The 71,545-nt window shown below is 47.3% G+C and overlaps 1 protein-coding gene and 1 pseudogene across 2 annotated transcripts; one reads left to right on the forward strand and one right to left on the reverse strand.

Moving 5' to 3' along the window:
• Window positions 1–24,146: 24,146 nt before the first annotated feature.
• On the reverse strand, window positions 24,147–36,720 carry AKR1B1 (aldo-keto reductase family 1 member B). The gene is made up of 10 exons (XM_080667119.1): window positions 36,447–36,720; window positions 32,919–33,086; window positions 32,121–32,237; window positions 31,049–31,126; window positions 30,654–30,776; window positions 30,046–30,152; window positions 29,645–29,726; window positions 28,972–29,055; window positions 26,612–26,694; window positions 24,147–24,542 (listed from the first exon to the last, which is right to left on the reverse strand). The coding sequence occupies exons 1-10, from the start codon at window positions 36,510–36,512 to the stop codon at window positions 24,500–24,502; spliced, it is 951 nt and encodes a 316-aa protein (XP_080523245.1). The 5' UTR covers window positions 36,513–36,720; the 3' UTR covers window positions 24,147–24,499.
• A 25,761-nt stretch (window positions 36,721–62,481) lies between these two features.
• On the forward strand, window positions 62,482–70,928 carry LOC308246818 (aldo-keto reductase family 1 member B15-like; annotated as a pseudogene). The gene is made up of 7 exons: window positions 62,482–62,547; window positions 67,388–67,510; window positions 67,797–67,903; window positions 68,306–68,380; window positions 68,888–68,987; window positions 69,554–69,635; window positions 70,886–70,928. The product of its transcript is annotated as an aldo-keto reductase family 1 member B15-like (transcript).
• The last annotated feature ends 617 nt before the right edge of the window (window positions 70,929–71,545 follow it).

Genomic DNA, 71,545 nt, shown 5'->3' on the forward strand with positions numbered 1-71,545 from the left:
AGAAAACAGAAAAGCACAAAGGTTCTAGAAGAAAAAAAATACCCTTTCCACTAGAGTGTAGATTTCCACTTGGTCAAAGCAGAGACCAAAGCTGGGGGAAGAGTTGGTGGGACCCTTCTCTGGTTTCAAATCTGAGCAGGGACCCTGCTCACAAAGACCCCCCCTTAGGCCCTTGGATTCTTTCCTTCCCATTCTCCTCTGTGGCCCCCACCTGTCTGGGATGGGGAAGGAGTTCCTTCCATGAAGCGCGCCCAAGGCTGGGTAATGGAGACAGTGTCTTGACTGGCTTATCTCTGAGGGCTTACACAGGGCCTTTTTGGTGCTATTTTCCAGATTCCTCCCAGAATTACAGAGTGACAGATCTGCTGGAAACCCTATCCACCACCTGGTCCAACTCATCCTTCCGGTATGGGAAGTATCTTGCCCAGGATGACCCAGGTGTCAGGCTCCTGGAAGGTGCCTGTGTACGGCCACAGAGCTGGCGACCTGGCACTGGGCACCTCAGAAGCCTGGCCAGTCCAGGCCCTTCTGTGGCTCAGAGAGGACTCACCTGAGCTGGGGGAGAAGGATCATCCATGCAGCCCATCCAGCAGAAGAAACTAGGAAGGTGGCATGGGTGGAGGGTGGAGGGTAGAGGGTGTTTTGCTGTAGGTGGGCTGGACCCAATGGAGCAGGACCAAGAACCCTGAGGGCTGGCCTCTCCCACAAATCAGTAATACAGAGGGGGGGGCCCACCCAGACCCCAAATCTTCCTCCTCCTGCGATGACAGATCAGCTGACATTTCCATTGCAACCCCACATCCTGCCTGCCCTGTTCACAGGAATCCACGCTTCCTGCAAATTGCTGCACTGCACCCACAGATCTCTGGGTTTTGCTAAAAGAGCTTAGACATATGAATGAATCAGTCTGGGTGACCCCTGCTACTGGCACTTCTCAAACCCTCTGCAGCCCTAGGCCCACGGAGGCACTAAGTCTACCCTGGCCTGTGCCTACCGACCTCAGGACAAGCCTCCTCAGACCTGCTGGGCAGTGACAGTCCTGTGAGGTGAGAGACAATGCTCCACCCTGTCATCCTCCCTCAGGGGTGCCCCACAATAAAGGGCCACAGCTGGGCCCAGGCACCACTGTTCTGAGATGTATAGCTTTTTCAGCTCCCTCTTCTCTCTCTCTCTCTCTCTCTCTCTCTCTCTCTCTCTCTCGCACAAACAGCACCTTCTCTCATGCCATTTTGCTCAAGTTCAGTGCCCTGTGATGGGGCTGAGACACCCATCAGGCCCCTGAGCCCTGGGCTTGCCAGGGTTCTTTTCCCAGCCTTAGGAGGGGTTCTGCAATCTGGAGAAAGGGGCTGGTGCGTAGATTCAAGAAGGAGTCCAAAGACAAAAAGCATTGGGGGTCAGAGGATCTTCAGCTAAAGAAACTGAAGACTACCCCTTGTCTAAGGACCCCATGCTATTTATTAACACAATTTGTCCTGAGGCAAGGTGGAGACATACACTTCAAAGGGTAAGGTTTCAAAGGGTAAGTTTACAGAAGCATTGTCAGTTTGGGTAATTGCCTACAGCTGATCAGGTGTTTGGCCAACAGGAGGCAATAAGATGCCCTGAGCTGTCTGGCAGCAGACAATAATATTCAGGTTTGGGGGAAGTGCCATTTAGCCATTCCAACAGGTAAACTACATATGTGGCTCACCCTTGTTGAGCTGCCCAAGCTTCACCAACCTTTTGGTGAAACTCTTGTAATTATTACATGCTGGAATTGGTTCCTGGCATGGGCTGGGCTGGGTCTGGCTCACAGGCCACAGGCCGCTCTCTTCCTCCCTCAGAATGTGCCCTGTGGTCTCTTCCAGGGCTTTTCTCTCAATCTGGCTTTGTCTGAGGTCACCCAATTTTAGGGTGTGTTTTTTCATTCTTGAAATACAATGGAAGTTAGAATTTGGAACACTTTTGCCACTGGGGAATTTTTTTAGTCACTCTGTGGATTCAAACAGACATGGGATAGGAATTCAGGAGGACCCGGCACCCAGCAGCCAGCATGCCCAGCCTGATGTGTTCGGGGGTGCTGAGTGCACCCCAGCAGAAGCAGCACCAGGTTCAGCTCCCCAGATGGTTGTCAGAGCAGGGGTGGGGCAGGGGGGGTTTGAGCAACATTTGACTTGCTGCAATGCCTGGTACGTCAAGGAAATAGCCCATTAGCCTTTTTAAAACTTCGATTATTAAAACTTTTTGAGATTGATCTTGGGCCCCTGGGGCAGGGATATTGCTGGTAAGAAGAGATCTATAGCAGCATCAGTCCCACAAAGGACCAGGGGTCCTGTCCGGGGACTTTCTAACCCTAGACCTGAGGCCGGATCCTGGAGCCAGGACAGCAAAGGAGGAAGTGTAAATGTGGAAACCCACAGGAGACTGTCTGACCAGTCACTCTGGACCTGAACACTGTGGGAGACCTGCCCTCTGGAGGTCATGGCTGTCCAAGGCCAGGATCAGAAGGCTAGCAATCCAGTCCTGCTTGAAGTCGTGGCCCCAGAGACGGAGCAGGGTCTACCTGGGCCTGATCAGGATGGCCTGGCAGAGCTGTGCTTCCTCCGGGTCACAGGTGGGGTCTGGCTCACAAAGAGAACGATCCAGCTCCCCTCCCAGGTGGGGTCTGGCTCACAAAGAGAACGATCCAGCTCCCCTCTGAGCTACTCCCAAGCTCGCCTCAGAGCTTAGGTTGCAGGATATCTGAGGGCTAAGCCTCATCTGAGTCTTGACCTTACACCATCCCTGCTATGGTGCCAAATGGCTTTACCCTAGGCCTGCTGGTACCCACGACCTTGGTATCACCTTACACACAGTTTCTATGTGGGCGATACAGACATGAGCATCCGGGACCCAGAGAAAGGGGCTCCTGTGAGCTGGGCTGTGAGGAAGCATGGCTAGAGGGGGCAAGCACAACTTCCACAGGCAGAGAGGAGGGGAGGCTTTCTAGGGGGTGGGGCCATGCGTCAGGCACTAAGGTGGGGCGTGTCCAGTATGGTAGTCACACCCCCAGTCAACCGCCTCTGCCCCAGACACGTGCAGGAAGTCTTGGTCCTGGAGTAACCACATGGCTGACAACTGGTCTTTATCATGGGAAGGCCCCTGTGACGGACTGTCTGTGCAGCATCTTAGAGGAGGAGCCATCGTCCCGACTGACAACCACCCAGACTGAGCATTCATAGTATTGATAGCACTTACCACCCGCCGGGCAGCGCTGCAGGCTGTTCAGGCATATTATCCCATCGAATCCCCGTCATAGTTTTAAGACACAGGTATTTTTATTGCCTTCATTTTATAGATGGAGAAACTGGGGTACAGAGAGGCTCCAGGTTCTACCAGCAGATGGTAGGGCCAAATTCAACCCAGGAGTCTGAATGGAGGGTCCATGCCTCCCCTAACCATTTAGCTATCCTTCCCCTCAGCCAGCGCCTGGTTGTTGGGTCCTGACTTGGGCAGAAAGAAAAATGCACTGCAGAGGACAAAATACAGCTTTGCTCTTGGGAGGCTGGGAGGGATATTTCTAGGCTAGAGGGATGTTTGATTCATTCCAGCCAAGGGTTGGCCCTGCAATGTTTTTCAGTCACTCTGTGGATTCACCAGCAAAACGTCTTCAAGAAACTCCTGAGCTGCAGGGGAGTGGCAGCATCTAGGCTTAGCAGTAATGCTGGGTGCTCAGTGTGCACAATGCCTTCCAGCGATGCAGACTCAGGCCAGTGGGAGGCGGTGCAGGGACCAGGGGGCGGGGGGCGGGGAGGGCGGGGGTGAAGCTCTTACCAAAGTCCATTCTGGCCTGGGGGTGGGGAGGACCAGGGTGGCTCACAGCCCAGGTGTGTTTGAACCCCCAGGCAGGAGCGCAGCATGAACCAAGGACCGTGGCACTTAGAGGTGCTGGCATAGCTGGGAAATGAGGATCTGAGAGGGGAGAGAGTCGGGTTAACTGGAAGTTTGGCCTCAGTGGTGAAGAGTCTGGGTCTGAGGAAATGGCACCCACTGTGGGCCTTTAAGTGGAAGTGACATGATTAGTTACATTTATAAAACTCGCTCAGGGGCGGGGGTAGCGGGTGGATGGATTGGTGGGGTTCTGGCTGGCAGACCCATCCAAGGACAGTGCAATCACACAGCTAAAGATGACACAAGTCTCCACCAAGAGGTGGAAGAGGAAATCCAGGGGAGGGTGTGGATGCGAGGTCAGCGGATCATCAAGGGAGGTGCAGTGAGAAGGAAGGGGGAAGACGCCCCGATTTTCAACTGGGCAGAAGGTGATATCATTAAGCAAGACGGTGTGCATGGCAGGGACCGGGGTGGGGAGAGCGAATCCACAGGCTGTTTGTGCTCCACTCCACTCTCAGGTTTGGTTCCTGGGTAGCAGAACTTGGAGCGCATTTTCCAAATGTGGTTCCCATGCCATCCCGCCCCCTCCCCCCACCCCGCCCCGCCCCGCCCCCATTTCCATGGGAACCAGAAACATCTGGCTTGCTTGCTAAAGATGCAGGTTCCCCAGCCCCATTCAGAATCTCTGGGAATAAAAGGATGGAACTCTAGGATTTGAAAAACAGCTGGTGTTAGAGATTTACAATTTTATTATTTAAAAAAATTTTTTTCCCATTGATGTTTCTCTGCCCCGCCATCGTAGCTCAGTGGTTGAGTGTTGACCTATGAACCAAGGTCACAGTTCGATTCCCAGTCAGGACACATGCCCGGGTTGCGGACTCAATCCCCGGTGTGGAAGGCAGCCAATCAATGATTCCCTCTCATCATTGATCTCTCTCTTTCTCTCTCCCCCTTCCTCTCTGAAATAAATAAAAATATACTTTAAAAAACTTCCCAATGTTCTCCTTAAACTTTGATGTTGGGAACATAGGAAGAGGAGCAGGTTTTAGAGGGAAGACGATGACTTAGACTTTCGAGGTGTCTGAAGACGTTCAGTAGGCAGTTAGCTATTACAGGCTAGAGCTCAGAAGAGCCCCTGTGGTTGGGATGGATATAGAGATTCAAGAACATAAGTGGAGGAATAATTTGAAATTCTATGTGATATTTTTCTTTTGTCTCCATGAGTCCATGACCTTTACACATAGTCTGCCTTAGACAACCATATGTCTGGGAAGAGATTAGAATTTGTTATAGAAGGCCCTAGCCGGTTTGGCTCAGTGGATAGAGCGTCGGCATGTGGACTGAAGGGTCCCAGGTTCGATTCCGGTCAAGGGCATGTACCTTGGTTGCGGGCACATCCCCAGTGGGGGGTATGCAGGAGGCAGCTGATCGATGTTTCTCTCTCATCGATGTTTCTAACTCTCTATCCCTCTCCCTTCCTCTCTGTATAAAATCAATAAAATATATTAAAAAAAAAAGAATTTGTTATAGAAGGACTTCTTACTATTTAATTAACATTAAAGTAATGGTTTTTATTATGAAATTCATAATTGTTTTAGAGTAATTTTTATGCAGCCATAGTAACTGGAACACACAGTTTTGTTTTATAACTTTTGCATTTATTAACATGAGCATTTACTCATGTTGTTTCATAGCCATAATTATCATTTTATTGGCTGCAAAATATTTTTGAGTTGTTGTAGTATAGCTTGTTTAAATATTGTGCTCTTTTTGGCTATTGAGACAAACTCTCATTTTTCGCTATTTTAGTAAGGATATACAGAGTTGTGCATGGAGATTTTTCTTTTTCTTTGAACTATTTCACTGGGACAAAATCCCAGAAGTGGAATTACTTTTGGGTATGAACATTTTTATGACTCCACAAATATCTACCAAATTGTTTCTCAGACAAAATTGCAATAGTAGATTCTGTCATCCACTGTGTTTGGCAATGTTGGTATAAACCCACTTCAACTGTGTTTTGAATTGAAGTGGGATATAAATAAGTGCACTCAAAAAAAATCTTTACTGTGTTGTTATCAGCATTAGACAGTATCATTGCTTTTAATTTTTACTAGTTAAAATTTTTGCTAATAAGATTGTGTTTTATCATTGTTTATTATTTGTAAAACTTGGGTGAGGTTGAGATTTTGCTATATTTTACAAATGTTTTCTCCACATTTTAAACATTGTGAAAAAGTATTTTATGCATAGAAGTATCTATGTCTATTCTTTACTCAATAATATATTTATCAGAGTTCTTGAGACCACTAGTTTTAAACTGCAAGTCACAATTCATTAGTAGATTAGGAAATCAATCCAGTGGCTCATGACCAGCAGTAAAGAAAAAATTAGAACAGAATAGGATAGAATAGAATAAAATAGAATAGTAATGTAGGAAAGTTATATTCTGGTATTATAGAAACAATATTATTAATAAAATGAAAAAATATCCTTTTGCATAGTAAGCTTTTCGTGCATGAAATTTGTTTCAAACTGAGTATGTAATGGCTCATGATGTTAAATGGTTTTTGTTTTTGTTTTTGTTTTTAGTGAAGGATGCAACCAGTGTTTTTTAAAATTGGCCTTGTCTATATGTATATAAAAGCCTAAGCGACCAAACAACCAGGATGACTGGTCGCTATGATGCGCACTGACCACCAGGGGGCAGATGCTCAATGCAGGAGCTTCCCCCTGGTGGTCAGTGTGCTCCCACAGCCAACCTCCCCCTTCCGGCCAACCTCCTGCGGTCCCTCCTCCCTGCCAGCCAACCTCCGGCAGGCCCCGACTGGCCCACCGCCCACATGCCCACAGTGGTGGTGTGGCAGTGAGGGGAGGAAGGAGGAAGGGGGGAACCGCGTGGTGGCAGAGCACTGATGATGGCATCAGCGTCCAGTGTCAGTTCCTTCTGCACCCAGCCCGGCAACCATCGCCTTCTCTCCCGACTCCGCCAGAGCCTTCGGGCCCTGGTCTGGGACAAGGAACTGGGGTGGGTGGTGGCAGACATGGCCCCTTTCCCAGGGGGGCCGAGGGCCGACTCCCTCCTTGGGGCAGGAGGCCAACCTCTTGTGCCCCATCCCTCCCCCCAGCAGGCAGGCCCCGATCAGCCCACTGCCCACCCACTGCGGTGGCAAGGAAAGGAGGAGGGGGGGAGCGGGGAACTGCGTGGTGGCGGGCTGCCAACAATGGTGTTCATTCCTTCCGTGTCCTGCCCAGCAACCTTGCCTCCTCTCTGGCCCGGCCCTGATCTCTGGCCAGGCCTAGGGACCCTACCCGTGCATGAATTTCATGCACTGGGCCTCTAATAAAAACATATCTATCACCCCCTTTTCACATTGATGTAAACATTTCCCAAGCCATGTCTTCCCTTTTTATCCTGAATTATCTTTCTTTTGTACCACTTACATTTTTCATGTCTTCAGGCCCGGCAGTCCTTTTTTTCCGTTGAAAACAGAAATTCATCTTGTTTCTACTAGGTGATAAATGATCCTTTGTCTTTTTTGTCAACTCACTTTTTACTGAAGCATTCTCCAGACACCACCGAACTTATAAAAGTTCATGTTGGCTCAGCAAAATGCAAGTGCTGTTTTGAGTGGGCAATTCAAGAATGTGGGATAATCACGAGAGCACCTGCCCTTGGCTCACTTCCAGCTGTCAGAGTTTACGTTGCCTCAGCAACAGGAGTTCTGGTGCAAATGCTGTGTAAGCAAATGTTACAAATGTTATAAAGTCACCTGAAGATAGCTGCAGATGATGAAACAGACACACAGAAATACTCAGAATCATAGAGATAGATGAGTTTGGGGGCAATGTGGTTAAAGTAGAGACTAATAAAATGATAGTGCCAGTAATCATCATTACTGTGTATTATATATTTTTCAGACTCATTCACTCCTCACCATTACCTATGACATCTATCTATTTCTGTGCTACAAATGAGAAATCTGTACCCCAAGGTTACTCAGCCCATGCTCTTGATTACTGCCCTGTGCTGCCTCTCACAGGGCAGCCAGGGGCTGCAGTGAAAGGAACAAGGTGAGTGCCTAGGAAGAGAGCTACTCAAACACCTTAGGGGTCTTAAAGGAATACTTCTGTTGCTCTACAGAACCTCCCAGATTTCCCCGACCACACTAAGGAATTTCTTTTGAATAACTGGTTGAAGTCATCTAGAATAAAAGCAGCTTCTACCCTGTTAGGTGCTGGAGATAAACAGACCAATCTTTTGTATTCCATCTGTTATTGTGCTGGAACTTCATTCAGATCATGAGAATTTCTAATGTTACAAGGACTCAAAGAGGCAGGGAGACCCTGGCACAGATGTGGCGGCCAGTGTGTGTGGGTTTGGGGCTCAGCTCAGCCTCTTTCCAGCTGCATGATGAAGCAAGATTTCCTCATTTGTAAGATAGAGATAATAATAGTCCATACCTGTGATTACTGACAAGTCCTGGTCCACAGTAAGTGGGACATTAGGAGTAGCTATATTGTTTTTACATACTAGAATGAGTTCTTTTGAAGCCAGTATACTTTGTATTGGTTGTACTTGGAGTTTTTTTGGTTGGATTTTGGGAGATAACCTAGTTTTATCAGCAGCATATTTACAGAGATTTTTATGTGGATGTTTGTAAGTCACATTTAATCACCTGGCATTTTCTTATCTAATTTGTCAATTTCCAGAATACATGCCATTTGGGTTGGATGATCATATGTCCCAGTTTACACGTGTCCCATTATAACTATTAACTAGAGGCCCGTTGCAGGAAGATTCCTGCAATAGGGCTTCCTGCTGCGGTCTGCTTCCCTCCCTTCTCCGCCCCCCCCACCCCGCCTGCTTCCCTCCCCTCTCTGCATCCCCACTTGCTTGCTTCTCCGCAGCTCCGCTCCCTCTGCAACGTTGGGCTTCCTTCTACGCTGTCTTCAGTCTTCGCTCTACTCCTGGATATGCAAATTAACCGCCATCTTGGTTGTGTTAATTTGCATACTCGATCCTGATTGGCTTGTGGGCGTGGCTTGTGGTGTAGTGGAGTGATGGATAATTTGCATATTACTCTTTTATTAGATAGGATAGTGCTCCCTTTCAACTCAACAGTGTCCTTGTTGGGAAGCTAAACCACATGGGCATCTTCTTTGGAAAACCGTCACTGCTCCATTCTATGACCTTGGCCAGGAGGCCCAACGCCGGGCACAGAATCGCGGGCAGCAGTTCAGTCATTTTCATTCAGGACTCCTTCGGCAGAACCTCTGGACCCCTTCTACAAATAATTTTTTAAATGCATGGAATAAAATGTAGAGGAAATTCCATAATTTTGAAAGAATGCTATCAAAATATTAAAAACAAATTTGTGGCATAGCAATATATGGGCTTTTTATTAATGATTTAATAACAGGTCTAGTGACAGGTTTAATAATGATCATAATCTCCAACAATGATGAGCATAAATGATATTATGAGATACCTGTAACAGTGGTAACATGGAATAGGAATATTGGTGATTTCTATCAATGACAAAGTCACGCCATTTCTGTTTGTTTCCTGTATTCACAACAGAATGTCAATGTTTTCTTCTCCACATTCACAGACCTCTTGCGTTCTATCCGGGTCCTCTGTGGACCCCACTTTAAGAGCCTCTGCACTAGGGTGCACATTTGCACTAAGATCAGGGGGGAAAGGGAAAGACTGAAATGGTCGTAGGCTTGGTCATCGGCACAAGAAGTGGAGGAGAAAATAATGTGCGAGGTTGAGCCAGGAGGTGGGCCAGCGGAATGAAAACCAGTCTCTGGTGATAGAGAGAAGATGGGAGAGCACGGCTCATCCAGGATACAGCCTGCCGGGAGCATGAGCTTGCACTGTGGCTCAGGATGTGGGGTGTGAATCCCAGCCCTGCCATTTACCAGCATATACTTTTCACAAGGCATATAACTGCTCTGGACTCAGTTTCTCCTGTTTAGAACGAATAATAGTAATATCTACTTCACAAAATCGCTTTGAGGATCAAATCAGATGTTATATATATATATATACACTGAGTGGCCAGATTATTATGATCTCTGAATGCATAATAATCTGGCCACTCAGTGTAGACTGACCACAGAGCTGGGATTTTAAAATAAGGTTTTTCCATGTATAAGAACTGCATTGTGGGTAGTTAGAAAGAAGCAGAGGACTTACTAGCCTGAGGCTGGGGGCCACTATCTCCTGGTCCCTTGACATATCAATATTTGCAAGCTTTCCCTTATACATAAGTACACTGAGTGGCCAGATTATTATGCGTTCAGAGATCATAATAATCTGGCCACTCAGTGTGTGTGTGTGTGTGTGTATTAAAACAGCACCTGATATATTTCTATAAGCCTTCACTGCTAGTTCTGACAATAGCAGCGTGTAAGCAAGTAAGTAAGCAAGGGCTTCCCCAGGTCACCTAGCTTTACTGAAACATTAGCGTTACTCACATGTGGCCAGCAGGGGGCAACAAACACTACACTATGAGCTTAGGCAGAAAGGAACAGGGTGGTGTGTGTGGAGACACTTCTGCCCACACAGAATGAAGTGGTTCCTTTGCCCTCCTTGCTTGGCCCGCAAAGCCCAAAAGGGTGGCGACTCCCTTTCGAGGGTCAAGACCACCCAGACCACTGAGGCACCGTCAGGAATGTTCTTGTGAGACTGGCAGGCCAGGGATGGGGCCAGAGACCAGCTGTTTATAGGTAACCCACCCTATCCAAGCTGCACTTTAATCATACAAATAGAGGGAGCCGGTGCTGGGTCCTGGGAAGAATTCTGCATATAGTGGGGGCCTCTCAGTTTACTCTCCATGCTTCCTCCTGAAACATTTCTTGTTACCTAACCTTCCACCTGCCTTCTTAGTCATAGAAATACCACCTGTCCTCCAGGTAATCCCAGGAGCCAACAGGGTTTATTCTCTGTCACATCCTAAGCTGTGCTCACCTTAGAAACATCCACCCTAGGATGCCTTCTTCTGTCCTCCCTCACTGGACGGTGATGAAGGTACTGCCTTACGCTACCCGGTACAGAATAATCTGGGGAGCTTTTGAACTAGATCCCTGTGTGCTCCTATGAATAACTGATCCTTAGTACAGTGGCAGAAAGCTAACACATTATACGTGCCCTTCTCCAGGACATCCAAGAAATGAGGTGCAATTAAATAGGATGGTAGGAGCATTGTGCCTGAAATGGGCACTTTGAGGTATCATATGTAAAACTGTTTCTAAGGGAAATGCCTCCAGGTGACTCACCCAGGAATCCTCGTATCTGTGCCGAGGCTGGACCCTCTTTTCTGTGCCCCCAGCACATTCCACCAAGCTGAACGAGTAGCTAGAGCTCCAGGAATCCTCACCTGGAGGTACTAAAATGTGGAAAATGAGCAGAGAGAGTCCCAAGAGATCCCTCGGGTCTCCATTGATTGATTTGAATTTTTCTGAAATGATTTTTTTAAGGATCAGAACCCTTTCCCCTGCCACAAATGAAATAGTACACATAATTTCAACAAACAAAGCAGGTGAAAAGGACTTTTCTCTGGCAGAGGCAGGAGGGCGGGGAGGGAGGACACCTAGCCGACCTCCTTGCCCGCAACTGGTGTACAAATCCAGGCTTCCTCAGAGGCGCGGTTTGGACCCCCTGGCTTCCCACAGGAAGCAGTCTAGATGGGGCTCATCTTGACGATTTTAGGTTTCCAAGATGAGGTGCTCAGCCTGCGGGCACACCAGTGCAGGTGACCTATAGGAAAAGGGCACTGGATAAGCACCCAGAGATGAAATCCAGCCCCGGTTGCTCCACCAGTTGGCTGGCTGGTCTTATCAGTCACATACGGCCTCCTATACAAAGAACGCTGGGAACATGTGACCTTTGAGAGCCCTGCCAGAGCCACATCCTCAAGGAAACTTGCTGATTCATGGTGACTGCAGGGAAGGCCACACCACTGTCCTTGGTGCCCAGGCCAGGCCAGGCATGCTGCTGCAGACAAGTGGAACTGTTAGGGGCAAAAAATACAATATTGGGGACTAGCTATGGTTATGGGAAATATTTATCATGCTCCGTCGTTAACTGTGACTGCCTGGTTCTGGTTAAAGAACAGACATTCTAACCTGGCTGGGAGTTATACGCCCCCGGGGCCTGGGAGTCAATCTTGGACCAGATAATCAACCTTGGAATGCTGTCCATTCTCATTCAAGAACTGCCTATTATCAAGGAAAGATTAACAATCTTGTTGCCCAAATAAGGGAGTTCCCTCCCCACACAGCCTGCATAGCCTACTTTCCCGTGCCCATGGTTCCTGCTTCCCTATGTAATCTTTGTCCTACCCTATATAAGCAGCTGGCTTATGGGGGATTACAGAGCAGGTTATTGTGGGTGACCTGCTGCTCTCCCATACTGCGGGCAGTATTGGAATAAACGCTCCTATATGACTCAACCCTGTTGGCTGAATTGGCTCAAGTAGGACAGGCAGCCCGGACCCATTGGTTGTCCGGTTTCAGAACTATGCAGGGGCAGCTTGGCCCATCCTGGTCCCATGCCAGGACCTCCTGCTGTGCTGAGCCCTGGGGACTGTTTCCTGTGGTAAATGCCCCCTTTTCTGGTCCCTTTTGACCCTGTGTTCCAGTTCCACCCAAATGTACCTGACTTCTGTCCTGGGCCCTTAGGCTTAGCTTCCCTTCCTGGGTCTGGCTATCTAATAGGTGTACAAGGCACTGAGAACTCTCATCTAAAACCTGCTGTCTCCGCCGGACCACTTCCTAACACCCCTGCAGCTGTGCCTGGCTTGCAACTCTGGCAAACTTTGCTCATCACTAGTGAATCTTATCTACACAGCAGAGAAAACCAAGGGAAGTAGGAGAGAAGGTTGATTTTTTTTAAAAAAATCTTTAAAATTTTTTTCTTTTTCAATTACAGTTGACATTCAGTATTACTTTGTATTAGTTTCAGGTGTACAGCATCGTGGTTAGACAATTACATACTTTACCCGGTAAGTCTAGTGCCTACCTGGCACCATACAGAGTTATTACAATATTAGAGGTCCGGTGCATGAAATTCATGCACTTGGGGGTCCCTCAGCCCGACCTGCACCCTCTCACAGTCTGCAGTCAGACATCCTTAGCTCTGCTGTGGAGGCAGGAGAGGCTCCCGCCACTGCCACTGCACTTGCCAGCCATGAGCCCAGCTTCTGGCTGAGTGGCGCTCCCCCTGTGGGTGCACACTGACCACCAGGGGGCAGCTCCTGCATGGAATGTCTGCCCCCTGGTGGTCAGTGCGTATCATAGCGACGGGTCGTTCCTCCGTTGTGTCGATTTGCTTATTAGCCTTTTATTATATAGGATTGTTGACTATATTCCTGATGCTGTACAGGAATGCTGATTCTAATAAGATGGCTCTGTTCAAAGAAATCAGACTTCTCTTGCACAATAACATGCAAGTAGGCACTCTAAATTCTCTGTATCTCGGCCAGAGAGCAACAGAAATAGCATAAAGATTAGTTTCCATGGGATTCAGCAGGAAGGTCACAGGATGAGAAGTGGAACCATTGAGTAGCTGTGAGAGATTTGGCAAATCAATAACCTTTTCACCATCTGGAAGAGGAGACTCATGATACATGCGTCTCGTAGGACTGCTGAAAGGGTCAAATGGGATCATTTGTTAATCTGGCAAATGTTTAGTTTTATTATGAAATACATCATACATATCTATGTATATAAAGGCTAAGCCACCGGAAGACTGGCCAGTCGCTATGACACGCACTGACCACCAGGGGGCAGACGCTCAACGCAGGAGCTGCCTCCTGGTGGTCAGTGCGCTCTCACAGCGGTAGCACTGCTCAGCTGACAGACGGGCACCAGATGCCGGGCTCACAGTTGGTAGGCGCAGCTGCAGCAGTGCGAGCCTCTCCCACAGAGACTCCTCCTGCATGCCCCAGCGGCGGCAGCAGCAGGCACAGTGGAGCTAGGATGAGCAGGAGCGGCATGGCACCCAGCCCAGGCTCGGGCTCCTCCCTGGCCACCTGCCACTTCCCACACTACTTTGTCATTGTCGGATCAATGTGGAAAGCAGGCTGGAGCCCGATGAGCTGGCGGGTAAGGCTGGGCTGCAGGGCACAGAGGTCCACTGATCCCCGTAGGCCAGGCCGAGGGACCCCACAGGTGCACGAAATCGTGCACTGGGCCTCTAGTATATATATATAAAGTGCATAAAACCTCTGTATACCATTTAAAGGAGTAAATTAAAACAAACACACATATTCTCAGAACCCAGGTTAAGAAGTAAGTGGTACCTTAGAAGCCCTTTGTCTCTTTTTCATCTCAAACCTCAACCCTGCTCCACCCCTGTGTGTGCATATGCGTGTGTGTGCATCTGTGTTTGTGTGTGTGTGTGTGTGTGTGTGAGTGAACTTTAGTCTGCATTTCCCCTAGTCTGTTCCCTGCCCACGTTTATTGAGATAAGATTGACATATGACATGTAAATTTAAGGTGTGCAATGTGGTGATCTGATACACATATATATTGGGAAATGCTTAACCACAATAAGGTTAGTTAGCACATTCTTCACCTCTCATAATTAGCATTTTGTAGTTGTTATGGTGAGAACATTCAAGCTCTACTTGCTTAGCAACTTCCAAGCAAACAATACAGTATTGTTAACTGTAGTCACATGCTGTACATTAGGTCGCCGGAACTTATGCACCTTATAACTGGAAGTTCGTACCATTTGATCAACATTTCCCATTTCTCCCACTCCTTAGCCCCTGGTAGCCACCACTCCACACTCCGTTCCTATGAGTTTAATGTTTTTAGATTCCACATGTAAGTGACATTATATAACGTTTGTCTTCCTCTGTCTGACTTATTTAACTTAGCCTAATTGCCCTCAAGGTCCATCCACATTGTCTCAAATGGCAAGATTTCCTTCTTTCTTATGGACAAATAATATTCCATTATCACAGTTTCTTTATCCATTCATCCACTGGTGGATACATAGGTTGTTTCCTGGTCTTGGCCCGTTTTTAAATTTCTGAGGAACCTCCATACTGTATTCCGCAGTGGCGGCACCAGTCTGCATTCCCACCAGCAGGGCACAAGGCTTCCCTTCTCTCCACAGCCTCGCCAGCACATGTAGCTTGTCTTTCTCAGAATAGCCGTTCTAACAGATACAAGGGGACATCTCATTGTCATTTTGATTCATACTGCCCTCATGATTAGGAATGTTGAGCAGTGTTTCAGTACTTTGTTGGCTTTGGAAAAATGTCTATTAAAGTCATCTGCCCGTTTGCAAGTCAGATTGTTTGCTGTTTTGCTATTGCCAACTCCCACCCTTGAATTTTGAATAAATCATTCTCTTGTTCTTCTTTATAGTTTTATGACCTGTGATTGTATACTTCAAATATGTTGATTAGTTTTGCCTGTTTTAACTGTGACATAGTAGAATCTCTCTGTATGTATGTGATGGGCTGTTCTGGCCTCAACATTCTATTTTGAAACTCATGCTCCTGGGAGCACCCAGGTGCAGTTTGTACACGATGAGAATACGCTGTGCTGGGTTCATGAGATGCCTGGGTAGATGCCCTTTAGCAGGTTAAAGACGTTTTCTTCTATTCTGAGTTTGCCAGAGATTTTTATCATAAAAGGATAAAAAGATTTTTATCAAAAACAATTTTGAATCTTATCAAATATTTTCCTATTTGAATGCATACCTATACCTTTGATGTATTAATGTGGTAGATGACGTTAATAATTTTTTAATGTTGTCAACATTGCATTTCTATGATAAAGCCGCATTATCACTCTTTTATACATTATTGAATGTGAATACGTATATTTCATTTCGGATTTTTACATAAATGTTCTTCAGTGAGACTGGTCTGTAATTTTCCTGTCTTGAACTCTCCTAGTGATTTTAGTGTAAAAGTTGTGCTGGCTGCATGAAATGACTTTGAAATGCCTAGACTACTCACTTGCTTTCAAAATGCTCATACTTTTCTTAGATCAAGCAAACAAAATAATGAGCAAGAGCACATCAATGCTCTGTTCGCGGGAAGAGCAGGTGAGGATTGGCATTGTCTGTACCTAGAATGTTGTGATACGTAGCAGAGCTCCCGTGAGGTCATATGGGTCTGGCGTTTTCTTCGTGGCAAGATTTTTAACTAGTTATTCAGCTTTGTTAGTGGTTATAGGACTATAAGTGACAAGGTTCCTAAGCATTGCTTTGGCTGCCTTCCAAATGTCCTCTGTTTGCCTTTCCTCATATGCTTTCTGCTTCATTGTAGGAGGCAGCCTATGAGCGAGAGTGCAGACTCGGGACCCCCTCCACACTTTCCCGGGAACTTTGACAGCTTATTCATCCTCTGCGTGCCCCAGTTTCTTCATCTGTGAATGGGACAATAGTAGGACCAACCTCAAAGAGTTGTCTAGAGGATTAAATATATATATCAAACTCATAAAATACTACTTGGGACATAATTATTTTATAATTAATAAGTGCCATATAGTAGTATAATGTTTGATGTTATTTTTTAATCCTTAAATTGATTTTATGTCTTTTTAAGTATCCAAATGTATATGTGGGAGATTGGGCAGTTTGTAGTTAATTTTTTTGTTAACATTTTATAATTTTTTAAAACGATGGTCCAAGTATATAATCCATAAGACATCAAGTCATTGAAATTTGTTGAGGAAAGCACTTTGGCCTAGCATATCATTGGTTTTCATAAATGTCCCACATGGCTTAGAAATATATATTCTCTACAAATAAGATTAGCGATTATGCCATTCAAATCTGAACCCTTGCTAATTATTTTGTTTGCTTGATCTAAGAAAAGTGTGAGCATTTTGAAAGCAAATTAGTAATTTAGGCAGACTTGTTGCATTTTGTTTAGAAAAACAGTTCTTTCTAAGTGTTTCATAAACTTTTCTTTTAATAGGCATTTTTAATTGATTTTTGAGAGAGAGAAAGGGAAGAGAGATTTGTTATTCCACTTATCGAACCCACAACTTTGGCATATTGGGGCAATGCTCTAACCAACTGAGCTATCTGGATAGGGCAATGGACATTTTATTTTTGAATAGTATTAGATTTACAGAAAAAATTCAAAAATAGTACAGAGTTCCAATATACCCCCACACCTAGTTTCCATTATCAATAGATTATGGTAGTACTCGTGGCCCAGTGTACGAAATTCATGCATGGGAGTGGGGTCCCTCAGCCCAGCCTGCACCCTCTCCAATCAGGGACCCCTTAGGGGATGTCCAATTGCCGGTCAGGGATCGAGCCTAAACCGGCAGTCGGACATCCCTCTCACAATCTGGGACCACTGGTTCCTAACTGCTCACCTGCCTGCCTGCCTGATTGCCCCTAACTGCCTCTGCCTGACTGCCTGATTGCTCCTAACCCTTCTGCCTGCCTGCCTTACCTCCCCTAACTTCTCTGCCTGCCTGCCTGAACACTCCTAACTGCCTCTGTCTGCCTGATCTTGCCCCCAACTGCCCTCCCCTGCAGGCCTGATCTTGCCCCCAATTGCACTCCCCTGCAGGCCTGATCTTGCCCCCAACTGCCCTCCCCTGCAGGCCTGATCTTGCCCCCAACTGCCCTCCCCTGCAGGCCTGATCTTGCTCCCAACTGCCTTCCCCTGCAGGCCTGATCTCGCCCCCAATTGCACTCCCCTGCCGGCCTAATCTTGCCCCCAATTGCACTCCCCTGCCAGCCCAATCTCACCCCCAACTGCCCTCCCCTGCCAGCCTAATCTTGCCCCCAACTGCACTCCCCTGCCAGCCTGATCTTGCCCCCAACTGCCCTCCCCTGCAGGCCTGATCTTGCCCCCAACTGCCCTCCCTTGCCGGCCTGATCTTGCCCCCAATGGCCCTTCCCTGCTGGCCTGATTGCCCCTAACTGCCTCTGCCTGCCTGATCACCCCTAACTGCCTTCTCCTGCTGGCCTGATCTTACCCCCAACTGCCCTCCATGTCAATCTGGCCCGCCGCAGTGGCTGTCCCTGCTATTGTGCACCTTCTGAGCTAGGAGGCTGCTCCTGGGATTAGCCAGCAGCGAGGGCGAGGGTGAGAGCGACGGTGACTGCCTGAGAGGGGGCCACTGCCACTGCAGCTGCCTTGTCGCTGGGCCGGTGCCACTTCTGTTGGTGGGGTCCTCCCAGGCCCTCAGCACACAGGGAGCCAGGCTGCCCACCGCGATGCCTGTGGTGCCTCCAGAGCCAGGCACGCTCGGAAGGAGGGACCTTCACAGAGGCCTCGCTGAAAACAGGTCGGGGAGGATGCCTCAGGGTCGGTGGGACTGAGGGAAGTGTGGCGGAGGGGCTACCTCTATCATGGGGTCCTCCCAGGCCCTCAGCACACAGGGAGCCGGGCCCCGCCTCCCCCGCCCCCATCCCTGCTGCCACAAGTCTCAGCCACCTGAGCCTGCTGCCCGCTCAGCCTGGTGTTCGGGCGAGCCTTCGATCGTTGTGGATGTTACGGACCCTGGGTTTTTATATATACTAGGATGATACATTTGGCATGATTAGGGAACCGATACTGATACATTATTACTGAAATCCAGACTATTCCAGGGAGCATTTGAGATCTTACTCCCCGACATATTCTCATCAGTTTGGCTCAAATAAACTCCTATAAAAAAAAAAAAGAAAGAAGAAGCCCTAACCGGTTTGGCTCAGTGGATAGAGCGTCGGCCTGCGGACTCAAGGGTCCCAGGTTCGATTCTGGTCAAGGGCATGTACCTTGGTTGCGGGCACATCCCCAGCGGGGGGTGTGCAGGAGGCAGCTGATTGATGCTTCTCTCTCATCGATGTTTCTAACTCTTGCTCCCTCTCCCTTCTTCTCTGTAAAGAATCAATAATAATAATTAAAAAAAAGAATGTAAAAAAAAAAGAAAGAAAGAAAAAGAAAAAGAGCCCTAGCTGGTTTGGCTCAGTGGATAGAGTGTCAGCCTGCAGACTGAAGGGTCCTGGGTTTGATTCCAGTCAAGGGCATATATGCCTGGGTTGTGGGTTCAATCCCTAGTAGGGGGTGTGCAGGAGGCAGCTGATCAATGATTCTCTCTCATCATTGATGTTTCTATCTCTCTCTCTCTCCCTTCCTCTCTGAAATCAATAAAGATATATTAAAAATAAATAAAAATAGATGTGAGTGATTATTGTAGCACTTTAAAAAAAAGAGAGAGAGAAAAAGAAACAGAAAGCCTAGACTATTCCAGTGTCCTTTTTCCTACCCAGGATCCCATCCATTTAGTCATCATGTCTCCCTGGGCTCCCCGGGTTGTGATGGCTTCTCAGACTTCTCACGTTTTTGATAACCTTGACAGCTTTGAGTAATGGTTTTGGTCAGGTGTCTTGTAGAATGTCCTTCAATTACATCAGATTTCTCTCATGTTTCTTCATTATTAGACTGGGGGTTTGGGTTTGAGGAAGATCATAGATTTGAGGAAAATTGCCATTTGTATCACATCATGTCAAGAGCACATACTATCAATATGACCTATCACTCTCGGTTTCACCTTGATGACCTAGTCATAGAGTTGTATGCATGTGTAAGTCACTACAATTTTTATTATAATGAAATGTCATTGTTAATACCATTATGATGTAAAGTGATAGATTGGAATCCAGAGACCTTAAATTTCTACTTAAATTGCTGTGAGCTTTAGCTGGTCATTTCACTTCTTTGATCCTCAGTTTTTTGTTGTAAAACCAAGGGGTTACTTGGCTAAGGATGACAATCTAAACACCCTTTTTAAAAATAATCCTCACCCGAGGATATGCTTTCATTGATTTTTAGAGAGAGAGGAAGGGGAGAAGAGAGAGAGAGAAACATTGATGTGAGAGAAACATCAATTGGTTGCATCCTGTACATGTCCCAACTGGGGATCAAACTCACAACCTAGGTATGTGCCCTGACCATACAACCTTTTGGTGTATGGATGACGCCCCAACCAACTGAGCCACCTGGCTAGGATTAAACATATATCCTTTTGAAACATTATTTGCATGTTCGTAGTTACTTCTGAAATGCCTTCTAAACAATGTACAGCTCCAAGTTTGCAAATGTGGTGACCAGCCTCCACGGTACCCCCTGAGTAGGGTTGACCTTTTGTGGAAGTGATGCTGTGTGGCTTCTGAGGGTAGGTAATGAGGACATTGTGGCTTCCACTTCCTGCTCTCTTGCATCGCTCCCTCAGGGACTCGGCCCCTGTGTCATGCACACTCCAGCTCTATGAAAGGTACGTGTGGTTGGTGGGAACTGAGACTCCGGCCAGCATGCAGTACTGACCCAGACTGAGTGCCCCACCTTGGAGTCAAGTCCGCCCGCCCAAACCAGCCTCTGCATGATGATTCCCAGCGGTCAAATTACTGCCACCTCATGGGAGACCCCCATCCGGACCACTCAGCTAAGCCCCTCCGGAATTCCCCAACTCCCCCAGTATGTGAAAGACATCTTTATAGTTTTAAAAAACAAACAAAGGTTGGATCCCAAGGTTTTGAAACTATGTTCCGAGGCCCTCATGGTGGGGGGGCTGTGTGTGAGGGGCTGACTGGCTTGGTTCCGAGACTTCTCCCCACGTACGCCCCAGCAGCTGTCACTATCTGGTGTCTCCATGGAGGCTCTGTGTAGGATTTGTTTTGAAGAAAAAAGTCTGCTGCCAGAAATAAGATGGAAAACACTGGATTAGGGAAACACAGGACTAGACGACCTCTTAAGCCTCTGAGATCCTCATCCATAGAAAAGAATACTTCTTACAAACACACGGGCGGTATGTGCTTTGGGGCTCGTCTGGCGCCGGGAGCATGGTCCTCATGCTGCTCGCTGGTAAACGCATCGGCGCTGGCCTGCCTGCGCGTGGGGCTGGACAAAGTCCAGGCGGGAGGAAGCACTGTTCCTGCTCCGGGCCTAGCTCCTCCTGGGCCTTCTGCAAACAGATGCCATGCGGTTATAATAATGATGATATTCACAATGTCAGCAATAATGGCTGGCATGTACTGCTTGCTGTGTGCAAGGTCTGGGATAGGGGTTTTCCATCTATGATCTCATTAATCCTTGTGACCGCAAGGGGCTAGGCATTTTAGAGATTGAGGAAATGAAGGCCGGGAGGGTAGCTATTTCTCCAGAGTCGGGTTTGGGAGAGAGCAGAGCTGTGATGCAGACTCAGTCTGTCTATAAGTGCACACCCTTTCATGTACTTTAGGCCACTGTTCAGAACCGAGCAGCCCTTCTTTGGGTCTGAAACACATTGATTTCACAGCAGGAGGTTTTACTAGTTAATTATAAGGAAAGATCTTCATTCCTTCACTTGGTAGTTCATGCAACTGACACTGGGAGGCTTGTCTGTGCCCAGGCACTGGCTCCGTGGACAGAAGGGCAAGGAAAACAGACACTGGTGCCCCCTCTGGCTAAGCTGGGAGTTGGGCTGCAGGAGGACCTGAGAAGCCGCACTCCGGAGCTGGACAGGAAGGTTCCAGGCACTGGAGACCAAGGTCTTCCTTAGAGCGCAGCTAGCAAATACCGTCAAAGGATGAAAGACTAGGTGTGACCTGGCGCTGGCTCCCAGAGAGCCATGACCTTCCAAAGACAGTGCCCCTAGGAATAGTCCCCTAAGACAGTCCCCCAGCCCCTCTAGGAAGCCTGCCTGGGTTGTGCATCTCCTGGCGGGGCACCGCCTCCCTTAGGCAGCGCCTTGGACGCCACACTAAAACATAGAGGACTCAGTGCTGAGAAAGCTTTCGGCGTGAAGTCGGACCTCAGAACCTGTGTGAGATCAAGTCTGCTGCGGCGTTGTTCAGAGAGACTTGTCAAGAGCAGGTTTCAACTGCCCCTGCGACTCAGTAACATTTAGTTCCGTCTTTCAATTGGTCTCGTTATCTTATTAACAAGTCTTGGCCGGAACTCTGTTTTGGTAAAATCCCAGCTGTTTCACGATGTCTTCTGTATTTTACTGCATCACAGTGACTCCACTTGAGCCCCGAGGTTGGGCTGGGACCTGTCCCCCCGAAGGTACGGGATTTTATTTCTACAAAGGGAAGGAGGAACGGGCTGTCCATGGGGAAAGCCGTCTCTTTCCATGGAGACCTCCCGCGTCTCTCTGATCCAGCTCAGATCAATGGTTAGCAGCGGCGTGAAGCGGGCCCCACCGAGCCCGCAGCCTCGCCTGTGCTCCCTCCCGCCACAGTCCAGCACCAACGTGCCAGGCCCCCACCCGCTCCTGGGAACACAGACTGCCGCATATACTCCCATTTTATCTTCAAAGCACAGAGCAATCCTTTGTGGGAGGCCTTGATTTCCTCCTCCCCCGCCCCCCGGCCAGGCTCCCAGATACCATCTCACAGTCTGGGGAGAGCGCAGGCCAGGCTAGCGCAGGGCCTTTTATCTTGCTGGTACTTCTGGCTGACTTCTCAAGTCTTTTTTGATATGTTTTTACTCAGGGATCCAGATGGCAGGCAGCTGACTTTAAAACTCTTTCTAGGGACTACAAGTTTTCCGAAAGTGTGTTTAGCCAATTCTGGACTGAGAAACAAGGGTAGGGACTAGGTTACAGTGGACTGAAGCTAGCACAATAAAACAGGAGTCTGCTCTGGATGACGTAGGGCAAGCATGTCAAACTCGCGGCCCGCAGGCCGCCTGCGGCTCACAATGAATATTTTTGCGGCCAGCCAATAGAACGGTATGTAAGAAACGTCTTAATAAAAATTTTGTGACTTTTTACAATATCCTGTTATACATAATTATTAATAATGAACTACAATGTTCGCTAATGACCGATTACTATAATCGTGTTGCATTCATTTCCCTTACGCGCCCTATGTGCAGGCGCACCATTTCTCTCCACTAATACGAGCAGCGAATATTTTGGCAGCCAATGGCCATGTCATTACTCTTGGACTGACTTGTTTGGTGTGCGCAACAGGAAATATTTCACTTTCGGAGAACAAGAAAAATAGGTTTATTTGCATTACACTTATTAATTTGTGCAGTTATTCAGTGTTATTACAATGTTCTATTTTATGTTCATGATTACTCATTATTTCAGCCCTTTGTATTCAGCATGTCTCTATTGAAGTAAACCTACGTTTCTATGAGAATTAAAGCTTTTGTTTTTTGCGGCCCACAGAAACTTAAACCTTGTTTATGGCCCGTGTTAGCCTTGGAGTTTGACATGCTTGGTGTTGAGGGTGACTGAAGAGGTTTGTAGTTGACTTGGGATAAGGTGGGACCTGCCTAACCAGCAGGAGAAACGACCACGGTGACCAGCAGGTGCCAGGACGAGGCCCAGGCTCGGGGCTGCCAGGCAGTGACCGGGTAGGGCTCTCAGTCTGTTCAGCTCCATCCCAGCCACTCAGGGGCCTGATGCTCTGCCATTCCTGAATGAGGCCTAGCAGCCACTTACACATGGATAACCTGCCAAGCAGGTTAACTGGGGGCTGTGGTCTCCTGGAAAAGTGAGCAGCAAAGCATCTTCTCTATGATATTTAAGGTCAACACTGTCTACCCCATCCTTTTCTTTGCCTTCGTCAATTTAATTCTGAGAAAGGAAACAATAAAAAAAAGCAACAGCATTTGTAAAAGTAAAAAATGTTTTTAAAAAAGGAGGGGGCCTTTACTTTTGTAACCCTTTTTAAGCCTTCATCCTTCTCTGACACGTGAAGAAGACACAGTGGGGAGGAGCCGTCTAGTGGCCAAGAAGTGGCCCTCTGGGAACCCAACCAGCGGGCACACTGATCTGACTGCCAGCTCCAGAACCGTGAGGAATAAACTTGTTCGGTGCACCCTTCTGTGCTATTTCGTGTGGCAGCCCAAGCTAAGACATATACCAGTTATTGATGCTCTTCCCTCTAGTCTAGAAAAGGAGCTCATGAGAGCAGTTCCTTGTGAGTAGCACTGCTTAGTAAACAGGACTTGGCCTCACGTGTGAAATCACCAATGGGTTTACATCCTGGCTTGGCCCTAAAGCTGTGGCTCCCAATGGGGCCTGCACATTAGCACCCCCAAGGGGCATGAGAACTCCAGATGTCCTGGCTACCTTCCTGTCTCTGGGGCGAGAGCCACACATCACTGGCTTTTCCAGCTCCCCAGCTGACTCCAATGTGCATCCTAAAGCTAACAGGTAAAATATGGGGCTCAGGGTTCCCCGCCAAAAGGAAAGGTGCCAAGCCCTCACTGGTGCTGCAGAGCTGAATGGCCTGCTATGTGGGGATCAATGGTATGAAGATCGAGTGGGACATAGGCGATGAATCATTTCAACAAACCATGCCAAAACGAACAGCATCAAGCTCACAAAAGTACTTTTTATTTGAGCAAGAAGTCTGGCTCAAAGGATTCCAGTTCCAAGCAACCAAAATCCCATTGTTAGTGGCACTAATTTTCACTTTGTAGATTCAACTTAGTCAGGAAAGAGTATCGAGGTTGCACCTTCCCCAGACAAGAAGGGCAAAGAAAATGGGAAGAGACTCCAATCTACTGACACTGCTCATTGGCCCCAACGCCAGGCTGGCCACTCCCTCGCTGTGCAACTGCAGGTGGCTGCCCTGAGGTGAGGGACATGCCACACTACACTACGTATCGAAGAACGAGGCAGGAAACGGCGGCAGGTGCCTGGGAAAGAGCAGGTGCCCACAGCTTCAAAACTCTTCATTGAAGGGATAATTCTTGTGGGAGGCACAGCTGTCAAGAGAAAGAGGGACACATTAGCTTTTTAAGAGATTTCAGCCAAAATAAATTACAGAAAGTCAGAAATGCTGAGTGTCTCATTACAGCCAAAATAAAGGCCTGCGAGGAGCAAGTCGGCTCTGAGCTGCAGGCCATGGGTCTGCACTGGGGGCAGCCACCCACCCTCACCCTCTGCCATGGACTCTCGTGAATGATGGACGCCACCCTCCCAGGGCCCAGCACCGGGCCTAGGGTGTTCAGGGCAGCAGGACGTAATTCCTGCTTCTTCACAATTCTATCCAACAGGCAGGACAGGAGAGCATCTTGTTGTCTTAGACATTAAGAGGGTGATGACAACGTAAGAGATGTGCTCAGAGTACAGGGAGACAGAAATGCTCCATCACTCAGGAGCCTCCTGGTCCAGTGGGAGCTGGCATGAGCCCAGTGAGCAGTTGAGGATTCGATAAAAGGAACCGGGGAGGGAGGCAGGGCATCGACCTGGGGATGGAGAGCTGCGGGCATGTTTGCCAGTCCAGTCCCATCCGGCAGGGCCAAAGACTTGTGTTGGGAACACAACAGCAACAGAGTTGGAAAGACTGGCTGGGCAGAGCATGAAAGGCCCAGGGTGAACCCACGTGGGGCATATAACTCTTAGTTAAATACTCAGAACCATTCAAAAGTCCCCATGATCTGCTTTTTATTGTATCACATCAAACCTGAGGTATAAACACCGCCATTAGCAGCAGAGGCGAAGTACGACAATAATCACCAGAGGTAACGTGTAGTGTTAGAAAGAGCTCCCTGGGTGCCTTGGGCATGTTGGGGACAGCCTCTCCCACCCCATTCAGACCCCAAACATCCCCACGAACCATCAGTAGCCCAAGGACTAATCTGATAGTGGAGTCTAGAACAGTGCCAGAGAGTGGAGGAAGCCTAAGTGTAAAGGAAACAGAAAACCATTGTGGCCTATCGGCCCCAAGAGCTTCCATTCGGGGCAGCGGTGGATAGGAGCGGAATGGATGGCAGGGATGTTCTGAAAGCAGACAGGTGTAAACTGGCGAAAGATTCACTTCTCTCCCTTACCCACTAGATCCAAAGATGGTTTCAATGTCTAAAGATTAAACAGCATTCACACACACAGGGACATCAGATAGGGCCCTGGTTGGGGGCTGCCAGTGGTAACCTCTGTGGCCTGTTCTGAGTCTGAGGCCAGGGTGTGACAGCAAGCGTGTTCACACCTGGACAGGAGAGTTATCAACCAAGATGCACACCAGGGGACATCTGCCCAGGGCCGCAAAAGCCACCAGGGGCAGACCCTGCACTGGACAGCTAGCCACCCACCTGGCTCGGGGAATGTTCAATTTCGTGTAGAAGAGTAACTAACTAGTAAGGAGACAGGAGGAACCGGCAGAGGTCAGACAGTGAGAATAGCAAGAGGAGGTTCTTAGACACCCCTGGAAAATGGGACGGTTCTTCTTGAAAGCAGAAAACAAGTTCTAACGTTAGTTATTACACAGGCAGGAGAAGGAAATGAACAGCCTCCCTTGTCACCTCCCTCATCGTCCAAACGACAAATCAGGGAATACAAGGACCCGCGGATGTGTGGCTGGAGGCCTGCAGGGGACTGCCAGGCAGAGGGTCCAAAGACCATCTCAGAGCCAAGTGGCCCATCCGTGCCAGAGCTGGGATGATCTCGGGCCTGAGCACCGCCGTCTTCCTACTACACCCCTTTATTAGCGTCATTATCAAGTAGGGCCACAGGCAAATGCTTCCACAACGGTGGGGCAGGAGCCACCTGGGCCCCTCTGGTTTTCACCGACAGTAAGAGTTGGAAATGAAATGCCAGAACATGCGGTTACTGCGGGTCAGGCAACAGTGCACCTGGGCCGGGATGAGAAGACACTAGAGCAGACGTCCGGCACCTTCCCGTGGCTGACACAGGGCTAACGTTTCCAGCTGCACATGCGTGAGAACGCAAGAAAATGTGCCAAATGAGGCCGTGATGGTGACACAGGATGTGCACGCCACGGCTGCCAGGAGCTATGCTTCCGCTCTGCAGTCTGGTCTGCACGGGACCCACTCACCTCACCAAGGCACAGACCCTCCAGTTCCTGTTGTAGCTCAGTAAGGTGGCCATATCCTCGCTGCTCAGCTCAAAGTCAAAGACCTAGAAGAGAAAACATCCAGTAAGCTCTGCAAGGAAAGCTCAACCCCAAGACTGCAGCAGCGCTGCGCAGACCGCTGATGAGATGCCGCCCTGAGCGGTGAGGGGAGACAAGACGGAGGCTGAACTTGGAGAAAGTTGACTGTCGGGCTATTCAGAGAAGGCACATGGCTCGGCTGGGAGTTCATGAAACATCGAAAACAGCCCTTCCCTTCCAGGGCCTCCACTTAGTTCATTTCAAGACCCTCCCTAGCATTTCTGCTGTGCTCAGCACCGGGGAGCACAATGATGGGAAGACGTGTCTGCCTCCTTTACAAAGGAAACACAACAGCTGTAAGAGCAGGAGGAATTCACCGCACCCGGTACGAGAGGCACTACACACAGTGCTGGGGAGGCTGGAGGAATCGGGAACCAGCTGTGGTCAGAGGGTCTAAGGCAGGCCTACGATGCCAAATCAGGTCTGACAGAGAGCAAGAGGGGCACCAGGAGAACCGTCTGCACAGAGAGCACGGTCCGCAGGGGAGACATGGCCAGCACGGAGGCCAGCAGGCAGGCCCTAAGCAGCACCGGGGAGACTGGGAGGGCCGGGCACATGCCAGGAGGCCCTCAGCGTTGGATGATGATCACACAAAGTGCGAGAAGTCTGCTGCAGACTCTGTGATTACAGCTGTGCAAAATGTGCAAGGACTACACAGCAAATAAAACGTTAGCACTACGAGATTTGTCAGTTCAAACTATTCCTTTTCTAACACCTTGAAAATATGAAATACGAAGCAAAGCATCCATTTCTACATGTTTCCCACAGTGGTCACCGTTTTGCCACTTTATCTCGAATAGTCAGAACATCCAAAGTAAGACATGCTCCCGTACGACACAAGCACCCTCCCCTCCCCAGGCCTCGCCCCCGTCTCCCAGGTGACCTATGGCACACGCCCCGGCCACAGCCTGTGGCCAGCGAACAGGCAGAGTCAGCTGCTCACAGTGGAAACAGCTGCTGGAGCCAAAGCTCAGATGAGGCCGCATGGCCCTAGCGGAGCTGCTCTGCTCAGTGAGCACAGAGGCCCAGGGCATCAGGCCCCGCCAGAGCAGTGCTTCACCCCCAGACCCAGCACCAGTGTAAGAGGCAGGGAGGGGTAACGCCAGGCTCATCTGCTCTGGGGGTGCTCCCAGGACCCACAGAGACCACCTCCTGGTGCCCTGGTGCCAGCCATGCTGCTCAGTCCACTATGAGATGGGGTTTTGGCATAGAATGGGTAGGACTGGTAGAGGGGGGCAGGACTGGCAGAGGGGCCAGGACTGGCAGAGGGTGGGCAGGACTGGCAGAGGGGCCAGGACTGGCAGAGGGGGGCAGGACTGGCAGAGGGGCCAGGACTGGCAGAAGGGGGCAGGACTGGCAGAGGGGGGCAGGACTGGCAGAGGGTGGGCAGGACTGGCAGAGGGGGACAGGACTGGCAGAGGGTGGACAGGACTGGCAGAGGGTGGACAGGACTGGCAGAGGGGGACAGGACTGGCAGAGGGGGACAGGACTGGCAGAGGGGGGCAGGACTGGCAGAGGGGACAGGACTGGCAGAGGGTGGGCAGGACTGGCAGAGGGGGACAGGACTGGCAGAGGGTGGGCAGGACTGGCAGAGGGGGACAGGACTGGCAGAGGGGGACAGGACTGGCAGAGGGTGGGCAGGACTGGCAGAGGGGGACAGGACTGGCAGAGGGGGACAGGACTGGCAGAGGGGACAGGACTGGCAGAGGGTGGGCAGGACTGGCAGAGGGTGGGCAGGACTGGCAGAGGGGGGCAGGACTGGCCTATAGGCTCCTTGCAGACCAGGGACTCATCCTCAGCACAGCAGTGTCTCCTGAGCGTTTACTCGGGTATCAAGCATTGTGTGTGAAGCTCCTAACGTATCTTATTTAATCTTCATGACAGCTCTTGAAATAGGTATTACTTTACAGATGGGGAAACTGAGGCAACTAATGAAACCCTGATGCAACGCCAGTGTCACTCACAAACATGTCTCAGGGCAACAGTGAGTCACTGAGGAGCTTCAGCACAGGAGTGTGCATGTGCAGAGGGTAAACGGAGGCACGGGGCCCACCCCAAAGCGGTGCCGCCACCCAGGAGGAGCCACTGTCCAAGATGTGTTCACTGCAGCTTCCTGAGGCTGGCTCCGACGGAGACCTGACAGAAGGCGGGGTCCCATCCACACTCCTGGGACAGGCCGAGATCCAATGAAGAGTCCTTCCCCTCTCTAGTGAGGAAAACCAGGGCAACCAGCCAGGCCTTACCTGAAAGTTCTCGGTGATGCGTTCAGGGGTCACAGACTTGGGGATCACGACCAAATTCCTCTGCATGGGGAACCGGATCAGAACCTGCAAACAGATGTGCCGAATGTGTACGTATGCTCACCAAGAACTCTCTCTGTCATCATCTCACTTAATCTCATGCATCCATACCCGGAAGGGGACATCCCAGAACTTCAAGTGATAAAACCAAGGCACAGAGACGCTGGGCTCACACCCAGCAGCAAGGAGGGTGGTCCTCAGGATCTGACTCACGCCCTGCTCTTAGCCACCATGCCTCGTGCTTCCGTGTCTCCCAGGCGTCCCACCGGCAGGAGACTGACAGCTCGGGTCAGGAGCTGCTGCTCCCACGGGCAGGAGACAGTTTCCCATGCAGCTGCTAACAAGCTGCTCTAGGAGAGCAGATGCACCTTCACCTACAGTGGCAGCTGCTGGCCCCCGCGGCAGCCTGGGAAGGTAGCGGGCAGGCACCGTTATTCCCAGACCACACAGCATCTTCTCACTCACAGTCGGTCCCTGTCTACTACACACTCCAGAACCCCAAGCCACACTTCCAGGAGGGCTTGACTGGGCCCGGTCACCGCCCCTCCAGCCCACGGGGGCCACCACAAATGCAGAAGTTCTGGGGGCACTCACGAGGGCCTGGACATGGCCGTACCTGGGCTGTGGTTTTATTGTACTTGTTAGCTATGGCTTTGATCCTGGGGTCCTCCAGCAGGGAAGGGTCCTCGGGCTTGGCCCTACAGACAGAAAGGTGACCCGTGTGAGCAACCGTTGACGCTGCCACTCAAGGCAGCCGCCACCCCAACCCTGACTCCCATCAGCCTCCGAGGGCAGCCCGCCAGTGCCCTCCCGATTCAAAGCTTAGTTACAAACTCCCAACCCTCTGGAAAGAGAGCAGGCCTCCTGCTCCTCAAAAGGCCAACCAGGAAACCCAGCAAAGGCTCCTGGAGGGTCTGCACATCAGCCCGAGCCGTTTTCCTTGGCGCTGAATGTTTCTCTTTAGCCATTACTAATGTTCACCAACAGACAAGAAAACATGGCCCCACGGGGACTCACCAGGGCCTGTCGGGAGAGCCGAGGGGACTGTAGGCCGTCACCACAATGCCTTTGGACTGGCAATACTGGATCAGCTTCTCCTGAGTGAGGTACGGGTGGCACTCGATCTGCAAGTGCAAGCAGGAGGCAGATGAAGGCCTGGGCACCAGCGATGGCACACTCAGGAAGGTACCCATGCCAAGTCCTACCTCATCCGATAGGAAACTGTGTAACCAACGTCCTATCTCCCAGATAAGCTGCAACCACGTCTACACTTCCCAGCGAGTGTCCTCGACACTAACAGCACTAACCTTGTTCCTGGCGTACCGTAGCCGTGGCCCTAGGGTTTCTCTGGCTTTGGCCACTTATCAGCTGTGACAGGTCTGAGGACCTCAGTGTCCCAGGCTGCTCATCTGTGAGACCCGGAGCCATCACAAGCCAGGCTCCACCCTTCTCTCCTACAAGTTTCACCCCCGATGTGCCACTGTCATTCTGAATCATCAGTGAGGACTGTGCCAGTGCCCAGGAGCTTGCCTCCCAGCCACTCCCTGGTGACATGAACAGCAGTGACCACCAGAATCAGAGGGCACCGAGCCTCCGTGCCCACCAGCTCCCTGCTGGATGCTGACCTGGTTAACCACCGGCTTATGCTTTAAGCCAGGTTTGTTTAAGAGCTTCTCGATCTGGAGATGGTTGAAGTTGGAGATCCCAATAGATTTCACCAGCCCCTCGTCCACCAGCTCTTCCATGGCCTAAAGACAAAAGAGGGTCTGCTTGCTCCTGACATGTGCCCCGAAGGACAGGATCAGAGGCATCTTTTACACCAGCCCAGCCCTTACTACTCAGTGCCAGAGTCAGACCTTGGAGAAGCCAACAGACAGCAAGACAGGAGCCAGGCTGGCTTTAATGAGGCAGGAAGAGCAAAAACAGAAGCAGAAGAAGTGGCATAACTCACACCTGTCCACTCACAAGGACAGCAGGAAGCCAGCACTGAAGAAGAAAGCCAAAGCAGGGACAGCCTCACCTCCCAGGTGTCCACAAAATCGGTGTCAGAGGGAATCACGTTGCCTTTCGCATCCAACGGGAAAAATTCGTTCCCGGGCTGTCACGACAATCAAACACACACAATCAGTAACAGCCCTTCAATGACGTGCAGTTACATCTTTGAAAGCAAAGTTCTAAAAATATTCTACACTACGAGAGCTGGCTGTGTTTTTAGAAGATAGTCAAGGGCAAATCTGTCCGTGTGAAAAAGAAATAGGCAGACAACTCCTGAAGCTCCCTACACTTGTTTATCAAATGGGCTGGAGCTGACAGTTAGAGATGGAAATGGGTAATTCTCGGCCAGTGAAAGGAACCCTGCCATGGACTAGAGTGTGTGGGTGGAGGGAGGACTCAGACCAGAACTCGCAGGGTCCACGTGCTGGCTGGATTACCAGACTAAAGAACCGTCACCTTGCCAAGCCTTGCTGGCTTATCAAGAAACACAAACAATGAAAGTCAGGCCTGGATACCCTACAGTGCAATAAAATAGAGCTATAGGGTAAACTCCACACTTTCCATCTGGCTGACAGAGCAGAAAACGGGGCCTGTAGCTGGAATGAAGGCAAAAGGCATTATAACGCTAGACTCCTTCTGTACAGAGTTAGAGTGCCGATAAATATTCACCAAGCCTCCAGAGGATGTGGTATGTGTGTGGAATGTAGGAATATGCACACATACACAGGTGCAGGGTATGAATGTATACGTGCACGCGTGCCTCTGGGCAGGGCGGGGATAGCAGGTGACACCTGGGCCGTGTACAGGAATGTCCTGAGTCATGTTGGTTGTTACAAGGTTGTAAACCGCACAATCACCCACCAACCAGGGCAGGACTCCTCAAACTCTATAATATGCAGCTGAGTCACTGGGGTTTGGATGCAGAAGCCTTGGGTGGGGCCCGAGACTGGTTTCTAACAAGCTCCCAGGTGATGTCACTGCTGTAAGGCCTGAGGACTGCCCCTGGAGCAGTAACCACACACAGAGTGCGTCCCACTCAACCTGCTAATAAAGGAGGCCCCCACCTGCCACAGGCTACCCCTGAGCCGTGCCCTTACCTTGAAACTGATCGGCCAGTGGATAAGGTAGAGATCCAGGTAGTCCAGCTTCAGGTCGCTGAGCGTCTTCTTGCAGGCTCCTTTCACCAGGTTCTTCTCATGGAACGTGGACCACAGCTGAAGCCAGAGAGAGAACACATCCTATCACTCCACGCAGGAAGCGGTTTCCTGGCTGGAGCCAGACGGCTTGAAGCCAGATGATTCGCTCTCCTCTCACCATAACCCACCCATGTCACCGTGATGCTACACATGGTGGCGGAGGAGACTCCACTGCGCTGTGTCGGTGCTAACTTTCCAAAGGAAGGCAGGATAATCAGGTCAGGATACCTCCAGAAGGACCAAACTCAAGGCATAAAATAAAATGGACAGCTCAGCACCAGCCCTGGGCCCGACACGTGATCCTCAGGACTATGTTCCTACAAGGCCGGTCTCTCAGAGCCAGCCTCACCTCCAGGTGGTGGCCAGCAGTGGATATCTAGTTTGTAGATGGGAACCAAGTCCCGCCCTTAAAGATAAGTCCCTGGAAAGGAAGCACCGACCCACGACCTCAGCCTCATCAGCAAGGGGCCTTAGCGAACCGGTCCAGTGGAAATACCATCCAATGGACAGCCGTGGATGGGCGAGCTCGGGAGCCCTCTATGGCCTCAAGTCTGCACGTTCTCCCTGGAAGAACTGTGTGCCCAGTGATAACTGTAGCTGCATTAAGAGGCCCCAGAGTACAGCCTTGGCTCCTAAGCGGATGCCACCAACAGATAACATGAACAAGAACCCTGTCCCCCAGGCTCCCAAGAGCAGCACCTTGCTGACGATGAAGAGATCCTCACGCTTCACCACCTGCTCCTTGATCTTCTCCTGGATGGCCACCCCCACCTCGTTCTCATTCTGGTACACGTGGGCACAGTCAATGTGGCGGTACCCAACATCAATCGCCACCTTCACAGCCTCTGTCACTTTGCCCGGAGAGGACTGAAAGGAAAGGAAACAGAAAGCACGGAGTTAAAATCCAAAATGAAACAGAAGACACAGTTTGTACACAACCCAGGGAGGAGGACAGCGTGAGCCGACTGCTCCTCTCAGAAGCGCCTGTTCCTGTAAGGCCGGCACTGGAAGGCCGGGCCAGTTTCTGAAGCAGACTCCGAACCATTTGCTCTTAGACGAAACCTGAAATGCCACATGGCTTCATTTTAGGATAATTTAACAGCAGCATCGATCACCTTAAAAAGATGTGCCCAGACATTCACTCCTTGTTTCTTCACATCAGTTGATTTACAAACCACTGTATAAAAAGTCCCCCACTGCCTGGATCTATGAGGTTCCCATGACAATAAAGGATACCATTTCCTTTGAATAGCTAAGCATTAAAAAAAACACTGTAAATGTTTCCCCAATTCCCAGTTGGTTTCAGAGTTCCGTAAATCCCTGTGCTTTACTTTCTCTTTTTGGTGCCTGGATTCAGATATTGGCAATCCCTCGTTTGGAAGCAGTTCTGGGAGACTGTCATAGAGTCAAGAACATTACTGATACAGATTCAAAGGCCTGGGCATCAATTCTCTCACTGTCCGAATCTCGGAAGATCACCATATGGTTTGTGGTCATAACTACAAAGAAGCTGAATGGCTGTCTGTGCCCAAACCATCTGAGTGACCAGGACAGGTGTGGGGAGCCTGGCTGTTGAGGAGGAGGAAAGAAGTGCCTGCATAGGCATTAAACTTCACCCAGATCGACTGTGTAGACACTTACTCCATCTCCTGCTCAGACCAAAGAGGTGAAAAATAAGCGGGTGCAACAGACTGTTGAAAGAATCGAGGGCAGCCCTAATGGGTTTGGCTCAGTGGACAGAGCATTGGCCTGTGGACTGAAGGGTCCCGTTTCGATTCCAATCAAGGGCATGGACCTTGGTTGCAGGCACAACCCCAGTGGGGAGTGTGCAGGAGGCGGCTGATAAATCTTTCTCATCGATGTTCCTAACTCTCTATCCCTCTCCCTTCCTCTCTGTAAAATATCAATAAAATATATTTTTAAAAAAGAATCTAGGGCATTCCTCTGGAGAGCAGGGTAGAAAAGAATGAAAGGAAAACTCCCTGGGGCCATCGCAGCTGCAGACATCTGCTGCTTTATCAGCTGTTGTGAACAGGCGAGGGGGAGAATATGGAGCCATGGGAATAGAGCGTGACCTGAGCCTGTTAGCACCCTGAGCTTGCTTTCCACCATGGAAGCAGCAGAGAGGCGGGTGGCGCCACCCTCCGGTGTTAGATCAAGGAACACCTTCAGATGACCTGGCAATCTCCTCTTTCCCTGGAGGACGAAAGAAGCTGCACCTGCAGCCTTGCCCAACCTCCATGGCTCAAGGAACAGAGCAGAGAAGTAGACCGTAACTACCACAGCCTCTCCGTGGCATCCTGGGCACAGCTGATGCTGACGTGAGAAGTGACAGCAGAGCACAACCCCTTCCCAAGAGGGAGGACAAGTGAGGGACCCAGGTGGGGGAAACTGCCCAGCACGCATTTAACTTACTTCAGGCTTAATGGAACCCTGATTTTCTCTGCAGTGCCCTGTAATGTGCCAGCCCAGCACCGTGTAGCCCCAACCCTGGGCAGAGGGGTGGGCACCTTTCTCAAGCCTGGCCTAGTCACACATTGTTATCTGCCAGTGACTGGTACAGGGCAGAGACATGACCACCCCAGCCAGGCCCATGACAGCCAATCTCTGGCCTTCAGTTGGCACCAACAGGACAACATTTCGTCCTGTGGGGTCACTGTGCTGGGAGGATCGGAGCCAGGAGCTGCTGGAGGACAGAGGGATTGACAGACAGATGAGGGTTACATTTATATGCTTGGATCTGGCACACCTGAGGTCATTTTGTAGGTCAAGAAAGCATATTTTCACACCCTTTCCGAGAGAATAATCTGTAACAGATGGAATTTAACTCAGTGTCATGGTCATAATTCAATTACACCCTTGGAGCCACCACTGGTCTTTTGGAAGGAAATACAAGATTACTAATATTCTGATCACTTTGGCCAACAAACATCGTCTGTGTGAGGCAGGTCTAGGACACCCCCTTCTAACTCACCTTATATGTACTTTCAACTGCGGGTTTTAGGGTAGTCCAAGCCACCGCGGGGGTGCAACTCAGTCCTGTCTTTTCTTCCTTGCCTGTGTGTCAACATCCAACGCCCAGGGCCCAGGGGTGGGCAAACTTTTTGACTCGAGGGCCACAATGGGTTCTTAAACTGGACCGGAGGGCCAGAACAAAAGCATGGATGGAGTGTTTGTGGGAACTAATATAAATTCAAAGTAAAGGAGCGGAGGGGAGAGCAAGAGAACCGGATAGAACAGCCGGATCCGGCCCGCTGGCCGTAGTTTGCCCACTGCTGGCCCAGGCCCACAGTCAAAGTTCGTGGGAAAACCCGGGTCATAGCTGTGGAATGCAATGTATAATACCTGAAGCTACCTCATAAGCGGCTTTAAAATATTGGGTTTTGCCCCATAATACCACTTTCCGTGCCCCCTAATTTTCAGATAATCAAGCTATCCATTTTATTCCTAACCGTTTCTTAGGGACGCTGTGAGTAAAGAGATTTCAGTGGTGATCAGGTTTTGGGGCCAGTTTTAATACTGATGCTAACAGTTTTCCTGGGTGGTAACCACCCGCGCCCAGATTCCCCGCGGAGTTCCCAGGACACCCCAAGTGCCACGCGGGGCTACAGGGGTTCAGCGCTGCGCGTCTGGGGACAAGGAAATGGATGCGTCCTGGGCAAACCCGTGCCCCCTAATTTAATTATCTGCAGTCTCCGGGCGCGCTTACCTTGAGATGCTTATTCCAGAGAGAAAAACGGAAACGATTAAGGCCAAACTATTTATAAGACAAACAAGGAGGCGGCGCAACAAGTGCCCTTAGGAGCGGAACACCCCCATCTTTTTCAGATCCGCCTCCCGTGGTCCATCCCCCGGCCAGGCGGCGGGGGCTCGGGGAAGCCCCCTTTCCCTTCCGTTCCTTTAGGGACCTTTCCAGCGGGGATCGGACTCAAAGCGCGGCCGGGGAGCCAAACCCACCAAGTGTGCACAGAGGCGGCCTTCCGCGGGCCGCTCCCAAGTCCCTCACGCGAGACCCCGGCCCGACCCAGGAGCCAGCGCCCGGCCCGCCTGCCCGGCCCACCTCGGGGCCCGCGGGGCGACTCGAGCAGCCGAGGGCTGGGCAAGCCAGAGTGGCGCCTCGGAGGCCAGGCGTCCACGGCGAGAACCGCTAAGGGTCACTCTAGGTCCCTCCCGCCCAGGCTGCGCGGAGCCCGAAAGAGCCGCAGGGCGCGCCCCCTCCGCATCTACCTTCCAGGTGCCCAGCCCCACGAGGGGCATCTTGGCGCCGTTGGAGAGCACGATGTGGTTCGCCATGCTGCTGCGCTGCACAGACCAGGCCCGCGGACCGCGACAGCGTGGAGCCGAAGCGCCTTTAAATAACCGGTGCCCGGGGCGGCCAAGGGAGGTGTGGGCGGGGGGGGGGGCGGCGGGCGTGGTGGTGATCCGTTCGGCGGCCGGCTCCGCAGATGAGGCTTCTGATTGGCTGGCCAGCCGAGCTCGTTCCCAGCGCCGCCGAGACGCTGCTTCCGTCGGGTCCTAGCGGGGCCAGGTTCTTAGTGCTCAGATGCTGGCCTTCTCCCCACGTGGCTTGGGAGACCTCGCCCTTCGCTGTGGCGCTCGGAAAAGGGAATGCTTTAGCAAAAGAGGCCACCTACAAATAAGCAGCCAGGGAAGGAGTGTTTGTTTTGTTAAGATCCCGGAGACTAGGTTTGCCTGTTGTGCGAGCCCAGTATCTTGCTCTTCGAGAATTTAACAAATGTCGGGCCCATAATTTGTACGAATCGTATTAGCCACTTTGCTCTTAGGAAGGTGCCTATAAGAGAAATGCCTTGCAATCTTGTTGCAGAACACTTTCTGGACATTTGGGTTTGCCCAGCCTGTGTGTAGGTCCCGGGGCTATCTTGGCACCCCCACCCTAGGTGTGAGCTGTGTGTGGGTTTGGTTCAGCCTTCCTCCAAAAGCCAGCATTTCTGCAGGTTAGGAAGCCTCGGTGAGCTTGATCCTGAACACACAGAAGCTATTCAATCTTTAGGAAGTGAGACCTTATCAAAGCAGCAAGTTTCAATCTGGTAATTTAATAAAACTTGAGAAGAGAGAATGGGCAGAAAGCCACAAAAGAAAAGTTAGCCTAGTAGCTCCACAGACTTCAAATTAGTGGGTGCTAAATAATAAATCGGCCAGCCCTAATTGGCAGGTAAGACTTCTTTCTATTCTGCCTCGAGAAGACACATTATTTTCCAAAGGTAACCAAAGGAAAGTTGCTGGAAGAGCTTTAAAGACAATTTTGGTTTATTTCCAATAATCGCTGTCCTACCCCAAACCTGCTCTTTCTGCTCCATCACCCTCCAACCTTTCCCCTAACCACGCAAGATGGAGAACTCCATCTGCCTGCTAATGACTCAGGAACCAGACCTCTAAACTCCATTCTGGTGATTTTCCATTTAGTGATTTCTGAAAAGTGCCCCCTAGGAAAATTTTATACACAACAGACCAGCCCAGATATTTTTCCATTTGATTTTTATAAAAACTCTTGTTAGTAGGCAAATTCTATTGCGATTTGTCCCCAAAGAATAGAATTTTAACTTAACCCTAAAGCTAGGAACTTGGATTGTGGGTAAAAGAGCAGTAGCCCACCGCTCTTCATTCATAAGATGGTGACATAGAGGCTGCTGTCCAAAGATCTAGTCTTTGTAGAAAATGATACACCTTGAGTGACTAGGTTGATAGACACAGAGGGGTCATCTGTTAGGGACATGGTCTCAATATGAGGGGCTTTGTTGTTTCTATGATGACTGAGTATAGAAGCTGACTGCATAAAGGTGTAACTGTCTAAAAATGGAATATTCTGACCCAGTTACCCAGATGTGAGAAGCCAGACCTGTGGAATTTCTAAAGTAAAAATAGGACCATAGTTGGGACATACTATTATGATAGTCTCCTAACTGCATCATTACCTCCATAACTTTTTAAAAATGTCATTATGCACATATCAAAATTATGCTTAAAAAACTCTTCAATGTAATCCTTCTGAGAAACATTCTAGTACTTAATATCAAGAGCAATAAATAAAAATACTAATGTACTTTGAACCAGTAATCCCATAATGAAACCAGTAATCTCATCTTGATGAAATAATTTTAAAGGAAACGTGCGCACCCACACACACACTATCGGTATGGGGCTGGGACTAGAGTGAGGAAAGTGTATATAACATATAGTCATTAAATATAAAACTGTATAGATATAGAGAAGGGTATATGAAAAAATACTAAGGTGAAAGTAGAGAATAAAATCATAAATATGATTATAAGCATAAAAAACAACTTGTAACATAAAGTTAGGAAGAAGCCAAAGGAGATGAAGAATACTGTTTGTCATATTATTTGATTAATAAACACATTTTGTAATTAACTATGAACTCTCCAATCTCCCTAGGATAAAACTTCAACTCCTTAGCCTGGCATTCAAGGTCCTGTGAAATCGGATATAACTGTAAATATATGAAAAAGCACCAAATTGTATACTTTAATAGGGTGACCATTATGGTATGTTATATGACTACTAAAGCTGTTAGAAACAAACATACAAAGGTTATGGGGCAGTATAGAAAGAAGCTATGGAAATTCCTTGACAAGTAGAATAAGGGAAACTACAACAAAATAATTAAACAAGACCAAACAATTTGAGTAATTTATAGCCAGCTAATGAATCACAAGGTTTTATCTTCCCTAACCAAGGACACTTCGGAGCAAATGGTTTATACCAGACTGTCCAGGGGCAGACTGTCCTTAGTCCTGGTCCCTCTTTGATAACATTCTTTGAAAATAAAACTAATAAAAAAATAACCCTGACCCCTCTATATGCACATTTTGATGAATCAACATATCCATGGACGCATCTGGAAAGCTAATGACTATTCCGTTAAGACCCTCCCCTAAGACCTCCTGCAGGATTATCGCCAGCTAAAGATAAAAAGTCTCAAGATAAAGGACCTGAAGTGCCCTTCCTTGGAGCACACCCACACCTGTATCTCTGCTTGCTTTCTTCCACTCTAAGGGCTCCCATGAGACTTACAACCACGAGCACCTGGCAGTGGCAGCTCATCCCAGCCTAACTCCTTGAACCTGTCTCCAATGCCCCCCTTTTTTTCTGACTTCCCAGTGACCTAACAGTAGCCCTGCCTTGGCCCACTTCACTGTGACTTTTACTTCTCAGTGAGCTCACGCAGTGAGCGTTCTTCCCTAGAATGTTTCTAGGAAACCAAAGCACCCCCACCTAGGTGCTCTCCAGTTGCTTCTTCTACCTCGTCCTTCCTTTGTTTCACTGTCCCCAGCTTTAGTAAACATACCCTCAAAATCACTTGGACTCATGTGAAATCTTTCCGGCATGAAGTCAAGAACCCACCCGCTCCTGGCTGGCCTGAGGCAGACCTGCTCTGGGCCCAGTCCCTGTCCAGGTAACATTCTCAGGGGGCAGGAACACCGTGACAACCACACACAAGGGACATGATGCCAGCTTCAGGAGAAACCATGGGGTAAGCCTTCCTACCAGGCCAGCAAATGTGACTTCTGCCCACTTCCTATCATGCCACCTCCGCCCACTCCATCCTTCCACAACTCTGGCCAAGCAGTCACAATTTTGGGATAAGAACACCTGACATAGGTCCTGTGGAGAGGCAGGAAGCAGGGAGAGGCAATAGGCAAAAGAGAAAGAGCCATAGGAAGAGGTCAGAGAGGCCGGAGCCACTGCCATGGAGCTGGGTAAGCCTTACAGACTCGGGGAACTACCAGGGAGCAGGCTCCAGTGTGTCAATATTTGTTCACGTTTGTTTGCAAGGTGACGTTCAGATCGAGAGAAGGGACAATATGAACCTTCTTCATTAATACTGGGGAATGGCCAACATCCAAAGAGAGAGGAAAATAAACATTTTGTCACTTTTAAGCACAGCTGTTCCATAAATTCTTGTGAATAACAGCATCCACACATTCTTTATGGAAGAAGTGTATTCAGTAAACAAATTCATTCATTTATCCAACAAATATTTAATACCAATAGGTACTGTTTTAGGTTCGGGGATTACAGAGATAAACAGGACAAAGTCTCTGACCATAGAAAGCTTCTTTTATGGAGGCAGAGAGAGAGAGAGAGAGAGTAAACATATCTATAAACAAGCCAATATAACACCTGGCCAGATATTGATAGGCCACATGATGAAAACAAAAGAGATGCTAAGGATGGAGGTGAGAGCAGGGTCAGTTGCATTGACAGAGAAGGTAAAGAGGGAAAGGGAGCCACAGGGAGACCCATCCCAGCAAGTGAGGAGGGTCCTGCGTTGGCCTTGAGGGTGGCAAGAGTTGATTTGGATGTGTTTAGGGTGGGAGCAGGGGAGGGTGGGAGAAGCAAGGAAGTCTGTGTGGCTAAAGCAGAGAGAGGGACTTGGAGGTCCCCAGGAAACACAGTTGCAGCTGAAATGGGAGAGAACAGGATACCAGGGTGGAGAGTGCCCGGGGATTGGGGAGGGACTCCTCTATTCTCTGAGGAGGCTCCACATTTCATTATAAATTGCAAGAGCTCTGCGAAAACCCTGAAAGAAGTCTTGTCTGCTGCTGCAGGCGTCATCAGTTCCATCAGAATCAGGGCTTTGAATCACCAGATTCTGTGAAGAAATGGGACCACATTCCAGAGAAACTCACTGACTTCGCAGAGGCCTCTGGAAGCATGGGAGGAAACTGCAAGCAGTGTTCTGTTGTTGTTGTTGTTGTTGTTACAAGAAAAGGAAAGCCTATTGTTAAAACAATTTGTTAAGCTTGAACATTTATGAGAGTGAATAAGTCGTAAAGCATTGTACACTTTTAAAATATTGTCTCTGTGACGGAAATAGACTTTCAGTGCAATAAAATTCACTGCACAATTCGAAGTGTATGTTTTCATGTGTATTCTTCCAGGGAGGTATTCAAAGCTTTCTTTCAGACCCTTAATTGGGTTTCTGCGCCCCAACCGTGTAAGAGTATGAGAGAGCAGCCTCCATAAAATGTAAATGATAATAAATACACACGATCAACCTATAGAGTGTAAGATGCCTCTACACCCATGTAACTTGTTACATATGTGGCAATTGCTTACTAACCTTCCAAGTTGGATAAGTAAGTCTGTCGGTGAATCTTTAATGTTGCAGGAGGATGCTTTCTGAAACTATATGATTAGTTCTGATGATTAATGCAGAAAAATCCCTAGCAAGTATTATAGGAAGTAAAATCATAGAGAAAAGTTAGAACTCCATGCCATAAAGGATTATACCATCCTTTCTTTGCCCCTTCTTCCTTTCTACTACTTGGGATGTGGATGTGATGGTTGGAGCTCAAGCAGCTAGCTGGAATCCCGAGACAGCCTGGATGAAGCAGTGGGTAGAAGGAGCCTGGATTCTTTAAATGGTGCAGGTGCCATATCAGACCTGGACTGCCTTCCTCCCATCTTCTTTTTTGTGAAAAGAAAAAAAAATAACTTCCATGTTATTTATGCTACTGCTTACTACAAACTCTGCGCAGAGAAGCTCACGTATGCATCATAATTACCCAACGAAGTGCCTATCTTTATAGCAGTTTTATAGATGAGGAAACTGAGACCTACAGAGGTTATTAGTGGCAGGCTGAGTTAGGCATTCTGGCTCCAGAACTCTTACTCTGTACCTGGCATTATTCCGAGCATAACAAGTGTTAGTTTATGCAGTCCTCACAGAAAACTTAGAGGATAGTTATTATTATTCCTCCAATTTGTAGAAAGAGAAATCAAGGCATGGAAGGGTTAAAAAGTACCACAGGTGACAGCAAAGGAGATGGTTCACTGTCAGGTACTCTGTGATACAACCTTTCTCAGGGGCAGAGACGAACTCTGTGTCCTTAAGGGCCATTATCTGGTGAAGGTTTATGGGCTGCTCTTGCCCAATGAATGGGTATCAATCATCTGCATAAATCTGTTCAGGGCCATGTGTCCAGTTGGCTCTGATTTAACTCTGGCATTGAAGAGGCATCACCCTTGTAGCATGGCCAATGCCAAGACTATATATATGGATACTGATTTTAAAGAGACAGAAACAAAAGCCATTATTTGCAAAAACTCTCTTCAGTGTCCATTACAAAAAAAAATTTTAAGAGAGTTACCCTTGTAGCAAAGCCTCTATTTTAAGAGTATCAGAGCTTGCTCAACAAACAAACACCTGTCTGATGTTCAGAAAAAACATCATCATTTGTGTTAGTCAACATGTGTTAATTATGTCCCGTTGGGGGCGATGGCTCTTCTTTTTCTGAGTGAGAAGATATTGAGCAGTAGACACAAGAGCCGGGCAGATGAAGATCAAAATACCAACTCTGTTTTGAAAAGGCTGAGTTGGAGAATAGGGTTTAAAGTTTGCAGACCATAATATGTCGCGCCCCCGCCCCCCCCCACCCCGAGATCGAATGTGCCCACCAGTACATGGGAACCTTGACCACTGTGTCTCCCTCGCAGAGGCTGGTCACTTATCTAATGGAAAATCCTGAAGATGGGGTTCTTTCTCTAAGACACAGCGGGAGAGAAGATCCAGAAAGGGTGTTCCAGGTGTGCACAGTCAAATTCAAGAAGAGTCCTGAAATCAGCAAGTAAGTCACTCCACCACCCTTTGGAAAGAGTAGGTGGGGAGTGGATGAAAGAGGATGAATGTTACCCTCTTAAGTGTTCCTTGAGAACAGAATGTCCTACTTAGGGACAATGTAGAACGTAGGGAAATGTAACAGAGGCCCCACTAGGATGACTCATGTGAAAGGCAATATGCTACGTGTTTTATATGGCAAGGGGACAGGTAGTGAAGTAGTCTGACTCCAGAGACCCCATCTAGCACCCCCACATGGTAGAGGCATTTCAAATACATAGAGAAGAGCAGTCACAAAGGACCATCTTGGATCGGGGGCCCATCAAAGGAGTGCCACATAGATGCCACTGTCCAGTCCTAAGTATGCATCATTCTCTCCACCCTGAAAGTGAATATCTGGGCAAAGATGTTCTAAAATGAAGGGGAGAGGGTAGTGTTGGAATTCTCTTGCAGTCTATTTACATCCAGCCTCATTAACCCATCCTGTGGGTGGGCATTATTGCCACATTACAGGTGAGGTCTTCAAGGCTCAGAGGGACTAAGTAACTTATCCAAGACCATATAGAACTAAAAAGAGGATGGAGCCAGGAAGGCATGACTTTGTTTCTGCCTTCGTTCCCCTCTGATCTCATTGGCAAGGAGTAAACGACCTCCCAAAGGCCTGAACCAGGTTGAGGAGTATGACCTTCACTAATCTACACCTTCAGTAGGAGGAGTTAAAAGATCTGTAAATAGAGACGGGCCATGGCGAGGGAGTTGTGAAAATGTGATGTGTTTAGAATTTCTTTTTCTGGCTCATCTAAGTGTTTAGAGCAGAAATCTGTTCCCCATTCCCATGAAATCTTCAGAAAGTTCATAACGAGGTGATGGTCTTGAGTACCAGGAAGCAAAGAGCATACGTATCTTTCAGTCATAAACCTCAACGATGTGTTTGTGATGCAAGCTCAGGGGCCTTGTGTTTCACAGTTACAGGCTCTTGATGGGCCAAGAAGGATTCAGGATGAGAAGCTGTGTGAGCTGGAAGAAGCCGTAGTGATGGCTCACAGTGGGAGGCGAGTGTGGGCATCACTTGATAGAACGTGAGTGTGGGCAGTACTTTGATTTCGTCATTTATTTAAAAATATATACATAGCATAACATTAAAGTGACTAATGGCTTGTTAGTTTAATAAAAAGGTATACTTTTATTAAGTATATAATGCAGATGCTTTGCCAGGGTTTTTGCTGGAGACTTTTCATGTATTATGCCCTTTAATATTCACAGGAACCTGAAAAAGTCAGTTGTCTCTCTCTTTCTCTCTGTCTTTTTATCTTTAGCACATGAAGATCCTTAGGCTTAGAAAGATTAACTAACCTAAATAAACAGCCCCCAAAGTCATACTCCTTTCAATATACAATAATACATTCCAATAACTAATATTCTTAAGACACTATTGAGTTACCACCAGCAGTTCACATACATTGTCTCCGTAAATCTTTCCTGGACCCTGAATTAATTTTTATTATGCTCACTTTACAGGTGGGAAAGCCGAAGCTCAAAGAAATGACTTCTTGCAGCCAGTAAATAGCAGAGCTGGGATTCAGATGCAGATCTTCTGACATCTGATCTCAAGCTCTGTCCAATACACTGCCCCCCTGAAATCCGAGACACATTCCTCTTCGCCCACAGAAAGCCTTTCAATTTGAGTCATGCCTTCACAGACAGAACAAAGCTGGCTGCCTAATGATAGATCAGGGAGTTCCTATGCTCAGACCTTAAAAATCTAACCCTACAAAGTGATGGTCAACATCTTTGGAAAGCCTTTTAGATACACTTACGAATGGTAGCTCAAGAGTGCACTATTATTTTTTTAGAACTATAACCTTTGTCATACAGAACCAATTATATATATATATATTTTATATAATAAAGAGGTAATATCCAAATTGACCTTCACACCCTCGCACAAGATGGCCGCCCCCATGTGGTCAAAGATGGCTGCCACAAGATGGCCAGCAGGGGAGGGTAGTGGTGGGCGATCAGGCCAGCAGGAGAGGGCAGTTAGGGATGACCAGGCCTGCAGGGGAGGGCAGTGGGGGCAACCAGGCCAGCAGGGGAGAGCAGTTGGGGGGGACCAGGCCTGCAGGGGAGGGCAGTTGGGGGCAATCAGGCCAGCAGGGGAGCAGTTAGGTGTCGATCAGGCTGTCAGGGGAGTGGTTAGGGGGTGATCAGGCTGGCAGGAAGGGAGTGGTTGGGAACCAGCAGTCCCGGATTGTGAGAGGGATCCCAGATTGGAGAGGGTGCAGGCTGGGCTGAGGGACACCCCCCCACCCCAGTGCATGAATTTTGTGCACCAGGCCTCTAGTGTGTATATATACATATATATATATATATATATATATATATATATATATATATATATTGAGAGAGAGAGAGAGAGAGAGAGAGAGAGAGAAATTATTATAAGGAATTGGCTCGTGTGATTTATGGAAGCTATATAGAAATTCCAAGGTCTTCAGTCAGCAAGCCGAAGACCTAGAAGAGCCAGTGGTGTAAATCCCAGTTAGAAGGCAGAAGACTGTTGTCTTAGCTCCAACAGTCAAGCAGGTGAAATTCCTCTTACTCTACCTTTTCGTTCATTTAAGATCTTCAACTGATTGGATTAGGCCCACCCACATTGGGGAGGGCAATCTGCTTTATTCAGTCTACCAATTCAAATGTCATTTTACCCCAAACACCCTCCCAGACATACCCAAATAATGTTTGAGCAAATGTCTTGGCATCCCATGGCCCAATCAAGTTAACACATAAAATTAAACATCACAATGGCATCCCTAACCAATGACATTAACATTAAGAAGGATAGCTGGGCCAGGCCAGTGTGGTTCAGTGGTTGAGCATGGACGCATGTACCCAGAGGTCACCAGTTTGATTCCTGGTCAGGGCACATGCCCGGGTTTCCAGCTTGATCCTCAGCAGGGGGCTTGCAAGAGGCAGCTGATGGATGTTTCAATCTCATTGATGTTTTCTTCTCTCCCTCTCCCTTCCTCTCTCTTTACAAATCAATAAAAAATATATTTAAAAAGAACAAAAGGATAACTGGGATCTTACACACATATACCTCATTATTCTTATGAGAGGCAGAATAACTGGACAACAATTTCATTTGTAAAGTCTAGATGTTTGCACCAACTCTGTAACTTCCTTTCCTCTTCAACTCTCACCATTTGTTGTCTTTACACACCTTCTATATTGAGATGCTTCACAATTCATTTAGCAGCACCTATCCAACTAAAAATCAGTCTCATTGCCAACAAAAGGCAGCATCGTACGGAAGTGCAGGGGCTGGGACCCAGAAGACTTGAGTCTGGATTCCAGCGTTGCATCTTACTAGCTAACATAAGATTGAACCATATAAATTTACAAATATTCAGCTTTTTAAAATACAAAAATATCAATTTCATGTGGTTTAATGTAATAATGGTGGTCAGGGTAAATGTGTGGTGCACGTTATCTCACGTCGCTCTCACAATGCCATCGTGAAATAGGTTTCTCCTACTCACGTTTCACTAATGAAGAAATGTAGGTCAGAGAGTTGGAGCAAGGCCACAAAGCTATTGTGTGACTGAACTAAGATTCTAACCAGGTCTCCCTGCTTCCAAAGCCAGCGCTCTCTCAGCTTCAATTCCCATTTATGACATGAGTGAGTCATTGAAGCATTCTAAGCCTCAGACATCATTTTTTTTCTATTTATCATATGCAAAAAGAAACTTGAATCTTGAGTGCCAAGCAGAGGAGCTTTCATTTCATCTGGTCAATGTGAACCATTATGGGAGTTATCTCAGAAAATCAGGGTGTGTGCACTGCTAAGCAATGATTAAAGGTGTGTCTGCAACGCTGCCTTGCAGAAGCGGCCACGGAATTTTCCCTAAGTCAATGGATGGTTCGTCTACTCAGCACTGATTGGTGTGAGTGGACATATCATTGGTCATTGTAGATGCCATTCTTTTTTTTTTGAATGGTGGGGTTATTTCATTGTTCATTTCTCTCAGTGTTTTCTTAATAGCTAGCAATAATTTCTAAAATTCTTGCCTAACTTAGCTATGCCAAAGGAATTTAGAAGAAAGGTTAATTTTGTTCCAACTTGGGCTGGCATTTTAACCTATACTCAGGAAAATCTGGGCATGGTGGTGACAAAGACATTAAATATTAGAATCCAAAGAGGCAGGAGAAATCTGGGGGATAGAATAAGGCTGCTTGGTCAGCTCCTCCTCCCTACCTGGAGTTTTCATTCATTCATTCCTTTAATAAATATTTATAAATAGATGTATATTTATCTTATATTATTTACATACAATATATTCAAAATACAACATTTATCAAAATATTTTTACACTAGGCATCCTTTTCCCACAAAAATTGTGTGGTTCTCTGTTTCCTTTTAATATGAATCAGACTGAGAACTAAAACTGTCTATACTACACATCTTACTGTCTATGTTAATGTTAGTTCACTTTCTTCATTAGTATACTCCTCCAGGAAGATGAAAATTGCAGATAACTTATTGTGCATTTCAGATACTTCCTAAAAGACCCACCAGCTCTTCAATACAAAGCATCAAATGACAGTTTACATCCCAGAATTTTTGAACCTTATTCTCAAATTCTTTACATTGCTAGATCTACCAATCCTAATCTGTTACATCATGATTCTTCCCCAATTCTAACTGAGCTCTGCCCTCTGCCCCCTCCTCCTTCAAAAGACTTACTTTAGACCAGACTTCAAAAATCTGAATAAATATCCCAACTTTGCCCACTCCCCTTTGAGATACTATTGAGACTCCATAGAGGTAACATTCTCCCTCATCAAGATCAGCATCGCCTTATCAGCAGGTTGTTTGGGTATTATTTTGGGTATCTAGCATCCCAAAGAAGCCTTTCTCTTAAGTTATAGAAATCCAAAGGCTTGAGTTGGAACAAAATTTTTATGTGGAAAAAATTTTTAAGTAATTGAATGAAGTCCAGCATTATCAAGGAGTCAGATCACAATAGCAGGACAAATCAGATGACTATGTTTAAAAAGAAGAGTCGGGGAGAGATATGTAGAAACTGCTAAACGAAGAAATTGTTAGCAACAAACGAGGAAACATATAAATTAGTTTAAGAAGGGAGGTCCAGCCAGGCCAGTGGAATCGGAGTATGAAATTTTAAAGCAAGTCCAAGTAAAAAAGTTAAATAATGATGATAGAATGAGCTACTTACTCAGTGCTGGTGGAAAGGGTAAAGCTGGAGTGGGAAGCAGGCTCCCATCTTTTCAGGTTTACCTGAAGTAATCTTATTATCTTTTAGACAAATTGCCTGAAATGACTGAACCATGAAAAAGTCTCTTACTGGCTTTTATCTCCAAAGAAAATGTTAAACGAATTGTCTTACTCCACTTTCCTTCCCCGATCTAATTTTAAGCACCCAATGTACGGTGTACTTATAGTTATCTCGGCTCCCAGAAGAATTTATCTCCCAGGAATTATTAAATTAACCTTTGGGTCTCACTGGCTTTGTTGTGGGGCTAATGAAGGTTGTTTGGTACAGCCGCCTGTTGGAGGCAGAGATGAACTCTGCAGAGTCTCACGAGGCAGGTAGGGAGCACAGTCAGGTCTATTCCATGAGTGATTTTAACAACCCAAGTTCTTACACTGAAATCCCAAATCAGTATGTAGTAACATTCAATACAACTTAAAGGAAAAGCCTAGTTAGCATGTTATACTCTTAGTATTTGGATAAATTGCTCTGGAAAATAACCTCAAATTAAAAATAATGTTGGTAAATTTAAAAGTTGTGTTGAATGAAAACACAACATACTAAAATTTGTAGGATGCTGTTAAAGCAGTACTTAGAGAGAAATTTCAAACACTAAGACCTGTATTGAAAAGAATAAAGGTCTCAAATTAATAACCTCAGTTCTACCATAAAAATCTCAAAAAAAAGAAAGCATGAAACTTGGGGTTAGAAGATGAAAGAAAATAACAGTCAGAGCAGACATAAATGAAATAGAAAACAGAAAAACAGTAGAGACAATCAATGAATCAAAAATAATTTTAAAGTAGATCAACACAATTGATTAATCTTAGTCAGACTGATCAGATAAAAAAGAGAAAAGACAGATTACCAATAACAGGAATGAGAGATTCAACACCACCACACTTCCTACAGATATTGAAAGATAATGAAAGAGCATCATGAATACTATTTTGTTAATAAATACGATGATTTAGATGAAACAAACAAATTCTTTGAAAGATAAATCTCTCAAATCTCATTTAAGAAGAAATAGATTACCCTAATAGCTCCTTATTTATTAAAGAAATTGAATCTACTCTTCTCTCCACAAAAGCCTCCAGGTCCTCAGGCATTATTGGTGAAATCCACCAAACATTTAGGGAAGAAATAATATCCATTATACATAAATTCATTCAGAAAACTGAAGAAGAGGAAACACTTCCCAACTCATTTTATGAAGCCAGCATTATCTTGATACCAAAACTACAGACCAATATCCCTCAGGGACATGAATATAAACATCCTCAACAAAATTGTAACAAATAAAATCCAATAATATATTAAAAAGATAAAACCCCATGACCAAGTTAGGTTTATCCCAGGAATGCCAAGTTGCTTTAACATTTGAAAATCACATAATTTAGCACACTAACAAAAAATAAATATACAATCATATTGATAAACGTAAGAAAAGTGTTGCAGAATCCAGCATCTATTCCTGATTAAAAACTCTCAGCAAACTAGCAAAAATGTGAAAGATTTAGGGAAGTTTAAAAAGCATTGAAAACTAAAGAAATTCTTAATAAATGGAGACATATACCGTGTTCATTAGTTAGAAGACTCGATATTGTTACAATTCTTCCCAAATTGATGTCCATGTTCAAAGCAATACCAATTTAAGTTCCATCAGTTTTTTGGACAAACTGGTAGAAATTAACAAACAGATTATAATACTCATGTGGTAAGACTTAGAGTGGCAAAAAAACTGAAAAAGAAGAATAAAGTTGGAGGATTAACACTAATTGATTTTCAGACTTACTCTACAGTAATTAAGATAATGTGGTAGAGTTTTCAGAAACTAAGAGAACATCTTCTGATCTCAAGTTAGAGAAGGGTTTCTTAGAGAAGATGCAAAAAGCACTAAAGGAGAAAGATTGGTAGATTAGATCTCAGTAAAATTAAAAACATCTTTTCATATAAAAATATCATAAAGAGCATACAGATCCAGGCCCCCAGGGTGTTAAAGGATATTTGCTATACAGATATATCCAACAAAGGACTATTATCCAGAATATATAAAAGATTCCTACAAATCAGTAGTAAAACAATAACCAAATAGAAACAATGTGGGGAAGACTGGAACGGGTATTTTTTTTTTTAATATATTTTATTGATTTTTTACAGAGAGGAAGGGAGAGGGATAGAGAGTTAGAAACATCGATGAGAGAGAAACATCGATCAGCTGCCTCCTGCACACCTCCCACTGGGGATGTGCCCGCAACCAAGGCACACGCCCCCGACCGGAATCGAACCTGGGACCCTCCAGTCCGCAGACCGATGCTCTATCCACTGAGCCAAACCCGTTTCGGCTGGAACGGGTATTTAATAAAACTGAAGATCCCAGTGGCCAAGAGACATGAAAAAATATTCCACCTCTTTTGTGGTCAGTAAAATGCAAATGAAAATCACAGATACCATCACAAACCTCCCAGATTGGCACAAACAAAAGAGACTGATGGTTTTAAATGTTTGTGAGCAAACAAAGCTGGGAAAAGCCCATTGGTGCGGTCACTGTGGAAAACAATTTATTACCTAGTAAATTTGAAAATGGATACATTTGCACTTCAGCAATTTCTCTTCTGGAGAAACTCTTAAACATAAAATATGTATCTTGGTGCCTATGTATGCAGAGCATTGGTTATAACAGCAAAAACAAAACAAAAATAAAAAAAAAAACAGAAAAACAAGAAACAACTGTGCATCAGCAATAGATCGGATAAATGCATTGCAGCATTTTTACACGATGGAATATCAAGGCAACAAGAACATAAACAAACCACAGTTATAAGAACATGACTGAAATGAACCTCATCTTTCATGATCAAAAGAAGCAAGCCAGGAAAATGATATCTATGAATATATTCTTAATGCCACTTTTCCTAGAGCCCCCAAGGGTCTCTCTCACCCCTGCCTTTATCTACCCGTCAGTGTCCATGGGAACTTGCATCCAAAGCTCCCCAAACGACCAGCCCTCAGGGAGCCACAGGGAAACGGAGTTTCTAAGGAAGTGGAAAGAAAGTTCTCTGCCCACGTTAGCTTGTATTTTGTTCCTGTTTGAGCCCCAAGTCTTACAAAGTCTCTCACCAAAACAGCTTCAGTTTTGACTTCTAACCTTTTCCTCCAAAAGGGGCTCAAACCAACCCTGCATGACAGGAGGCGGCAGGGAGGAAGGCGGGTGTGCTGACCCCAGGGGCTGATGCCATGCCTCTGAGTCCATCTTAGGGTTGCCCACAAGAAACAACCATCCTGACTTCAAAACGAAATACTCAGATCTTACTCTCATTTTTATTCAAGTTACAACAACAAAGCACTCACTCCTGGAATTGTTAGGATTTGCTTAATAATCTTAGAATTGGTTTAAGTTTCTTATTTGCCTTGGTCAACTATCATCCATATTACATGCCTGGCTGGGCTTTTGGAAGGATGCTCCTTGAATAATATGATGTCTGTTTCTTTCTTCGTTAATTGTCACCTGGATATTCTCTATAGATAACAGGTGCACTTTCCCCTCTTCAGCATATGGTGTTATCTTTCGGCTAAATGTGCTTCCTTACAAGAACACATCCTTCATTTATCAAATTCTAATTTATTTGTAGTAAACTCTCTAGTTTTCATTCTTCTGTTTACTCCATGTGATATTATTCTTTGGGCGCTTGAGGTCCTAAGTAGGGTGACCATCTCATCCCAGTTACCTGGGACTTTCCTGATTTTAAAACGGAAAGTCCTGTACCCTGGGACCCCCAGGCTAACAGGTACAGTTGGTCACCCTAGTGAGGGTTTTTCCTGACAAGTGATCATATCATATTTACTCAGGAATTTTAAACTCACTTCTCCTTTGTTGCTTCTTGTCACTTTTTTTCTTCTTTACTGTATCGGATCTTGCTACTACACAGGGCCTGGTCCGGAGTGGGTCTGCCTTGGGCTGGCCGGTAGTGTGCCGGTTCTTGACTTGGTGCGGGAAAGATTTCACAGCACGAGACCAGGTGACTTTGAGATTACATTTGTGAAAGCTGGGGACAGTGAAACAAAGGAAGGGCTGAGGGTGGAAGGAGCAACAGGAGGGGGCCTGGGCGGTGCTCTGCTTTGGATCCCGAGAAACATTATGAGAAAGAAGTGAGCCAAAGTGGGGCTGCGTTAGCTCCCCGGGAAGTCAGAGAAAAGGGGGCCTTGGAGACAGGATCAGGGGGTTAGCCTGGGACGAGCTGCCGGTGCTCATTGCTCCCCTGGTTGCAAGTCTCCTGGGGACCCTTAGCATTTAGGAGGAAGTAATCAGTTCATGTCCGGGAAGGGGCATGGGTGTGCTCTAGAGGGAGCCCACACTGAGTGTTTGTCTTGAGGGTTTTCCTTTCTTCTGCAGGCCGGAATCTTAGGGGAGGGTTTCAGCAGAATATTCATCAGCTTTCCAGGTGCGTTTTTAATTTGCTGATGCATCGAAATGAGCATAAGGGGGAGTTTAGGATTATTCTTCCGTCTGCTTCACTGTTTTACTTTTATCTTGGGTCTGCCTGGCTCTAATCGGGTTTTTGTTATTTGTTCCCCTGACTTCATCTGTCCTTGGGTTTAGCTGGCACAAATGGCATTAATTGGGCCTTTGTTCTCTATTTTCCCAGGCCAAAAGCTATGTGTTCTCTGGTTAGGGAGGAGGATATAAACCATTTGCTCTCAAGTGTCCTTGGTTGGGGAAGATAAGGGCTTATAATTCGCTAGCTGGCTGTAAGTTGTTCGAATCATTGGGCCTTGTTTCATTATCTTGTCTCAGTTTCCCATTCCACTTGCCCAGGAATTTTCCTAGCTTCTTACTATCCTGCCTCAATCTTACTGGTTTCTCCATAATTTCCCCCTTTCCTTTCCAAATTCTAAGCATGATAACTCATTATAATTGGAAGAAAACTTAGATATTATGTAGTCAAACTCATTGAGCTATAGATGATCAAATTGAAGCTTGGGGAGAAGTAACCAGCTAAATTTATACATCTTAAACCCAGAAGGGGTTATGCCTTGCAATAACAGTACCTATAATAATAGTGACTAGTAATTTCTATGTGTTCTAGTCCACCTGCTCGCTGGGGACAACTTGTCTTTTAAGATAAAGTAAAAATGTCCTCAAATTCAGATTCCATCTTTGACAAGCAACTTGGCTTGTGCCCCAACATCTCTAGGATTCTCGGTGTTCTCACGTGTTGCTGGGTACCTCCGGCTTCAGGCCCAGGCTCTGCAGACTTTCTTAGGCCCGACCTGCTTTCACCCTCTGTGAGGGGTGTTTCAGCAGAGCCTGGGCTTGGAGCTAGAGGTCCCCAGCAAACAGCAAGAACACCAACAACCCCAGCAATGAGGTATTACTTGGGCAAGTCTTGGAGCCATCGAGGAGAGGTCTGGCTCCTAGCCACACACACTATCACGCTCTCCCCTGAGCTGATCACTGCACCGGGCGCATCCACTCGGAGGTAGGCACTGGAGGGCAGTGAAGCAGCTCCTACACACAACGCGTGGTGCTTGTCCATGGACATGGCTTTGAACATGGGGTACTGGTTCTCTATAAGTTCTGAGTGACTGAGACAGAGCCATGGCAATGCAGAACTGAAATTCATAGGGAAGCACAGATGTTATTAAAAAGCACAGATTGTCTCTTCCTCAAGAACTTCTGCTGCTGAAGAAGGATCCTTTACACGCCTTGCCAGCATCTTCCCAGTTTCCTTCTCTGCAGCCTGTAAACATGGTCTGGAAAAGTGTCTGTGTTCTCATTCCCACCTGTGCCACCATGGAAACTATATTCATTCATTCATTCATTCATTCATTCACTCATCGGATAACATTGACTATCTTCATTGTGACAGCTGTGCTGGGAGAATGAACTGTGCTGGTTCATGCTCTCAGGAAGCTTCAGAGGGGTGGCAGAGAAGAGAAGCTTAGATGACTGTGGCACAGGTGGTCTGAGCAAACTAGGAAGAAAGCGCAAGCAGTTAGTGATGGATTCCTGCATTCTGCCTGGAGGGGTTGAGAAGGACTTCACAGGGGACGGGTCTAGAGTGTAGCCTGCAGCTACTATTTGCAGGGCACTGCCCAGGCACCGGGGCAAAACGAAGGGACTTGGGCTATGCAAGAAGAGCATGCAGTCTTGCTAGGGGTTATTCAGGAACAATACAAAGTTGCAAGTGTGAGTCACCAAAGCCAAGGTCATGGGATCCCTGCAGTGTGGGGACCTTCCCTATGTTCTGGAATAAAATACTAAATGTCACAAACATTAAAGACAATTTTCTAAACTGTTCTCCAATTTTCTTTAGGAAATTAAGCTTTAACTTGTTTTACGAGAAATGTGCTCACACGGACAGAAGCCTTAGCTTCAGAAATTCAGTGGCCAGAGTTGCCTTGTGGGTGGCAGTACATGCCAGTGTCGAGTCACCGGCCATCTCTGATGTCCTATCAATAATTCAGTGTCCACGGCTTCGGTCGTTTTCTGTGTACATCTCCCCAAGAACCCACCCTCACCACCATGACCGTAGGTTTACACGTTCTTACTTTTCACTTGAATTATTGCCTACCTGGGCCCAGCACTTTCCTAGGTGGGGAAATTCAAAAGTAGAGCGAATAGGAAGAGGCAAATACCCTTGAGATGAAGGACATACTTGGCGCCCTCTCTCCCTTTACTCAACCTTGAACCCTACCTTCTCCGTGGATGAAATAATAAAACCACCTCACCTCTCAGACCTTCTCTGTCAGACCAATTTACCCTCAAGATTTCAGCTCAGCCACAGGCTTTTCTTTCTTTTATTTTTGATTTTCCAAGTACAGTTGACATTCAATATTATTTTATATTAGTTTCAGTTGTATACATAGTGGTTAGACATGTATGTAATTTACAAAGTGATCCCCCCGATAAATCTAGTACCTACTTGACATCATAACAGGTATTATATTATTGATTATGTACCTTATGCTGTACTTTACATCCCTGTGACTATTTTGTAATTACCAATTTGTACTTTTTAATCCCTCCACCTTTTTTTTTCATCCAACCCTCTAACCTCCCTCCCATCTGGCAACCATCAGTCTGTTCCCTGTATCTATGAGTCTGTTTCTGTTCTGTTTGTTCATTTATTTTGCTCTTTAGTTTCGACATGTAAGTGAAATCATATTGTATTTGTCTTTCTCTGACTTATTTCACTTAGCATAATACCCTCTAGGTCAGCCGTGGGCAAACTACGGCCTGCGGGCCGGATCCGGCCCATTCGGCTGTTCTATCAGGCCCGTGGAGCCAAAAGAGCAGAGGGTTCTCTTGCTCTCCCCTCCGCTCCTTCACCAGCAGCAGTGTTAACATGGCAACGTCGGGAAACACGGCCGCAGCTCCTTCTTCTGAGTGGGCGGATTTATATCCGCCCATTCAGTAGAAGGAACAACCTCTCAATCTTCCAGAGGCTCCTTGTAATGCCCGCGGACGCGTCTCCCGACATCACCCTGGGAATGCGTAGACACCTTATCGTGGTGTGTAGGGAGACACGCCCCTGGAGAGCACAGTATCAGAGCCTTTCTGAGGTAAGATTAAGAGCTCTACTCAAACACAATTCTTTCCTGTTCCCACATTCTGTACATCACAATGACTTGTTAATAAAACAACAAAGACTTTCAGCTTTTAGGGCTTGTGTCCACTGCAGTTTTTTTTCCCACTGCGGACGCGCGCAGCAGGGAAAAAGACACACAGAGGACATATCACACTAGCCATGCTGCGGCTGCATTTTTTTGCTGATACGGATGCGGTATCAGTAACACTACCATGGCCACTAACCGCATGTGTTAGCGGCAAAACAAATGCATTTTGCGCTGCGTTTGCTTCTCCCCCTTGTGCCTATAAAAATGCGTGCTATTGAAATAAAAAAAAAGACCGTACCCTTTTATGTAATGATGTTTACTTTGAATTTATATTAGTTCACACAAACACTCCATCCATGCTTTTGTTCCGGCCCTTCGGTCCAGTTTAAGAACCCATTGTGGCCCTCGAGTCAAAAAGTTTGCCCACCCCTGCTCTAGGTCCATTCATGTTATGCAAATGGTATAATTTCATTCTTTTTTATGGCCAAGTAATATTCCATTCATATATAGATGTCTTTTAAATGCAAATTGCCTGAAAACGGTAGATCCATAAGTCACTATGGCTCAATGTGAATCCACTTCCAATGGGTTTGTTTATGAAGAAAGGAGCAGAATATGCTTGGGGACTGGGTCTGGGCTTGGGAGACGGAAAACATTGAGCTGAGTTATAGAGAAGGGGTGGGGGGAAAGTATAGATTAAAGCAGCCCTGTTGATATAATGAGTTTATATTATAATTGCTTCTTAACACAGAGGAAACAAGAAAGGGCCCAGTGTGAGCATGAAGGGAGAGAGGGGGGAGGAAGGGAAAAAGAGGGAAGAAAGGAAGAAAGGAAGCCATTGCTTATATACACTATTTGGTCAATTACGTGTTTATTTCTTCTTTTCAGTTGGCTACAGTTCTCAGGTTGGGTTCCTGTCCCTCATCCTGTTTACTGCTGCATCTGCAAAAATACTGTTACATTTAGCAAGAATAGCATTTAGTAAGAAGGCCCAGACCATGAGATCCTTATCCTATCTAACATAGTTCCTCCTCTTCTCTTCCCGCATGTACTTCCTTAAGGAAAGGAGTTGGGGCTTTCACACAGTGTCTAGTACTCTGCTTCCTGCCACCTGTAAAACAGTGGGGAGGTAAGAGAAAGAATAAAGGCAGGGCAGAGAGGAATGAGGGGGGAAACCCACCCAGCAGACATTTGCCTCCCTTATCTTTATCGGAGCAGAGTGTCTCACTCCTGTGGGTGCCTCTTCCATCCATGGCGCCTTCAGAAAGACCTGTTTTCCAGGTTGGTGCCACGATTCATACCCACAGGGACCTCCGGCTTCCCAAAGGGCCTCTCACACAGCCCTGGGGCCAGGCACCCATCTCTGAAGATCCATCTGAGGGCCCGGGGAAGCCTTTTCCCGCCAAAATAACTCTGAGGCCACTTTTCAAGAGCCCTTAATCTGTAGGAAGACAAATACCTTTGGAGGAAGCTTCTAGCAAGCACTCACTCCCCAAGAGAAATTTGCTTATTGTTTGCTTTCTCCTCAACAGTCAGCTCAGAACAGCTTCCCTTCCAGAACGCAGGATTTGGACAAGGAGAGGGATCACTATAGACAACAGACCTCCCTCAAAGAGGTGTGAGCATCCTGGGAGAAGCGTGAGGTGTGAAACACTCACCCTGAGCTGACAAAGTGCAACATAAGAGAAGAAGGTGTTGGCTTGTTTCTTTTCATTGTTACAAGGAACTAACTACCAAATGCAAATGAGTAAAGCAATTGTTTTGTACTCAAAAGCCATATATTTCCACATGTATGCAAACCAACCCTGGACGTGCTCTGTGGATGCTAGTAGGTTTTCAATCTTTGGGGGGGCACCCAGTCCCAACGTTCCGCTCTTGGTCGGCAGTTACCCAAAACAAATAGAGCTGGATGGTTGGGGTTCCCCTGAGTGACGGGAAGAGGAAATCTCAGAGCTGCTCATTTCTGGCTATTTCATTAAGTCTGAAGCCAGCAGTAAACTGCCAGTTGCAGGGGGTGGTGGTGGGGAGTGAGGTTGGGCACATGCAACAGGGTAGTTTCTGGGTGTATGGAGTTGAGAGGTAGTTTAGTGTTTTTTCAGACTTCAGTGTGAACACGAATCACCTGAGAAGCTTGTGAAAATGCAGGTTCTGGCTCAGTGGGTCTGAGGCAGGGCGTGAAATTCTGCATTTCTGACATACTTCTAGTTCAGGCAGATGTTTCTGCTCCCCCAACCACACTTAGAGAACACCAGGAAGTGGTGAGGATTCAAAGACAAAAATTTCCCACTTCTGAACATTGCCTGGGTCTGGAGCTGCACTGGCGCTTGAGTTCCAGATTATGCTCCAATGGCTTTTCATTGCATATGCCCAGCTGGGCTTTGCCAAAGCTCGACCAGGAGTGGGCAAACTTTTTGACTCGAGGGCCACAATGGGTTCTTAAACTGGACCGGAGGGCCGGAACAAAAGCATGGATGGAGTGTTTGTGTGAACTAATGTAAATTCAAAGTAAAGGAGCGGAGGGGAGAGCAAGAGAACCGGAAGAACAGCCGGATCTGGCCAGCGGGGCCGTAGTTTGCCCAAGGCTGTTAGTCTTTCCCCAGGAAACACTGCCAGAAGGCGGGTTTTGCCTTACATTGATAGGGGAAGCCATGTGCATAGGTGGGTGCTGCTCTCTGCTGGCCGTAGTCTGAAATGCACAGCCCGCCCTGCCCCGGACAGGCGCTGGATGTCACCAAAGTGCTGGGGCCGTTCCAGGCCAGGAAAGGCATTAGCTTCACTTCTCACCCTCTGGGTTCTTTCCGTCACAAACCTCAGGTGTCCGCATTCCCCGCGCTTTAACACAGGTCAACCCTGCACAGCCGGTGCTTCTGATTATGTGCCCAAACTGTGTGGGGCATTGATGCTCATTTAATATTGGTGCTGGGTGTGTCAGTATGACTCTGCAGTTTTATTTCCCACAAGAGACAGGAAAGAATATGAGTGCTGTAAAGGCATTCTAAGCTGTTTTGGTCCGAAGGAGTGGAGAGAGAGAAACCTCTGCTAATTATTTTTAATACAAGTTCTCGGGAATATCCCAATCGTGGCTGTTTCTAGGCTTCCTTTGTCAAGGACAGTGCTTGTCACGGCCACCAGACACCCTAGAAATGGGAATTTAAGGATTACTATGGAACACAGAGATGCCAGGGATAACGGAGACCCCCCCTCTTCTCGCAAATAAACAGACGCAATATTCTTCCCGTTTCTATGTTCAGCCGTGGTCTCAAGGTTTCTGTATGCAACCCAGGTAGTAGAGAGATTCACCAGCAGGCCACTAGGGGGAGCGCTGGCTGGTTGCGGGGTAAAGGGTCAGCAGGAAGAGCACAAGACCTTGTAGCTACTACCAGTAGCAGCCAAAGGGACAAGAGAGAGAGAGAGAAAAAAATAATTGGTGGGGAAAATCCAAGATGCAAATTCTGCTCTCTGTCTTTTACTGCCTGCCCTTCTTTGAAACTATTAACCTCTCTCTCCTCCTGAAATCGACAATACTCTTCCCACCTCACCTGCCCATGTCAAGGCCACCACCTCCTGCCTCTGCTGTCCTGTGCCCACAGGACGCTCCCTCCTGTTACAAAAGGAGGCATGACCATGGCCCCATTCAGGACTTTATAAAGGATGAAGGAGCAAAATAGTCTAAAGCAGCGATTTTCAACCTTTTCCATGTCATGGCACATATAATTACTAGTAGCACACCAAAAAAGGTATTTTTTGCTGATCTGACCAAAAAATGTATAATTTTTTTTCTAATCTTCACCCAAGGATATTTTTTTTATTGATTTTTAGAGAGATTGGATGGGAGGGAGGGGGAAGGAAGTGAGGGAGAGAGGGAGAGAGGGAGAGAGAGAAAGAGAGAGAGAGAGAGAGAGAGATGAGAGAAAAACATTGATTGGTTGCCTCCTCCTCGTGCCCCGACACGGGCCAGGGATGGAACCTACAACCCAGGTATGTGCCCTTGACTGGGAATCGAACCCTCAACCCTTCGCTCCCCAACTGATGCTCTTAGCATCACTGGCCAGGGCAAAAATAGGTGTAATTTTGATTCATTCACACCTACATCTATTGTTGTGTTGGCTGTTGTCATTTTTAAACTTGACAATCTAAGGGAAAAGAGATCAGTGCCCTTGCTAGATAGTCAGGTATTGCTTGTTTTAAAAATTCTTGTGGCACACCAGTTGAAAATCACTGGTTTAAGGGAATCAGTTCTAGGATCTTCACGGAGCCCCAAATGGAGTCTAAGCTAGGGCCTCTGATACCCTGCTGCCCACACAGACCTTCTTGCTGCATAGGGAGCCCCAGTGCCAGAATCCTCTGGGGGCCTCACCAATACCAGGGCAACTCACGGAATTACATTTCTAACTGCAGTAAGACAGTTGAGGCTAATTCCAGGCCTGCCAGAATTAACCCTAACAGCACAGTTTTACCCCAAATCTGTAGTTAAAGGATTTTTACAAAAAGATCCTCTTAATTTAACAGAGAGAGTGTGAGGGAGGGAATTGGGGTGGGCGGGGTGGGGAGAGAAACACTGATGTGACAGAGACACATGGATTGGTTGCCTCCCATACGTGCCCTGACCAGGAGGTGGGGATGGACCTGCAGGCTAGCTACGTGCCCTTGACCAGGAATCGAACCTGAGACCCTTTGGCATGCAGGCTGGCGCTCTACCCACTGAGCACAACGGCCAGGGCCACTCAATAACTTTTTATGAAGCATCCTCCAGGGACACCAGAGTAATTGTTCCCCAGATGTTAGCACAATTCCAGAAGAGCTGCAAGCTTCCAGTGAGGGTTAGCCCATGAAATAATAAGTTGTGGATAGGACAGTGTCCTTACCCAATATGAAGATGACAATTTGCTTTGACTTTTAACAGGTAAATTTAACATATTCATATCTATTGTAAAAATAGAGTTTCTGTTATCAAACCTTATTTTCTTTTTGTCATATTTCTCTGACTTTTCCCAGATGAAAAAAAAAAAAAAGTTCCCTTTACTCCCGGTGGTTTATCTCCCTGTTGGTTTGGGTGTTCTACAATCCATTCATTCAATTAATATTTACTTAACAAGCAGAAAACAGCACACTTGGGGGGCATCTCAACCTGCCTTTTCTAATTTAACCAAGATTTGCTTGTTTGTGTAGCTGTTTGGCTGAACAGTCCTGGTTTGAATGGAAAGTTTGCCAAACAATATGGTCGAGTGAGATGTTGTGACTTTTGCTTAGATACTCCTTCGTTCGCCTTTTAGCCTACATCGCTTCTCTGGAACTTTCCACGGTCAGCCACCCTGAGTGGCAGCAGCTGCACGTGGGGAAGACAGGAGAGGTCGTTTCCTGTGGTTGTGGATATGATGAAAAGAGTAGATCCAGAGTAAGCAGCAAGAGGACAGCCTGTTGTCTATTTTTAAAAAATTGTACTGATTCAAATGTTTAAGCATTATAAGACCGAGACTTTCACCAACCACAGTCATTCAGTCATTTCTGAAGGATGGATTGCACATCTATGCACTACCAGGGACTCTCCCAGGCAGTGGGGTGATGGTGGTGAACAAGACAGACAACATTTCCCCTCATGGAGTGATGAGAGAAAGAGATCAATAAGCAAACACTTTAATTCAGATCACAACAAGCTGATATGAGAAATAAACTGGGTAGTGAGCCGAGTTGGGGGCGGGGGTAGGCATGCCACTTTAACACAAACAGGTCAGGAAAGGCGGCCTCAGTGCAGAGGAGACATTTGAGCCAGGACAGGCAGAGAGAAGTCAGCCCTGCTAAGAGCAAGTACTCTTACTTCAGGCACCTGGGAAAGCAAGTGCAAATGTCCTGGGACACGAAAGTACGTGGAGTCTTAGAGAAACGGCAAGGAGGCCTGCAAGTGCGACACAGTATGAACAAAGGTTGAGTGGCCCATGACAAGGTAGGAGAGGCAGTAAAGGGACAGAGTCCAGAGGCCTTGAAGGCTCGATCCACAGGCTGTATTTCACTGAAAGCGTAGTGGGAACTCATTGATGGATTTAAATATGTTCTTTTTATTGATTTTAGAGAGGGGGGAGGGGGAAGAGACAGAGAGAAAGAGAGAGAGACGTTGATCAGTTGCCAACGGCACAGGCCTTGAAGGGGGATCAAACGGTGACCTTTGGTGCATGGGATGGCTCTTGAGTGGTGAGAACGTAGGTAATGTATATTTCCTTATTTATAATCGCTTACCTCTTCTAATTTTTCTATAATAAATATGTGGCATTTTATTATCACAGTTTATTTTTTAAGGAACTCTCAAAAACGTTAGAAGTTTATTATAACTACAACTGTTAAAAGCCCCAAATCCTAAGTAAATATATGAAGAATATTAACATATAAAGATCTTCTCCATGTCATGGATAATTTCTAAGCTCTGGAGGGAAAAAAGGCACAACTGTAGAGCAATCAGATAAGAATAAGTCAAAATACATGTACTTTTATTTTCCATTTATTAAACTAGCAAAAGTAACAAGAAAATTGATGAAACCTCTTAAGCATCACTCCCATAAATAATACATGTGTTTTGTCACTGGGAAAACTGTGCCCCAAGTTGCGGTGCTGCTGGTTCATGAATATTGTTTAATCTTGCAAAGGGCTGGACAGACTTTCTGTTCAGGGCAGGCAATGGACACCAGCCACCAGCCTCCGGCTCCTCCCCGCTGCCAGGCCTTACCTGGGCACGGCCACCCACCTGAGCACTCAGAACGACAGCACAACCATGGCCACCTTTGTGAGGCTCAGCACCAAAGCCAAGGTGCCCATCGTGGGCTTGGGCACCTGGCAGGTAAATAACACACGATTCCCTGGAGGGGCTTTGGGCATTTTCTCCTGCGAGTCAGGGATCTGGGGAGGTGCGAGTTCGTCCCTGGAGCCAGGCCGAGGTGACTTTCCTTTCTCAGGGATGATTCGAGCTGCAGAACTGCAAGTCTGGCTTTTTCCGGTGACAGTGAGAGTTCATGAGCAAGTACCCAATTTCAAGGCAATTTTGGACTTTATGAAACCCCAGTGGTTTTCCAGGGCAGTTTCTCTCTCAGCAGCCCTTCCCTCCGAACGCTCCCTGGCTCTAGGTCACCGAAAAGGTGTGGTTGGAGGGGGGATGTCAGGGCGCAGAAGACCCCGGCACTCCTTGGATGCTCGGTGTGTACGGCATCCCTCTGCTCTGGGGCTTGCTAGAAATGTGGAAGGAAGCTCAGGCCTCACCTCGGGCTACTGAGGTGGAAACTGCAGTTCAGCAAGATCCCCAGGAGATGACGGTGCACCCTGGAGCCTGAGAGTCACTGTGACCACAGGGAGGATGTCCCAGGGTGTGCGGAGGTGCTCACCTCAGCAAGCAAAACCCAGAAAGGCCCTGTGCAGAGTTCAGCGAGGCAGATTCTGGAGCCTCTCCTAGGCTAAGTTTTATTTTTTATTTTTTAAATAAATCTTTATTGTTCAGATTATTACAGGTGTTCCTCTTTTTTCCCCCCTAGCTCCCCTCCACCTGATTCCCCACCCCACCCCATGCCCTTACCCCCCGCCACTGTCTTCATCCATAGGTGTAAGCTTTTTGTCCAGTCTCTTCCCGCACCCCTCACACCCCCTTCCCCCTGAGAATTGTCAGTCCACTCCCTTTCTATGTCCCTGATTCTATTATATTCACCAGTCCATTCTGTTCTTCAGATTTTTTATTCACTTGATTTTTAGATTCACTTGTTGGTAGGTATGTATTTGATGTCATTTTGTTGTTCATAATTTTTATCTTTACCTTTTTCTTCTTCTTCCTCTTCTTAAAGAACACCCTTCAGCATTTCATGTAATCCTGGTTTGGTGGTGATGGACTCCTTTAGCTTTTTCTTGTCTGTGAAGCTCTTTATCTGACCTTCAACTCTGAATGATAGCTTTGCTGGGTAGAGTAATCTTGGTTGTAGGTTCTTGCTGTTCATCACTTTGAATATTTCTTGCCACTCCCTTCTGGCCTGCATAGTTTCTGCCGAGAAATCAGCTGACAGTCGTATGGGTGCTCCCTTGTAGGTAACTAACCGTTTTTCTCTTGCTGCTTTCAAGATTCTCTCTTTGTCTTTTGCCCTTGGCATTTTAATTATGATGTGTCTTGGTGTGGTCCTCTTTGGATTCCTCTTGTATGGGGTTCTGTGTGCTTCCTGAACTTGTAAGTCTATTTCTTTCACCAGGTAGGGAAAGTTTTCTGTCATTATTTCTTCTAATAGGTTTTCAATATTTTGCTCTTTCTCTTCTTCTGGCACCCCAAAAATTCGGATGTTGGTACGCTTAAAGTTGTCCCAGAGGCTCCTTACACTATCTTCATATTTTTGGATTTTTTCTTTTTGTTTTTTTGGTTGGGTGTTTTTTGTTTCCTCATATTTCAGATCTTTGGTTTGATTCTTGGGGTACGTTGATCTACAGTTGAGTTTCTGTATATTCTTTATTTCAGACAGTGTATGCTTAATTTCTGACTGGTCCTTTTCCATTTTTTTTGGCATTCTCATTAAGGTCCTTGAAGGTCTCACTAAGCTCCTCGGAGGTCTCATCAAGTTTCTCGGCGGTTTTTAGAAGATTCTTGAGTAACCTTATAAATGTGGTTCTGAACTCTATGTCGTCCATTAGTTTGCTTTCCTCCATTTCTCTCATTCGTGACATGTTTCTTTGTCTCCGCATTTTGCTGCTTCCCTGTGTTGATGGAGTGGCTTTGTGTGGTAGGTGACCTATAGGGGCCAGTAGCTCAGCCTCCCCAATCACCTGAGGTGGACGCCTTTGGTACACCCCTTTGTGGGCTGAGTGCAAAGTCTTGGTGTAGTTAAGCCTTGATTGCTGTTGGTACACTGGGAGGAATTGACCTCCAGGCCAATTGGCTGTGAGGACCCGCTGTGTCTATAATGGAAGAACTGCTGCGCTGGAGACATGCTTATGGTGCAGGACTTGTTTCAGTGGGGCTTTGGTGCTCACTGAGTCTGCCTCTTGAATGTATCACTTATGGATATGAGGAGTTGAAATTTGGTGTCTCACACTGACCACTAGGTACACTGGCTTCTGGATCTCCAATGGGGTGCAGGTCAGCTACTGTCTGAGGCCACCCAGCAGGAGCTACAGTAAGAACTACAGTTTTCTCCTCTTTGCTTGGGGTTTGGAGGTTTTGGAGCTGTCTGACCTGGGCTGCAAGTTTGCTAGGTTAAGCTGTGATAGGGCAGGCCATTCATATGCTAAAGCCGCTGCTGGGAGCTTGGGTGGGTTCCTAGATTGTGCAGGGCAGGGTCTCAGGGTGTGACTAGGCTAGGGTGTGGCAAACAGCGATGGCTGCCAGTAAGCCAGCTCTGTGGTTCTGCGTCTATGACCGTGTCCCTGCGTCCCGCGCCCAGCACAATAAACAATTGTTCCTGCGCGCAGCCCTGCAAGCAAGCCTCCCTCACTTTCCGACCCCACGGCAGACAGTCCAGCTTCTCCCTGTAGGAGTTTGGGTCCCCCACGTCTCCCCAGAAACGAGTTCGGAGTAATTGGGAGCTTATCTCCCTTTGGGTTGAAAACAGCAGCGCTCCCAGTCGCCCGTCGCCAGCCCGATTCGCGTGTCTCCGTACCTCAGCTTTTCAGCGCTTGTGCACCCCTCAATGCTGTTTGCTCTTTCCTTCTAGTTGTAGAACTTCCACTCAGCCAGCTCTCCTGTGGTTCTGGGTGATAGACGTTTTGTCTTTTAGTTGTAGTTTTGAAATTGTTGTGCGAGGCAGCAGTTTAGGTGTTTACCTACGCCGCCATCTTGGATCTCTCCTCCTAGGCTAAGTTTTAAATGCCTTCCCATCACCTTCTCATTTCCACTGTAAAGCAAACTTAATTTTAGACTGTAATCAAGAATAAGAGCCATTTGTTTGGGTAGAAAGGAGCTGCAGCCCAGGATAAGATTCAGGTAGCAACATAAATTGTGTTCCATTGAGACAAAGGGGAGGACACTCTTTTTTAAATCCTCACCGGAGGATATTTTTTCCAATGATTTCTAGAGAGAGTGGAAGGGAGGGAGGAGGGAGGGAGGGAGGAAGGGAGGAAGAAGGGAGGGAGGGAGAGAGGGAGGGAGGGAGAGAGGGAAGGAGAAAGAGAGAGAGAGAGAGAGAAACATCAACGTGATAGCGATTGGTTGCCTCCCGAACGTGCCCCCACCAAGACTGGGGAACCCACAACCAGGTCACAGGCCCTTGACTGGGAATCGAACCCATGACCCTTCAATCTGCCGACCAACATTCTAACCAACTGGCCAGAGCAGGGGAAAGTTCCCACACATGTTTCCAATTAGATCCATTTTATGTATGTGTGAGCCATAGATAGTTATGTGGATGTACATACATCCAGGCCAGTGGAAATCTCCTTGACTGCCCTGAGCAGATGGGAGGGGAAAAAGTGTAAAAAAGTCAAGCTGTAGCATAACACCATTATATCTGATCTATGGCACAGAAACCTTTATATTGTGTCATCACTCAACTCCGGGGTTTCAGGGCCCTTGTGGCCTCAGTACTTCTAACCTTTTGCCTGGTTTGAAGACCTACACCACTTACCCTAGCGGTCCCAGTGTAGGCTGTGCATTGAAATGACCTGGGGAGTTTTAGACATCTCCATGCCTAAGCTGCGTGCCAGACCAATTTGGTAAGGAACTCTGGGGGTGGGACCTGGGCATCGGGATATTTGCAAGCTGTCAGGTGACTCCAAATTCCAGCCAGGTTTGAATACCATCAGATAAAGTGTCCCCTGAGCACCTCCCCTTTGTCCCACCTTGAAGCCTGCTTTCCTCCCGCCTGCTCTTATTTTCTCTCTTTCCTCACAGTTATTTTTTGAGTCCCAGTTTAACCTCCACCCATAAAGTCTTCTCTGACGCCTGATTCTCAGTGCTATGCCTCTGGCTCGTGCTCTCCGGCAGCCTCAGTGCTGTGGCTCATTGCTCCCCAGAAGGGAACCCGAGCTCTTTAACTGGACTGTAAGATTCATGGAAGAAGGAAGCACATGGTATATTTCTATGTCCTGACAACTCCTGGGTAGGATCTGGACTTCGAATAAGTGAACAATAAGTACCTGTTGAATTTGGGGCTGCTGTTAACACATATGGTATCTTTGGGCAAGTTCAGAAAAATGCCCCTTATAGACTAAATATTAAAAAAGATATCTTTCCTTGGGGTCCAGGCACCAGGGACATGGCTTGCTAAATGAATGGTGGCCAGATTGTGGCCCCGCTTAGCTTCTTGCCTGCCTGGGTGCCCCTGCCAGGGCCCAGTCTGCATGACCTCCCCCAGTTTGCTTGATGTGGAAAACCAAGCCACGGCTGGTATGCAAGAGATTGACCCAGAACCCGGACAAGTGATGCTTCTCCTCTTCCAGGGCTAGCCGGAGCCACCAGGTTTGGGGGAGAGGAGAATGGCAAGCATATAAAACCTTCATCTTTTACTCCTAGGGCTTCATCAGGTCTGAGGAAGAGCAGGAGGGCTGGACTCGACCCTTGATGAGCACCCACAGGTTAGACAGAAATCTCCCTTTAATGCCTCAGCTAACCCTGTGATGATGGACATTGTATCAGCTTCCCCTGTCCCAAAGAGGACTAAGCCAAGCCAAGGTCCCGGAGTCCCTCTAGGACCGCCCAGAGCTGTTTCTCTCTGTGACAGGCCATGGAAGGGCTGGTGGATGAGGGCCTGGTGAGAGCCATTGGGATCTCCAACTTCAACCACTTCCAGATCGAAAGGCTCTTGAACAAACCTGGACTAAAACACAAACCAGTGACTAACCAGGGAAACTGCTTAGTGAGGTGTAATGATCCTGCCCATTACTTCTTAAACTTTTGGAACCAAGTTCTGTGTTATGTACTGAGTCTTATATCAGGGCTCAGTGATCAGGACACTTTGGGGAGGTAGGAGACAGCTCTTGGGGTCTGGGTTAGCCGGTCCAGCAGGAGGCAGTGTCTGGTCTTTGTCTGGCAGTCTGTGTGTGTGTGTGTGTGTGTGTGTAGAATGCCCTGTGAACAGCTCAAAAAGCAGGGGCCAGCTGCCGAGTGACAGGGATTGCTTGCTTTTGCAGACTGAGTGTCACCCATACCTCACGCAGGAGAAACTGATCCAGTATTGCTCCTCCAAGGGCATCCCTGTCGCAGCTTACAGCCCTCTGGGCTCTCTGAGTAGACCTTGGTATGGCACCTGAAGGATTTTTCTCCTGATACCCTAAAAATTTATTTCATAATTGGTTCATGTTGGTCTTTGACCACAAGCCCTCAGAAAGAAAAATGTGTCAAAGCGATTGCCTGGCACAGCCAAGCAGTGCGGGAAAATGGGAACTTTCAAAAAAACAGCAACGTGCCTGACCCTCGAGGAATGCTCCAGTTCAGCCACCCAGCGCTGGGCCTGCCACTGCAAAATGCTGAGGCTCAGCGCCCTTGGAGCTAGCTCATGGGCGAGACAGCACGCTTTCAGATCCTCCCGCCTCATCTCCCATGTGGAGAAGACTGATGAGCAGCTCTGGGACCCTCATTGTAATAATATTCATCTGCATATGATAAAATGGTGATCATTCTACCTTCCTTCTGCCTCTACGGCCAAGCTGGAGGACTTTTTCCCAAGATTAAGAAGATTGCTGCAAAACACAAAAAAACACCGCCCGGGTGCAGGGTGTGTGTGTGTGTGCTTGCCCAGTAAACCAGTTTTGTTTCTTCTTCCTTATGTTGCCTTAATTTAACTCCTTGAAAGAGAAGTAAACAGGAGAGGAGCCCTCTAGGCCTTTCCTTGGAAGCGTCTTTGCACCTCAGGAAATACCATGGTCATCAATGGAGTGAGGACAGCATCCCTCTCACAGCGGCAGTGAAGCCCTCGAGCCGAGTGGCAGGAGCTGGTTCAGATCCCAGTTCCACCACTTACCAGCTTTATGACCCGGAACGCTGTCCCAAGCCTCTTTCTTTCTTCTTCTTATTTTTTTGTTAAAGGGAAGCATAGCGTTGTTGTGAGGATTAGGGGAGATAATCGAGCAGAGGACTGGCAAGCGTCTGATTGCCATGAAGTGCTCATCAATATAGCCGCGGTAACCAGAGGCACAGTGAGCGGCAGGTATTTTATTTTTCCTTTTCGTAGAGGAGGGGCCCTTGTAGATAAGTGGGAACACGATGTCCCTTTCTGGCACAGGTTCTGATCTGGTTCCAGGTCCAGATGAATGTGGTTGTGATCCCCAAGTCCACGACACTGGCACACATCGTTGAGAACTTTCAGGTCAGATTCTGTCTGGGTGGCCCTGGTTTTCTTCCGTGGAGGAGGGGACGGGAGAGACTCTGTTGCTGGGCTTCTCATCCCATCCCTGCATTATCTGTGGGCCTCTCCCCCTTCCCATCTCTCAGGCCAGGGAGCAGTCCTCAGTGGAGCTGAGAGAATGATTTGTGGGCCCAGGGTGTGCTGGGGGAGCAGCGGCAAGTCCTGTTAGGTCTGAGCATAGCTGTGCCTCTCACCACTGAGAAGACCTGCGGTTGCCCCTGAGCAGTTAGGCTCTGGGGCCACACACAGCAGTAGGCAGGCATGGACCACACTTGAAGAACTGTCCATCAGGAGCGCAGACATGGTTTAGTGCTGGCAAGTCTGGTCACTCTCCCTTTGGGAATACTAAACCCTGTCAATACTGCAGTCTTTATGAAGGATTTAGTTTAGAGCCAAATTCATACTCAGTGGACATAATGGGAGCAACGCTGTGGCCAGTTAGTGCTTCGAATGTGAGTTTGCTTCTGGTGAGAATGGCGGAGATCTCAAAGCATACCAGGAATGGGCTTGGAGTTTATGTTTTGGAATTCTCTCTTTTCCAAGTCTTTTACTTTAGATTGAATGATGAGGGGATGAGGACCATTCTTGGCTTAAATAGAAACTGGGGGGTCTTGGATGGGGTCTCGTAAGTGGCACTGTATTAAGTAAAGGAGGAGGAAGGATCATCAGGAGTTTTTCTAAATGGATAGAGGGTCAGCTGGAAGGATTGGAAGGCATCTGGGACTACTTTTATCTTTACATACTATTTTCCGGTAGTTTGTCAATTAAAATTGGAGTACCTGGAAAAGACGCATCCCTAACAGCTGCGTATTGTCTGAACTTCTAGATGTCGAGCTATAACTTTAAGAAAGGACATGTAACTAGGGAGAAGGCAGAAGCATTCATTTCATCCACTCAATAAATATTTATTGAGCATCTACTATGTGCCACACACTTTCTAGGTGCTTGAGATAGCACACTGGTCATAGTTCTTGCCTTTACAGGCTTGCATCCTGGTGAGGGACTACAGGGACTACAGAAATAAACTCAAAATAAACATGCAATTATGACTGAATCCTACAACTAGAAACGGAGGCATGGACACGGGGAACAGACTGACAGGTGTCAGAGGGGATAGGGATTGGGGGACTGGATCAAAGTAGATGAAGGAATTGAGCAACTATATATATATATTTATTTATGTATGTGTGTGTGTGTGTGTGTGTGTACACAGATATATAACATATAGACACAGACAACAGTGTTGTGACAGCCAGAGGGAGAGAGAGAGAAACATCAGTGAAGAAAGAGAATCATTGATTGGCTGCCTCCTGCACACCCCGCACTGGTGGTCGAGCCTGCAACCCAGGCATGTGCCCTGACCAGGAATCAAATCATGACCCCCTGGTTCATAGGTCAATGCTCAACCACTGAGCAACACTGGACGGGCTGGGATTGATACTTTGAATAGGATGAATCAGGGGAAACTTTGCTGATAAGATGCCAGTTGATCAGAAACCTGGAGGAGGTGAGGGATGAGCCGTGTGGATGTCTGGGGGAATAGCATAGTAGGCAGTGAGAACAGCAAGTGCAAAGGCCCTGAGGTGGAATTGTGTTTAGAGGAGTTGAGTAAGGAGGCCACTGGGGCTGGAGCAGGATGAGTGAGGAGAGGCTTATTATTAGCTATCTTTATGAGTTTATTCTGTGCCCTGGTTCCTAGCACATCCACCAGATCAATTTGATGGAAGATCAAGGTGGGGTCTCCTTTGTGTTCTTACAGAATTTTGTGGGGGAGACTGAGAGAGCACAAAGACCATAAGATACACCAGAGAAGAATGCCTTTTGAACTAGAGTTTAATATTGACATATTTTTCTTTATGCTTGCTCTCTCCACAGGTTCTCTCATTTGGAGGACTTTCCCTTCGATGCAGAATATTGAAGCTGAATCTCTTGATGAGATGACCCCACAGAGTCTCTCGCTTCGCTTTACTGAACTTTCTTGGCCAGAGTCCTATTTTAGCCAAGCTTGTCTGAAATCACACTGAGCCTGGCCCTCCTATAGACCAGAATCCAGGCAGCCTTGTATGTAGAGCTACACGTTCAACCAGGAGCAAGTTACCAACAGGAGATATGACCCCAGCAAGCACACTACAGGTTTTTTTCTCCCCACTAATTTGATCTAATCATGGGACAATTCTGTTTACACTGAGGATATGAAGATTAAAAAGATAAAGGATAATAATAATAACCAACAAGTACTGAGAGTTTACATAGACACAGAGAGAGGAGTGGTGGTTGCCAGAGGGGAGGAGGCTTGGGAGAGTTGGAAAAAGAGGTGAAGGGATTAAGAAGTACAAACTGATCATCAGAAAATAGTCACGGGCATGTAAAGTCCAGCATAGGGAACATAGTCAATAATAATGCCAGGTGGGTACTGGAAATACTGGGGGCAGGGACACCATGTAAAGTGTGTGGTTGTCTAACCTCTATGCTGTGTACCTGAAACTAATACAAAATAAGATTGAAAGTAAACTGTGATTGAAAAATTAAAATTAA

This window comes from Plecotus auritus (assembly GCF_963455305.1).
Source record: "Plecotus auritus genome assembly, chromosome: 4".
Lineage (NCBI taxonomy): Eukaryota > Metazoa > Chordata > Mammalia > Chiroptera > Vespertilionidae > Plecotus > Plecotus auritus.

Excerpts from the sequence above, each read along its gene's own strand:
- AKR1B1 (XM_080667119.1), bottom strand. The coding sequence starts at position 36,512 with ATGGCGAACCACATCGTGCTCTCCAACGGCGCCAAGATGCCCCTCGTG. Across the intron at positions 30,777-31,048 it reads ATTTTGTGGACACCTGGGAG|GCCATGGAAGAGCTGGTGGA; the intron begins GTGAGGCTGTCC and ends TTTTGTCTTTAG. Across the intron at positions 26,695-28,971 it reads GCATCACCGAGAACTTTCAG|GTCTTTGACTTTGAGCTGAG; the intron begins GTAAGGCCTGGC and ends TTTCTCTTCTAG.